We start from the raw sequence: 71,343 nt of genomic DNA, 5'->3' as shown, positions 1-71,343 counted from the left end.
GTAACTTGGTCTCCATTTGCAGTTTTCGTGGAATTTTGTAGGAGAAAAAAGGCATGAAAAGAGAGAGACATTGGATGCAACAACTGATTTTCCAGAAAAAGATTTCACATGCTATATGCATGAAATATATAACACATTCTACTTCAGGATCAAATTATTGTAATCTCCTTTATGGTTCATCTGATATTCATGAGACTACTGTACAAAGCAATACTGTCACAAAAATAGGTAAATCGGCAAAGAGGGGACACTTGTACAGGGGCCTTCCGTTTGTATGGAAATAAAGTTCCGTCTCAATTCTGAGTAACACCAATTGAATTTGTAATAATCGATTTCTGTACCAATCCTTTTTAAAAGAGGAAATAATAGGCTATGCACAGAAACTACAGTATAAGGATTCATCAGGATTCAGGAGGTACAGCTAACTACAACACAGCACAACGTGAACTTGCATAGGCAACAAAACTGGCCAGTGTTGCAGAAGGTTACCAGCGATTGCTGTAACAAAATGCCACTTTCTTTTTCACGTGTATGGTTTGAGAATGTACCAATCCTGCATACTGGTTAAACCGTTAATTCTTCACTGCCCAGCGGCGTCCCCTTATCTCGTAGCCATCAGGTGTCTTGTCGCCACCTCCCCAACTGTCCGCAGAAGCAGCTGAGCTGGCCATTCTACGGTGTTTTTTACCCTTCAGGACCCCACTGTCACTTGAGCTCCCGCCTAGTAGCGGATCATCGATACCACGAACCGGTCTCTCTGGTGATGCGGCACTCACCCAGTTGTCATCCTGGCTTTTCTTATACTTGTCTTTCTTCTTCATCAGTTTATCGAACCGCTTCTCCACTGGCCGCACTGCTTGGTTAACAGTGAACTTAAAATCCTTGATCACCTAAAGGTTGGTGGAAGAGAAACAATGCAGAAGCATTAAAACTGTGACCCATATTGTGCGCACGTGCTAACCACATGTTTCGTAATTCATAACCGAGCGTGAGACATGATAAAAATATATACATTGACAGCTTCATGGTAAGATATCTTAAAAGATGTCGAGAACTCACATATTCCCCGCTGCCGATCACAAAGTCTTTGACACTCTCCTTGATGTTTGTTGCACTTCTCTCATCCGGTTCAAACTGTGGAAGCTTCATTTTGCTGGGCCGGTTGCTTTCCTTGATTTCGTAAGGATCTATAGGGTCAGCTGATGCGTAATCTCCGAGGACTGAAATGTTTCCAGGTGTCTGGTTAACTAAGAGCTCATAGGGCTTAGCAGGGAACACATAGAGGTGAACAACTGACGCTATGCCCATCTGTGCTGGAGGAAGACACAATGCCATCAGATTTACACAGCAGGTAATCACAGAAACATGACAGTACTATAATTTTTAAAGCGAAAGCCAAGAAAACTTTTAGAAACATAAACTTGGAAATATAAATACCTCTATGCAAATAATGAAATCTTGAATACTCGATTTTAACTCCAAGCTCTGGGCTATAGGACTTCTAAGCAAGCCCAAAGAAAACATTATTGCAATCACAACTCCTTGCCACCAAGTCAAGAATACTATTGACTTGAAAGAAAGGAACTTAGCCAGAGGTTTTATATGTGCCAATTCCTCCTTGGTGGCTGTGTACCATTCTACTAAACAATACAGGGCCCAAAACTGACTGAAATTAAGGACCGCAGCAAAGTAGGGGTATCTGCATAAAAAAGCGATGTGTATGAGTTATCACATAACTAGAGAAAGATATAAGAAAATTTTAAGCAATTAATTGATTTAGAAATATCAGCTTGGGCTTCCAGTGAAAGAGTCAAAAGTGAGACATGGATTAATTCTCCGATGATTAGAGAGCAAAACTGGAGCATGTATGTTTCATTCATCGTCACGAAGACGGCATGAAAACCCTAAATTTTATATTCTGTCTACACAGTCAAGTCTTCTGCATAAGCAACTCAAAGTATCAGTGCCTTATTTCCCTGTGAGACCAAACAAGCAGAAAAGAGATAATCATCTTACCCGCATCGCAAATTGAATTCTCCTTCACAATATACACCAAAAGCTTCTAGAAAAAGCGATAAGCTAGCTGTGAGCGTCTTTATAATCACCTGCATGAGAAAAATTCTTTAACTAATATATTCTCAACTTTCCAGAACTATAAAATTGCAATAAGGGTTAGTGGATTACATATTGGAAGATTCCAAATTTGATAATCTGGTAAAACCGCGTCCCCATTCGCCAAGGTTTCAATATAAAATTGACAGGAAAATGATGGTGTATGATTCCTTTCTCGGAGGCATGATCCAAAAGGGGTTGCCCAGAATCTGTGCCGCCTTCTCTCTTCAAAAAGGCTATCGTTTTTTCTTCCCCACCTACATTTGAACACATAGAGTAAAGAAACAGAATACATCGACTAATAAACGATCCCTTCAAGTTCACACTTTTCAGATATACAAGGCAATAAAAAAATCCATGCAGCATTCAATCCACGAGGATTCGTTATTTGAACAGATATTATGTTCGTGTTCTGTAAAAAGAATGTTTTTAAAATGCGAAGTACAATAATAGCCTAAGCATTAGCACTTCAAAGTAGAAAATGGTGTCAGATGTTCTATTCGTGTTCTGTAAAAAGATTTTTTTAGAATGCGAAGTACAATAATAGCCTAAGCATTAGCACTTCAAAGTAGAAAATGGTGTCAGCTCTACTAAATGCAAGCTGACAAGCAAAGCTAACTGCTGCAGGTAACAAAGTAGGGCTCATCCCATTGTCACTAGATACAACTTACCTAAACATGCAGTAATATATCTTCCAAAGCAGTACATGGCGAATGCTTCATAACCATCGCGCATGATGCCACAGTAAACATTGGTATTTGGATCTATCAAAGAAATATACTGTTCCAAAAGGAGAGCACGGTTACAAAACATACTGTTGAGATAATTTAGCACATAAAGAAATTGCTTAGGGGTTTTACCGACTCAATTGCGTAGAAAGGGACCATCAATATAACACCGAGAACGAATTTTTGTTCCTGGAGAGGTAGAACAAGTACAAAAGAGTAAAGAAATGCTTATCAAATAGAGCTAGGTTGAAAACTGATGCAGCTGAAAGAAAAAAGTAGAAACCTCAGGGTTGTTGTATGCCGATAGATGGTCAAATATCAGGTACATGGAGAGAGAAAGGGCGAGCAGAACAAAGAACCCAGCAACAATTGTGGCCCATGCTGGTGCTTTGTATTGCGCCATCAAGGGCACGAGGAGCTCAAGATTGACCCTCATGGTGGCAGACAGCTACTGTTCAAGTCTATGCGATGTCACAAGCTCTCAATCTCAACCAACATCACCTTCCCTGATCAGCGGGCATCTACAGATGCACAAGGCACTCGTTGCAACCGCAAATATCGACGATACCCGACTGACAAATGAGCTTCCAGTATAGGTTATATCAAATTTTCAGATTCTTCGCGCTATGGCTACTACCTGCAGCGCAAGAAGAAGTGTGTTAGTTCCAACCTGTCACTGGTACCAACCAATCAATCGATTATCCACAACAACATAGTTTCCGGTAACAGAGTTAGTTTCAGTAGTAGAGCATATGCGCAGGCACTACAAACGAGACCAGCTGACTAAGCCATCATACGCAAAACTTAGGGCAATGAAGAGGGCGAAGTCAGACAGGGATTGCAAGTTTTCAGCCAACCTAGCAAGCACTAAAGGCTCCCAACCACAAAAGAGTATGCTAATTTCCGTTCAGATCGCTCAGACTCCTCGAGTCCTCGTCCTAGAAACACCAGCAGGAGGCGGAGAGGAACAATCTACGCGCGACTACGAGGCTAGGTCAGAGGAATTCGAGTGTTCGACTCCCATGGAACATCTCGCTGCCTGCACGGATTTAAAAGGAAACACACGGGGTCCGAAGAAGAAACCTGACCTACGAAGCACCAGGCGGCGCACGGATCCCGATCGGGCGCGGCCGGATCGAGGCGATTCGGGCGTGGCGGCGGAGTTGTCGGCGTGATTTCCCGCGAGAAGGAGCGCGCGGCGGAGGGGCGAGCCGTGGCGTGACGGCGTCGGCGTGTTGTGTCCCGTGGGCCGGCGACTTCTGCAAGGCGCTGATGTGGCGGTCAGCAGAAGATGTTTTTTCTTTCAAGGGAAGCAGAAGCCGCGGGCGCGCGGAACAGATAGTGGGCCAGTCACCGGAATAGGAGAAAGCCCAGCCATCGTCCACGAGTCAGCCAGGCCACGCACCATCTCCCAAAACGGAAAAAAAAAAAAAGAATGGCAGCCACAGCAATTTCCCAACCATCTCGGCCCCCATGTCCGGCGAGCGCAGCTCCGACGGCAACTCTCCGTGGCGCGATTCCGGTGACCAATCCTGTTTTGCTGAGAAGCTCCTTCACCTGCAAGGGCGAAGGCTCCCTCCAAGCGTTCCGGTTTGTCTGTGAGATCTGATGCCACTGGCGATTTCTCCATCTCCCTCCGTCCTTCCGCGTCGCCATTTTGGTTCAGTGGGGAACAGTATGGGAGGGACTCCTGCTGGCGTCGGTTCCTCCCCCGGCGATGAGTTGCCCGGCGCTGCTATGGGTATGTCTGTCTCAATCTCCACTCAGCTGACATAACATAGAAAAATACACTCTGTTTCAATTTCAACCCGGCGGGAGGGAGCTGTTGTTGTTGTACAAAGATGCAGCGATTTAGCTCGGTCTATCGATTTTTTTTTTAGGGAGATGCATGTTTTTTTTTACCTCAGTTACTTTTCTTAATACTTCGATTTTCCTTCCAAAATCCGTGTATGAGTGCAGCCCGACTATGAGCTTGTCCGTGTTCTATTCAGCTTTCCACTTGGTTTTCCGGATCCCTATGGATACTGAGATAATCTATATCTATCTATACCTAATAATAAAGGGAGGATTGTTTCCTTGATCCAACACTTTTTTGGACCGATTTACCCTCCCACCAAATCACGTAATAATAAATCAAAAAAGGTTTCCATCGTCCGTCCGCCATTTTGCACTTTTGTCCTTCTATTTTCTGAAATCAACCCGCACTACACAGATATCTCATGTCTGGGGAGGCTCACGTCTGGGGAGAAAAAGGCCCCATTCGTTCCCGACTACCCGAGCATCGCGCCGTCTCCAGGTCCACGCGCATCTACGATTGCTATATATACACCGCCGGACCGAGGCTCAATATCAGCCAAGTTTCGCCGGCCGGTAGTCGCAAATCGATCTGACATATCAGCACAAATTCCGCCGGTAGCCTCAAATCGATCTGACATATCACATAGGATCGTACTGGTCCACAACTGAAAAGATGCACGGCGGTTTCCGTACATCTCTTGGTTTCTCGCGGCACAAGGACTCGCCGAGGACCAGGCCTGCGGCAGTATTGACAACAGGCCAGGACCTTCCGGGCGAGGGTTGGGTGACATGGTGAGATTGTGCGGACAGGCAGATGATCTACTTTGGAGAACCGATGCATAATATATTGGCCATGATGTGCTACCGATAAAAACTGGCATTTGTTCCTCAAAAAGTTCCTCGGAAGATTAGCCGATCTAAATTATTCTTAATACTTTGCTTTTGTTAAGCTGACATACTTAATGGCAAGCATGGCGTTTGCATCTTCCCCTGGCGGCAGTGGACACCACTCTACGGACTGTGATGCCACACTTATTTTAAACTACAACGTGGCAATACAAAGCACAGCCATGGAGCTCAACATGGTGTTCCAGGTAATCATGTATATACGCGATGGTGAGGAAAGATCGGTGCTTTGTGCGATGGCTAGATCAGAAAAAATAGAAGAATGAAACTAAGAAGAATGAAACTAATAGTACTCACTTATAATGACGATCGGTAATGATTTCATTATACTATATTTGCTATGTCAATGATTTAATTAAATACACATTTTTATCCCTTTTATCATTTTTTTGTGCGTGTGCTTAAAAATATATAAAAACGTTGACCAACGGGGGAATGATCCCTCCCTTGGCTATACGTTGTTAGGTAGAAATGAGACTCCCCGCGGATGGACGCTAGGATGATAATCCGATTAAAGTTCGCCCCTCCCGCGAAATTACCGCGAGATGGGGATTCGAACCCGGGTGTGCTTAAAAATATATAATGTGACGACTAGAGAGTACATCTGAATGTAGGTGATAATAGAAGCGATATAATGTTACTTCAATTCAACTGAACTCTATAAGGACATAAGCCGCCACCTTACATGTGTCAATCGAATTTTAGGGTAAACACGGGACTGTCATGCCAAATAAAAGTTAAACCGTTGCAACGCACGGGCACTTTTGCTAGTCTATCTTTATAGAATCATAGACATGTATAAATTGAATCGTTTGTTTGCTACGTTATAAAGTTGACTGCAACCACATATCCTCACGTACTCAGTTACTATGGCAGCACTATCCGGTTGGTCGGGCCTCCCATTTGATCTCCTCATCAGCATACTGCAACGCCTTGAGATCCCAGAAGCCCTTAAATTTGCAGCCGTATGCACGTCATGGCGGTCGGCGTCCATGGCTGCCGGCATCCCACGTTCTCGCAGGCCATGGCTCGTGTCTTGGGCCAACTTCCTCGAGCAACGGGAATTCCAGGTGGATTCCGATGTGAACTGGGTCCCAGGAGCAGCAACCTGCAAGTTCCGCCATCTCCTTGACGCCGACAAGGTTTACAACGTTAGTTTCCCCAAGGGCTGCTTCGTTGCGTGTTGCGGAGCCTCTCATGGATGGCTGGTTCTGGTAAACGACCTCTCCAATCTTGTCCTGTTCAACCCATTCACCTCGGGCATGATCCCTCTCCCGCCGATCACTGATTTCAGTTGCGTCAGGGCTGTCTACGACATCGAAGGAAATTTGGAACACTATCTTTTTATGAGGCACGATGTCTATCATGCTAATTATCTAGGAACATGGTTTTATCAGAAGGCCGTGTTGTCCTGCAGCCCGTGTAATGGTGGTGACTACATTGCGATGATCATCCATGGTGACAGTGATTGGCTTTCTTTCGTTAGGGCAGGAGAAAGCAACTGGCAAACTGCTTCAATTTTAAATGCGAGCAACGAAGACCAGTACATGGACTGTACGTACCACAATGGGAGGTTCTACAGCGTGACATTGCACGGAACAGTGATTAAGTGGGATCTTGATGCACCGGATGGACCAACAAAGGAGGTGATTGTTAAACATTATTGGCACTCTGCACCTATTCTTAGTAGACACCTGGTATCTACACCGTGGGGTGATCTCTGGAAAGTCCGTGTGATCTATACAAGCGCGAAGAGTAGGTATCCAGATAATGTCAAGTTCAAGATTCGCAAGGTTGATACTGAAGGTTGCAGAAAAGTATCGATGGAGGAGTTGAGAGATCATGCGATTTTCATTGGACTCAACCACTCGGCATGTTTACCCACAGAGAATCTCCGTGGTGTACAACCTCAATTAATCTATTTCTCTGCTCCCTGGATGACACAGGCATTTCATTTGTGCGGCCGAATTTCCGACTGGGGAGGTGTAAGGGCTTATGACCCCAAAACAAGGACTTTCAAGCGTGTTTTTCCCTTTGGAGGTATGCGTGATTCGTTGAGCATCCTTTACCCTTCAGAGGTATGGATCACTCCGAATATGTGACAGATAGGACCAGGTGTTCGTAAAAAATTAAATATGTGGCCCTATTCAGTTTTGTGGATTCATGTAAAACATACAGTTTTGTGGATTGTTCAAAGATTTGTGAAGATCTGGGTCGCAAATTACAGTTCTTTGGGGTAGATGTTTATTTTTTAAAGCCAGTATGTTATATTTTTGTTGCCGCATGGAAACTATAACATGGTTTTATTCAACATGTTTTACATTTGCTTTATTTTGGTACGAGGACACACTGACAAGTGCCTAACTCATGGTTTTAGCATATATTACATCTTATATGGAAAATAAGGACCGAACATAATAACAACTTTCAGCTGGTCCAGTTTCAGCTGTAGCTGTTGTACACTTTGGCTGAAGTTATCCTGCCTGCATATTTCTGAAACTTGCCTAAGAGTAGACAAATGGAGGCTGAGAGCTCTTTGTTTTTAAAATTTAGAAAATCATATTTTATAGTGTCAAAAGAATCTTGATATAGCCAATGGTGTATCCTAGAAGGGTGCACAATCTTAACGTGAAATTCTTTATATATTGTAGGCTGCATGAAAATGAAAAAATCTGACAAGTTTTGTAGTTTTGAAATGTGCACTATAAGATCTACACGTTTATAATATCTAAATAGGAGCAACTCACTAAGGGTAATTCTCTCAACGTGCAAGCATGCCACATCAGTTAGGCAAATCTATACCTAATAGTAATAAAGAAAATAAGGCTTCTTGTTCGTCCCCTAATTTTGATCTAAATTACAGGAACTGCCACCGGTAAGTTGTGTCGATTGGGATTGTCTCGCCGAGCGAACAAATCGTTCTTTTTTTTTCTTTTTTCGGGAAATTTTACTTTTTGTCATGCTTTACTTAGGGACTTTACAATTTACCCTCATTTAGTTTGACTTCTCTTTTTTGCCACTCTCTATTTTGCCAGTATATGATTTGCCCTTTTGATTAATCAACATTTGCCCTTGCGGGGCACCCAGCTGAAATCGTATCAGTTGCCCCCTTTCCTATCTCAGCGGCCATGGTTGCAGGTCAGGTTGCAAGCGGGGCGGGTTGCGGTTAACTGCTACATAGTGACGCGGGAGTGTGGCAGGATTGCGGTCGTTCGCACCTTGCCGCAACAAACCACTATAAGAGTAGTGTGGTCTTTAGAGCATCTCCAGTCGCATCCCCAAAAGAGCACCGGACTGAGTATTTGGGGGACGTGTTTTGTTCGTACCGCGTTTGGGGGACGTCGCTCCCCAGTCGCGTCCCCCGAACGCCGCCCCCAATCAGAAATTTAAATTGTTGCATTCAAAAGAGATCGTTCCCGCCGAATCGTTGCGATGAGAGTAGCGGCGATCAAAGTACTGGGCGCGCGATTATATTACAGGCCAGTGGTGCATGGTAATTTAGAAGAAGGGGTTGTGCGACGGCGACGTATCCTGAGTCGACGCAGGCTCGTCGATCACGATGACCTCGTCGCGGTCAGCCCCGGTGCTGTGCATGCTCCGGCTGCTCCGTCGCCGACGCATAGGCCGACGCAGGTGTAGCAGTAGAAGACGCGTCAGTCGGCTCTTGCTCCGCGGTTGCTGCCATTGCCGCTGCCTGGGCCGCAGCGTCGGTCGTCGGCCGCCGCCATTTTGGCTTCGATGTCGTCGAGGATCTGGCCTTTGAAGAAGTTGTGGACCGCCCGCGTCCGGGGAGACATTCCCTCTGTCGACGCTCTCAGCAGGGACATGTCGTCCCTGCGTTTCTTAAGCTCCAACTTCTCCTCTTGCCTCTTGAGCAGCTCCGCCCACCTTTCGTCGGTTTTTTTGTCGCGGGAGAGAAAGGTCGAGGAGACGTCGGTGAGGCATTTCGTGATCGACGCCTGCGTCTTCTCACACGACGCGGCGTCGTCCAAGGTGGCCTTGGCAGCCTTGTTGCCAGTAGGACGCTGATAACCCACAAGTATAGGGGATCGCAACAGTCTTCGAGGGAAGTAAAACCCAAATTTATTGATTCGACACAAGGGGAGGTAAAGAATACTTATAAGCCTTAACAACTAAGTTGTCAATTCAGCTGCACCTGGAAAAGCACTAGTAACAGGGGTGATGTGAAAGCAGCAGTAATATGAGAGCAATAGTAATAGTAACACAGCAGCAGTAGCAATAACACATAGGCAATGGCACCAGAAAATAGTTGATACTACTTCCAATGACATATAGAACGAGTATATAATGATGAGAGATGGACCGGGGTTTCCAGCGATCTACACTAGTGGTAACTCTCCAATAACAAGTGACAAGTGTTGGGTGAACAAATTACAGTTGGACAATTGATAGGATTGAAAGCATTAAGACAGAACATCAAGATTATTAATCATGTAGGCATGTTTTCCATATATAGTCATACGTGCTCGCAATGAGAAACTTGTACAACATCTTTTGTCCTACCAGCCGGTGGCAGCCGGGCCTCAAGGGAATCTATCGGCTATTAAGGTACTCCTTTTAATAGAGCACCGGAGCAAAGCATTAACACTTGGTGAAAACATGTGATCCTCATATCACAGCCTTCCCCTCCAGCTTGTCCCAATTTCTGTCACTTTGGGGCCTCGGGTTCCTGGACAGCAATATGTGCAAACAACTTGTAGATACAATCTAAGCAATAATTATAGAGCTTAAATCTAAGATCATGCCACTCGGGCCCTAGTGACAAGCATTAAGCATAACAAGATTGCAACAACAATAACTTCACAAACTTTATAGATAGACTAATCATAATGTATCATCCATCGGATCCCAACAAACACAACACCGATTACATCAGATGAATCTCAATCATGTAAGGCATCTCATGAGATCATTGTATTGAAGTACATGGGAGAGAGAGAGTACCAACTAGCTACTGCTAGAACCCGTAGTCCATGGGGGAACTACTCACGGAGCATGATGGAGGCGGTGGCGTTGATGGAGATGGCTTCCAGGGGCACTTCCCCGTCCCGGTAGGGTGCCGGAACAGAAACTTCTGTCCCCCGAATTGGAGTTTCGCAATGGCGGCGGCGCCCCTGGAGTCTTTCTAGAGTTTCGTCAAATCGTATCGCGTTTTTAGGTCGAAAGGGCTTATATAGGCGAAGAGGCGGCGCAGGAGGGGCACCAGGGAGCCCTCCCCATAGGCCGGCGCGGCCAGGGGCCTGCCCGCGCGGCCTTATGGTGTGGGGGCCCCGGAGCCTCCCCTCGACCCCCTTCGGTGTCCTGGTCTGTCTCGGTGAATTATGATGTTTGGTCTTAGTTTCGTCGAATTTCGAGAATATTGCCCGAACAGCCTTTCTGGAACCAAAAACAACAGAAAACAGGAACTGGCACTTCGGCATCTTGTTAATAGGTTAGTTCCGGAAAACGCATAAAAACATTATAAAGTGTGAGCAAAGCATGTAGGTATTGTCATAAAACAAGCATGGAACATCGTAAATTATAGATACGGTGGAGACGTATCGGCATCCCTAAGCTTAGTTCCTACTCGTCCTCGAGTAGGTAAACGATAAAAAGAATAATTTCTGTAGTGACATGCTACTTACATAACCTTGATCATACTATTGTAAAGCATATGAGATGAATGAAGTGACTCAAGGCAATGATATATAGTTGCTAACAAATAGATAACATATAGCAAAACTTTTCATGAATAGTACTTTCAAGATAAGCATCAAAAGTCTTGCATAAGAGTTAACTCATAAAGCAATAAATTCAAAGTAAAGGCATCGAAGCAACACAAAGGAAGATATAAGTTTCAGCAGTTGCTTTCAACTTTCAACATACATATCTCATAGATAATTGTCAACACAAAGTAATATAATAAGTGCAATAAGCAAGCATGTAAGAATCAATGCACAGTTGACACAAGTGTTTGCTTCTAAGATGGAAGGAAGTAGGTAAACTGACTCAACGTAAAAGTAAAAGAAAGGCCCTTCGCAGAGGGAAGCAGGGATTAAATCATGTGCTAGAGCTTTTCAAGTTTTGAAATCATATAGAGAGCATAAAAGTAAAGTTTTGAGAGGTGTTTGTTGTTGTCAACGAATGGTAGTGGGCACTCTAACCCCTTGCCAAACGGACTTTCGAAGAGCGGCTCCCATGAACATTATCTCTCACATGTACTTTAGTTTAATTTATTTTTATTTTTGGGTGACACCCCTTCCAACCTTGCTTTCACAAACCATGGCTAACCGAATCCTCGGGTGCCTGCCAACAATCTCATACCATGAAGGAGTGTCTATTTATTTTAGTTTTATTTAGATGGCACTCCTCCCCACCTTTGCTTTCTCAAGCCATGGCTAACCGAATCCTCGGGTGCCTTCCAACATTTCACATACCATGGAGGAGTGTCTATTTGCAAAATTAAGTTGCTTACTGATGAATCAGGGCAAAACATGTGAAGAAAATTATTAATGAAAGTTAATTAATTGGGGCTGGGAACCCCGTTGCCGGCTCTTTTTGCAAAATTATTGGATAAGCGGATGAAGCCACTAGTCCATTGGTGAAAGTTGCCCAACAAGATTGAAAGATAAAACACCACATACTTCCTCATGAGCTATAAAACATTGACACAAATTGAGAAGCATTTTGAATTGTTTAAAGGTAGCACATGAAGTATTTACTTGGAATGGCAGGAAATACCACATAGTAGGTAGGTATGGTGGACACACATGGCATAGGTTTTGGCTCAAGGTTTTGGATGCACGAGAAGCATTCACTCTCAGTACAAGGCTTTGGCTAGCAAGGTTATTTGAAGCAAACACAAGTATGAACCGGTACAGCAAAACTTACATAAGAACATATTGCAAGCATTATAAGACTCTACACTGTCTTCCTTGTTGCTTAAACACTTTTACCAGAAAGTATCTAGACCTTAGAGAGACAATCATGCAAACCAATTTCAACAAGCTCTACGGTAGTTCTCTACTAATAGGTTTAAACTACATGATGCATGAGCTTAATCATAATCTACTTGAGAGCTCAAAACAATTGCCAAGTGTCAAATTATTCAAGACAATATGAGGCATTTTCTGTTTCCATCCAAATAGCAATACATGCAATAGCTTCCAACTTTTATCATTGAACATTAAAAGTAAAACGAAGAACACAAGTGTTTATATGAAAAAGCGGAGCGTGTATCTCTCCCACACAAGGATTGCTAGGATCCGGATTTATTCAAACAAAAACAAAAATAAAAGCACACAGACGCTCCAAGTAAAGCACATAAGATGTGACCGAATAAAAATATAGCTTCAATAGAAGTGACCTGATAAGTTGTTGATGAAGAAGGGGATTCCTTGGGCATCCCCAAGCTTAGACGCTTGAGTCTTCTTGAAATATGCAGGGATGAACTGTAACATCCCAAAAATTTCAAAATAAAACAAATGAATTTCCCTAGTTCCAAATTTTGGAACCAACAAAAACTTTTCCTGAATTAAGTGTGATACATAGTGATCTTGCTTAATTCTTGTGCTATTGCCATGTTTGCTTGTTATAGTAGTTTGAAATAATCTTAAACCCTAAACCTCACCCCTCTTTTCACCAGCCTAGTTAAAATAAAATAAAAGGGAATTAAATAAGAAAAAGGTATATGTGCCTATGGCTATAATTATAAATCTTTACCCTAGACCTTTCTACTTTGTTTAGAGGTTTGTAAACCATCATACACCTTACCTAGTACTTATCAAACCAAATTCAAGTTGTTTCCAAAGAAAATAAAAAGAAACTAAAAATGCCATAGAGGCATATGTGAGTAAAATAGCAAATTTGTGAATTTGAGATCCTTGACCCTAAGACTTGTTGTGAATGGTGGGATCACTCCTATATACCATTTCAACACTCCACAACCCCATTTGGGTCAAGCCAAGTCAAATTCAAACTCAAATGCAACATATGCATAGAGGCATATGTGACACTTAGCCATTTCACCAAATTTTGTCCTATGACTTTAAACCTTGACCAAATGATGTGAAACCTTCTCCAAACCTAATATAATACTAAATTTACCCTAACCCATGCCCAAGTAAATCAAAGGGAACCATTTACAAAAATAATGAAATTTGACACATCACCTCTTATGTGTTATGGCCAATTTTGCAAATCTTTGATCAAGACCTTTTGAAATGGATTCAATGGTTTGGAAATGTTTCTAAACTAATAAGAATCACATTAGAGTCAACAAAAGTCAAATCAAATGGAGAGAAATCAAATAGGGAGAAAATCCCAATTTCAATATCATACACATAAGGCCAATTTTGCAAATCTTCATCAAAGGCCACCATTGCTTGATCTCTTGCTTGTAGAATGCTTATATATGATAAACAAACACAATTGCATCAAAGAAACCAAAATCAAATCAAAGCAAATGTCAAAATCAACATACATATGATAATGGTCATTTGGCCATTTTATAAAATGTTCCTCACTTTACCCCTCTGACTTTGACTTTTCTTCAACCAAACTTGGTCAACTATTGCCATGTCATCCAAGACCATGTCAAGGTGAACAACTTTCATGTTGACCACACATGCTAATGTTGACCAGGTTGACCAGTATAGTTTTGACAAGTGGAGACTTTGAAACTATGTGAAGATGACCCACTTTTTGAATTGTTGCAAAACCTCACCAAAATGAATACCACCACCATCTTTAGATCACATTATTTATATGTTTGAGCTCCACCAAAAATATTTCCAAAATCCCAACTTTTTCTTCATGCGGCCATTTTGTCGAGCACCTTGCAGGCATGATTCTGGAATTGTAATACCCCTCTTTGTCCAGCAGATTTTAGCCTAAACTACTTTTATTTCTGGATGATCATTGCTTCCCTACCTCTCCTACACCAAGCCAGGTACTTGCAAGGGTCGATTAAAGTGGAGAGATGCCAGAACTTTGGCCATGTCGTACCCATGCCGGCCACCTTTGCACTCGAGCGACCTGAGCCCCTCCTCTCCCCTACACCATGTCTACAAGCATCCCTGGAGCACGAGGACGAAGCCCATGCCCTGCCCAAACTCGCCAAGCCACGGCATTGGCCAGCCCAAGCACGCCCAGCACCCTGCCAGGACGTGCCAGGCACGCGGTGAGCGTGCTCTGGAGCGCGCCAGAGCATCTCGCGACCCGTCGCCCTCGTCCTCCCCCTGCATCCCTAGGCCTGTGACGAGAACCGCCACCCTCACCTCTACCTCGTAGACGCACTCGATCGACTGCCGCCGCCTTGTCGCCGTCGTCCTCATCTGAGCACCGCCGCGAGTACCGTGGTACAAAGCACACGCGCCCGAGCGATCCTATCACGCCCTGGACGCAACAGCTACGCCTTGAGCATCGCCAGGATGTCGCCTACAAGATGCTGTCCTCGCCACGCCCTTTCGCACGCCGGAGTGGCCGCGCCATGGACGCCCTCTCACAGCACCCGCCGGTCACCTCTCCATCTATAAATAGAGGCACCCAAAGCACACATCCTTCACACCAATCTCTTCCCCTCTCATCACTGCCTCTCCTCGACCACCCAATTGAACACCACCTCGCCGGAGCCGCCCCAATTTGAAGCTCGGAGCCGCCGGAGCCCGCAGATCCTCGCCATCGATCCACGCCTCCCCAAGCTCCACCACTGTACCAGGGACTTCTTCACCCTCGCCAACGACGCCTCGCACCTCGCCACTGATCGCCGGCGGCCTGTAGCGCTCTCCGACCCCCTAGGTACGCCGCCAACACGCCGGGATCTCGTCGGAGACGACGCTGCTCCACGACCGTTCGATCTGATTCTGATCCAACGGATCACCTAGCGCGTACCGCTTCGCTCAGTTATTAGCCACTGACGGGTGGCCCCCACCTCGTCAGGCGGCCCACGCACACGGGCTGTGTTGCTGGGCCGTGTCGCTCGTTTATTTCGTTTGGGCCCGTAGGCTTTTCCCGCGTGGCCCAGTAATTTAAAATTTGATTTAACTCTTTTAGCTCAAATTCAATACAAATGCCAACTTCAAATATGAATAGTTTAAAATCTACTACACAAAATCTAGCAAATTTTATATATTCGGAAAGCTCATGAAATTATCTAAACAATGCCACTGGCCTCATGTCCAAGTTTGTAGTTAAATTTAAATGATAAAAATAACAAGGCATGGCCTTTTCCAACTTCAAATAGTTATTAAAAATTATCAATAATTGATTTTGAGTTGACTCCAACTCTAATAAATCACATTTGACATAATCTAATGGTTTATGCAAAAATATAGCATAGTTGTTTTGCATGATCATGGACTAGATTCAAATAATGGCTATGGAGCCATTTCTAGTCCATTTAACACATACCCATAAACTTATTTAAATAGTATGGGAGCTTCTCTCTCATTTAAATTGTGATCCTAAGTAATTCAAATAGAGGTACTGACCTTGGTCTAATAAGCCTCATGCTTGGTTACTTAGAGATTTTAAACCATTTAGATGTTAGTTTTAAATTATATGAGGTGTAGCACCCCATTTAAATCATTTTCTCAAGTGAGATGAAGTAATATGATGCCCTATACTGCATAGGCTCATACTTGCTCACTTGTAGAATTTAAATCAAAATAGTATTTAATTTGCAATGGTTGTTTAAATCACATGAGATGATGAATCTCAATTAAATCACTTTTCTCAAATAATAAGGGTGAAGTGTTGACCTTGGTCAACATGTGATCATCCCTGGTTATTTGAGAAGATTAAATCTTAAGAAGAATTTAATGAGAGAAAATTATTTTCCTAATATTAAATAAGGAAACCGTAGAATAATTTTTGGATAAATGTTAAGTAGTGATACTAGATCAATTATGTGAGCCATTAAGGCTAATTAAGAATACTTAAGTGTTGTTTGGTGATTGTATCCTCGTATTCGTTTATAGACGCTAGTACCGGAGACTATCAAGAGGAAGAGGTCTTCTACCAAGAGGAAGAGCAAGAGAACTTTGATCACCTCACCAATCAAGGCAAGCTAGACTAATGCAAGCTATTTTGTTTGCAAGCTAACACTCTTGCAAGGTTCCCATGTGCAAAGCTCTACAAGAGCAAGGCACCATTACTTTTATTTTATGCTTAGTGCTCCTACCCCAAGTTTTTACTTTTCAAGCTTTACTAAATTTTATTTATCAAAGTACTTTTTGATTCATGATTCATCTAGTGTAGTATGGAGTAGTACAAGAGTATCAAACTTAGCCTAGAGCAATACAAGTGCTTAGCACCCCTCATGACTAGTTGCTAGTGCTCAATATTAAAAGTAACTACTCTAGATGGGAACTTGTGAAAACCAATGACTTTGAAAATCTTGGAATGATGAGTCATTCTATTGAAAGATTTTGAAGGTGAATATGGCTTGTGAATGACTTGGTGAATTTTACCAAAAACTGATGGTTGGGTTCGGATGCGATACCATTCCAATTTTACAAGTACCCCCACAATACCTGAATCTGGGTAAGGCTTAACTGGAAATTTATGTGTCTTAGTATGGGTTCCCTCTGAAACAAGCGTCATCGGGGTTATGCTGGAGGCTGCCTCTACAACAAAAGGAATGATGTGAAATGACGTGAAATGAGGTGAATGTCCGGCCCAAGCCATGTGCGGTTCCTGTGGCCGATCGTCTGTCTTCACCGGGAGGCCAAGCTCATGGGGAGAGGTGCCTATACTAGGGTATGTAAATGAAAGGTTAGGATTGGTAGTTCGCGCATCGCGTACAATAAATCGGGGCTAGTTACCCCCGACGGACTATTGCAATTGCTCGTGGCACAAGTGTACAACCTCTCGCAGAGTTTAACCTATTCGAATAGCCGCGTCCGCGGTCATGGACGATTGGAAAGGCCATACCGTTCCGTCATCAGAACTTTTCTAAAAATATGAATGGTGACTTGTGAACTGAATTGAAAGGTGACTTTGATTTTGAATCACAACTGAGTTGTGGGAATGACACTAATGTTCCCACTTGAGTTGAGTTAGGCAAATGAGGAGTTTTGTTTATTAAAGTACTTATGAAATAAAACTGGCTTTATGCAAAGGAAACTAGAGCTTAGAACCCCCTTACTATAGTTGATGGTATTTACATTAGTATTAGTTTGCGAGTACTTTAAAGTACTCATGGCTGTGTCCCTGGCTATTCAAATGGCCAGACTATGAAGAGGAGTACCAGAACCCGGAAGAAGGACAGCAGGACGTCTACGACAACTAGGATCTCTCCTGACGTCAACAGTTGCCTGTGGAATAGATGGACTACTACTACGCTATTTCGCTTCCGCTATGTGTTATGTAATGGATCAATAGAACTTCTATTGTTGTAATAAAGACTGGATCATGTGATCCTTTATTTGTAAGACGATTATGTGTTGTAATGAATGATGTGTTGTGATATCAATCTATTATGTCTCGCAAAAACAATATTCCTGGGATTGCGAGGAATGGCATAATAGGCATCTGGACTTAAAAATCCGGGTGTTGACATGAACCACGGGGGCATCCCCAAGCTTAGACTTTTCACTCTTCTTGATCATATATCATCCTCCTCTCTTGACCCTTGAAAACTTCCTTCACACCAAACTTCTCATAAACTTCATTAGAGGGGTTAGTACTCAAAAACTTGAATTCACTTTAGTCCTGTAGTGACACATTGCAAGAACTCAATAAAACATTAGCTACAGCTCTCCACGTCTAGAAAGCCTCACTTAAAGTCCACAAGAGACAATGCAAAAAAACGAGACGAGAATCCGCCAAAACAGAACAGCCGATAGAGACGAATTTTTAAGAGGTACTTCCGTTGCTCAAATCAGAAAACTCAAAACTAATGAAAGTTGCGTACATATCTGGGGAACACGCACGTAAATTGGCAGATTTTTCTGAGTTACCTACAGAGAACCCTGCCCAAATTCGTGACAGATAGAAATCGTTTCTCGCGTAGAAATCCAAATCTAGTATCAACCTTCTATTAGAGACTTTACTTGGCACAACAATGCAATAAAATAAAGATAAGGATATGTTGCTACAGTAGTAACAACTTCCAAGACACAACAAAACAGTAGCAAAATAAAGACATGGGTTATCTCCCAAGAAATGCTTTCTTTATAGCCATTAAGATGGGCTCAGCAATTTTAATGATGCTCACATAAGAAATAAGAGTTGAAGCAAAAGAGAGCATCAAAAAGCAAATTCAAAACACATTTAAGTCTAACCCACTTCCTATGCATAGGAATCTTGTACACAAATAAATTCATGAAGAACAAAGTGACAAGCATAAGAAGATAAAACAAGACTAACTTCAAAATTTTCAGCATATAGAGAGGTGCTTTAGTACCATGTAAATTTCTACAACCATATTTTCCTCTCTCATAATAATTTTCAGTAGCTTCATGAATAAACTCAACAATATAACTATCACATAAAGCATGTTTTTCGTGATCCATAAACACATAATTTTTACCAAGCTCAAAAATAGTGGGATTAAAACTTTCAAACCCACTTTTATCAATAATATAACATGATGATTGATCAATCTCAAGAGATATGGGACTCATAGATACAGTCAAGAACTCTCCAATCCCATTTTCATTAGTAGTACAATTAATATTATCAAGTAACATAAGACCATCATCTAGAGCTTTATCATAAACATTTGCCATGCAAAATTCTTTAGTACCATGCATTTCGACATCAGGCACAAACAAAGCATTATCATAAGATTTATCAAAGTAGCATGGATTATCATAGATAATAGTAGCATAATTATTCTCACAAGTTTTACTCATAGGTACTATTTCAAGAGAATCCACAGGAACATAACATTCGTCCACCTTCGGTAAGTATGGAGGACAATCAAATAGTGTAAGAGATAAAGAGTTACTCTCATTAGAAGGTTGGCATGGGTAGCAAATCCATTCTTCCTCCTTTTGTTCATCACTCTCCTCTTCTTTTTCATCCAATGAGCTTTCAGGTTCATCAATTTCCTCCTTTTTTTCATCCAATGAGCTTTCAGGTTCATCAATTTCTTCTTCCACATGTTCCTGCAAATTGTGAGTGCATTCTTGTGCATTAATGAGTCTCTCTTTATAGTCAATGATATAAGGATTATCACTGTAACTTTCTATGCAAAAATTAAGGATAGAAGAGACATAATCTTTAAGGTCCTTACAAACAACACAAGTTTCATAATTTTTAGCCATGAAGGATTCTATCTCAGAGGCTCCCATAAATAAGACAAATTGTTCTACTTCTTCGAACCCAAGATGAATATAGTTATTCCAATTGTAGTTCATAATTAAAACTTCTTCACTAAAGCCACATTGGAATTTAAGATGTTTAGTATCCTGTTGAGAGCAACAGTTTATATCATGGCGTTTAAGCAAGATTTTAGCAATTGTATTCAATTTTTCTATCACAGCACTCATCACTTCACCCGCTCTTGATTTTCTATAATTATTATATAATTCTATAAGGTCCAACATGGTTGTGGGTTCTCCCATAGCAGCAGTTTTTAATTTTTAGGTTTTTCAAATTTTTATGGATTTTTGAGTATATGAGAAAAATAAAACAAAACAAAAAGAAACTAAGCAAAGTAATACTAGACAGAAATAAACTAAGCACAAATAAACTAGACAAAAGTAAACTAAGCAAAACAAAATAAAATAAAACAGAGAGAGAGGTAGAGTGTACTCCCCAGGTGAACTTATGAGTAGAGCTATGCCTCCCCGGCAACAGCGCCAGAAAATAGTCTTGATAACCCACAAGTATAGGGGATCACAATAGTCTTCGAGGGAAGTAAAACCCAAATTTATTGATTCGACACAAGGTGAGGTAAAGAATACTTATAAGCCTTAACAACTGAGTTGTCAATTCAGCTGCACCTGGAAAAGCACTAGTAGCAGGGTGATGTGAAAGCAGCAGTAATATGAGAGCAATAGTAATAGTAACACATCAGCAGTAGCAATAACACAGAGGCAATGGCACCAGAAAATAGTTGATACTACTTCCAATGACATATATAACGAGTATATAATGATGAGAGATGGACCGGGGTTCCCAGCGATCTACACTAGTGGTAACTCTCCAATAACAAGTGACAAATGTTGGGTGAACAAATTACAGTTGGGCAATTGATAGGATTAGACAGAACATCAAGATTATTAATCATGTAGGCATGTTTTCCATATATAGTCATACGTGCTCGCAATGAGAAACTTGTACAACATCTTTTTGTCCTACCAGCCGGTGGCAGCCGGGCCTCAAGGGAATCTACTGGCTATTAAGGTACTCCTTTTAATAGAGCACCGGAGCAAAGCATTAACACTTGGTGAAAACATGTGATCCTCATATCACAGCCTTCCCCCTCGGTTGTCCCAATTTCTGTCACTTTGGGGCCTCGGGTTCCGGACAGCAATATTGGCAAACAACTTGTAGATACAATCATAGCAATAATTATAGAGCTTAAATCTAAGATCATGCCACTCGGACCCTAGTGACAAGCATTAAGCATAACAAGATTGCAGCAACAATAACTTCACAAACTTTATAGATAGACTAATCATAATGTATCATCCATCGGATCCCAACAAACACAACACCGATTACATCAGATGAATCTCAATCATGTAAGGCAGCTCATGAGATCATTGTATTGAAGTACATGGGAGAGAGAGTACCAACTAGCTATAGCTAGAACCCGTAGTCCATGGGGGAACTACTCACGGAGCATGATGGAGGCGGTGGCGTTGATGGAGATGGCTTCCGGGGGCACTTCCCCGTCCCGGCAGGGTGCCGGAACAGAGACTTCTGTCCCCCGAATTGGAGTTTCGCGATGGCGGCGGCGCCCCTGGAGTCTTTCTGGAGTTTCGTCAAATCGTATCGCGTTTTTAGGTCGAAAGGGCTTATATAGGCGAAGAGGCGGCGCAGGAGGGGCACCAGGGAGCCCTCCCCATAGGCCGGCGCGGCCCTATGGTGTGGGGGCCCCAGGCCTCCCCTCTGACTCCCCTTCGGTGTCCTGGTCCGTCTCGGTGAATTATGATGTTTGGTCTTCGTTTCGTCGAATTCCGAGAATATTGCCCGAACAGCCTTTCTGGAACCAAAAACAGCAGAAAACATGAATTGGCACTTCGGCATCTTGTTAATAGGTTAGTTCCGAAAAACGCATAAAAATATTATAAAGTGTGAGCAAAACATGTAGGTATTGTCATAAAACAAGCATGGAACATCAGAAATTATAGATACGTTGGAGATGTATCAGACGCCCTGCCGATGTTGCGAGCGGCGCGTCCAGATCAATGGCGTCCTTCCCCTTGGACATCGGCAGGCGCGTCAACCGCCATTTCTCGTTCCCTTTGAGCTTGCTATAGCAATGCATCATCGTGAACGACTTATGCCCATCCGAGTTCCTCCGGTAAACCTCCATGGCCCTATCAAACTAACCAAAGGAAGCGGAATCATTTCATCGAACACAATGTAGGCGCTACAGATTATGGAAGAAAGAGTCGTACCAGTTGGGAGACATCTGTGCCGATGTCGGCTCTGGTCACTAAGTCGTGATGGTATCCATGGAAGGAGTTCACCGACGCCTGGATGATGGCCCATCGCTTCGACATTGTCTTTTGGCTCCTCTTCATTGTCACTTTGTTGTAGTCGCTCTTGATGAGCTTGCGCTCATCGAACTCGGCCTTGATCCTCGCCCAATACTTCCCGTATTTTTGGTTAGCGTCGATGATGGAGTCATGGCTCACCGTCGCCCACGACTCGCATAGACAAAGATCCTCCAAAACCATCCACTTGGGGCCTCGTGTGCCCGACGCCTTCTTCTTCTTTTTCTTCTTCGTCCTCACGCCGTCCGCGTCTACCTCCACGAGATCATCGTCACCGGCACCCTCCTCATCCTCTTCCTCGCCGCCCTCGCCGCCCTCTTCGTCCTCGTCGTCGTCGTCGTCATCCTCGTCCTCCACCTCCTCCTCTTCATCGTCCTCATCCCCGACCTCTTCCTCGGCACCCTCAGCACCGGCGAACTACGAGGCTAGGCCAGAGGAATTTGAGTTAGTCGGCTCCATGGAACATCTCGCTGCCTGCACGGATTTAAACGGAGCACACACGGGGCCCGAAGAAGAAACCTGACCTACGAAGCACCAGGCGGCGCGTGGATCCCGATCGGGCGGCCGGATCGAGGCGATTCGGGCGTCGCGGCGGAGGAGCTATCGGCGTGATTTCCCGCGAGAAGGAGCGCGCGGCGGAGGGGCGGGCCGTGGCGTGACGGCGTCGGCGTGTCCTGTCCCGTGGGCCGGCGACTTCTGCAAGGCGCTGATGTGGCGGTAGCAGAAGATGGCTGATATGTTTTTGTTTTTCTTTCTTTCGAGGGAAGCAGAAGCTGCGGGCTCACTGATGAACAGATAGTGGGCCGGTCACGGAAAAGAGCCCACACAATAAAAGGCCACAAGTCAGCAACGTATCCGCTTCATCCAAAAAAAAAAAAACAGCCATTCCCCAACTATCTCCGCCCCCATGTCCGGCGAGCGCAGCCCCGACGGCAACTCCCCGTGGCGCGATTCCGATGCCAATACTTGTTGCTGACAAGATCCTTCATCTACAAGGGCGAGCCCCCCCTCCCAACTTCCGGCCTGACTGCGAGATCTGACGACTTCTCCATCTCTCTCCGTCCGTCCGCGTCGCCAATTCGATTCGGCGGGGACCAGTATGGGAGGGACTCCTCCTGTCGTCGATTCCACCCCCGGCGATGTGCTATCCGGGGCTGCTATGGGTATGTCTATCTCAATCTTCAGCTCAGCCAACCTAATAACATAGAAAATACACTATTAGCTCGGTTTGCTGATTTTTAGGCAGATGCGTGTTATTTCCCTCGTTATTGTTTCCTTATTTGCTTCGATTTTCCTTTCAAAATACATAAAAAGATGCAGTTTTTATGAAAAGAAGTCTAGATCACCCCCACAAGTATTGCGTTTCGGCCAGAGAACCCCCTCAGGTTTCAAGTAGAGCACTTAACCCCCCTAACTATCTAATACCGGGCAAATTACCCCCTGAGGGCGGTTAGAGAGGCTAATGGCTGTTTTGATGAGTGGTTTTTGTCCACGTGTACAGTCAGTTAGCCACGCAAACACCTAGTCCGGTCGTGCAGATTAGCATCTCCAGTGCCTGGTCGGTTCAACTCAATCGAGCCACTTCGTCACGCGCCACCTCTCTTCACCTCTCTCCGCCGCGAGTGCGAACTCTTCCGTCGACGATCACGAGCTCTAGGCTGTCGATTGGCGGCTCGATTTGACGTTTCGAGGGCGGCGTCACGAGCAGTGCATGTTCCTTGTGCTTTTCCCCTAAGGAAGCACCCTTTTCCCTCTCTGTCAAGGACGGCATCGGGATTATGAAGGGGTTATGGGTGTGATCATTGGGTGGATTTGGAGTTGAAATACAGAGGATTAGGTTTGCCATGGTTACTGTTAGCAGTAGAGTTTATTATGTTGAATATTTCGGTCAAAAGCAAAGGAATCGTCAGATCAGGCATTGGACTGAAAAGGGCACGGTTTTGACAGTTCAGCAAAATCCAGATAAGGATTTCTACATGTATTCAGCAAAGGAGTTTTTCTTTTTCTTTTTACGTGATCCTAGTAGGATCTGTTCATGGCTCGTCTGGAATCATTGTCTGTTTGATTTAATTACCGAGGGAAATTGGAACATGATGGGAAGGGGTGGAAATACATGGTCGGAAACTGGAAAGAACGGCATGTCTACAGTAAGTATTTCCAATCTGTCTTTGTCAGAATTGAAGAGGCACCTTGCTGATCATATCACCCTCTCAGATGAAATGCCGGAGAAGACAGATTTGAGTTGGAAACTACTAGTAGTTCACAAGGCTGAGTCTTTTATTTGTTCACTTGATGACAGTGAAACAGTGCAAAATATGGTGAAGCATGTGACCAGGGATATTGCGTCGCCTTTGCGCCGCTGCCCTCTCCGCGTCCGGTCGCCGGAACACCTGCAACTCGGTTGCGGCCGAGCCAATCGCCGTCGACCCTGACCCAGTCGACCTTCTGCGCTGTACACCTGAAGCCCGTCGCCCTCCATCGCACGGTCGAGAGAGATTAAGCGGAAAGTTGATGTGCACGGGCAGCCTCGCCAGGCGGAGAGCTTGATGGGGAAATCACCATGGCACTGGAGCGCCCATGAGCACGGCTGGACGAACTGGTTCGCCCGTGAGCGATCGATGGCCGGATCAGGTGCTTGCGTGGCTAACTGAACTGCACACGTGGACAAAAACCACTCATCAAAACAACCATTAGCCTCTCTAACCGCCCTCAGGGGGTAATTTGCCCGGTATTAGATAGTTAGGGGGGTTAAATGCTCTACTTGAAACCTGAGGGGGTTCTCTGGCCGAAACGCAATACTTGTGGGGGTGATCTAGACTTCTTTTCAGTTTTTATGTGCGGTCCCGTGGACGAGTGCAGTACGACTATGAGCTTCTCCGAGTTTCTATTCAGCTTTCCAATTGGTTTTCCGATTTCCTTTGAGATACGGAAACAATTCTGGTAGAGTCATCATATAGATATGTATATATTGGGTCCTTCTCTTTGTTTGCCTTGTCATATAAAAATTTCATCGCAAGCACATAACCACAAGTATTTCAATTACTATGGCAGCACCATCCGGGTGGTCGGACCTCCCAAATGATCTCCTTCTCAGCATCCTGCAACGCCTCGAGCTACCCCAAGCCCTTGCATTTCAAGCTGTCTGCACGGCATGGTTCTCGGCGGCCAAGGCTGCCGGCATCCCACATTCTCGCACTCCATGGCTCGTGTCTTGGGCCAACTTCCTCGAGCAAAGGGAATTCAAGGTGGATTCTGGGATGAACTGGGCTCCAGGAGCAGCAACCTGCAAGTTCCGCCACCTCCTTGACGTCGACAAGGTTTACAACGTTAATTTTCCCAAGGGTTGCTTTGTTGCATGTTGTGGAGCCTCCCACGGGTGGCTGGTTCTGGTAAATGACCTTTCCAATCTTGTTCTGTTCAACACGTCCACCTCGTGCATCATCCCTCTCCCGCCGATCACTGATTTCGCGTGCGTGACGGCTGTCTATGACAAAGGAAACTTGCAGCATTATCTTTTTAGGAGAGACCAAGTATATCATACAAATTATCTAGGAACATGGTTTTATCAGAAGGCTGTGTTGTCCTGCAGCCCGTCTAATGGTGGTGACTACATTGCGATGATCATCCATTGTGACAGTGATTTGCTTTCTTTCGTTAAGGCAGGAGAAAGCAAGTGGCAAACTGCTTCAATTCTAAATGCGAGCAAGGAAGACCGGTACATCGACTGTGCGTACCACAATGGGAGGTTCTACAGCGTGACATTGCACGGAACAGTGATTAAGTGGGATCTTGATGCACCGGATGGACCAACAAAGGAGGTGATTGTTAAATATTATAGCCACTCTGCACCTATTCTTACTAGACACCTGGTATCTACACCGTGGGGTGATCTCTGGCAAGTCCGCATGATCTATACAAGCGCAAAGAGTAGGTATCCAGATAATGTCAAGTTCAAGATTCGCAAGGTTGATACTAAAGGTTGCAGAAAAGTATCGATGGAGGAGTTGAGAGATCATGCGATTTTCATTGGACTCAACCACTCGGCATGTTTACCCACAGAGAATCTCCGTGGTGTACAACCTCAATTAATCTATTTCTCTGCTCCCTGGATGACACAGGCATTTCATTTGTGCGGCCGAATTTCCGACTGGGGAGGTGTAAGGGCTTATGACCCCAAAACAAGGACTTTCAAGCGTGTTTTTCCCTTTGGAGGTATGCGTGATTCGTTGAGCATCCTTTACCCTTCAGAGGTATGGATCACTCCGAATATGTGACAAATAGGACCAGGTGTTTGTAAAAAATTAAATATGGGGCCCTATTCAGTTTTGTGGATTCATGTAAAACATACAGTTTTGTGGATTGTTCAAAGATTTGTGAAGACTGGGTCGCAAATTACAGTTCTTTGGGGTAGATGTTTATTTTTTAAAGCCAGTATGTTATATTTTTGTTGCCGCATGGAAACTATAACATGGTTTTATTCAACATGTTTTACATTTGCTTTATTTTGGTACGAGGACACACTGACAAGTGCTAACTCATGGTTTTAGCATATATTACATCTTATATGGAAAATAAGGACCGAACATAATAACAACTTTCAGCTGGTCCAGTTTCAGCTGTAGCTGTTGTACACTTTGGCTGAAGTTATCCTGCCTGCATATTTCTGAAACTTGCCTAAGAGTAGACAAATGGAGGCTGAGAGCTCTTTGTTTTTAAAATTTAGAAAATCATATTTTATAGTGTCAAAAGAATCTTGATATAGCCAATGGTGTATCCTAGAAGGGTGCACAATCTTAACGTGAAATTCTTTATATATTGTAGGCTGCATGAAAATGAAAAAATCTGACAAGTTTTGTAGTTTTGAAATGTGCACTATAAGATCTACACGTTTATAATATCTAAATATGAGCAACTCACTAAGGGTAATTCTCTCAACGTGCAAGCATGCCACATCAGTTAGGCAAATCTATACTTAATAGTAATAAAGAAAATAAGGCTTCTTGTTCGTCCCCTAATTTTGATCCAAATTACAGGAACTGCCACCGGTAAGTTGTGTCGATTGGGATTGTCTCGCCGAGCGAACAAATCGTTCTTTTTTTCTTCTTTTTTGGGGAAATTTTACTTTTTGTCATGCTTTACTTAGGGACTTTACAATTTACCCTCATTTAGTTTGACTTCTCTTTTTTGCCACTCTCTATTTTGCCAGTATATGATTTGCCCTTTTGATTAATTTTCTTTACTTGAAGACAACATTTGCCCTTGCGGGGCACCCAGCTGAAATCGTATCAGTTGCCCCCTTTCCTATCTCAGCGGCCATGGTTGCAGGTCAGGTTGCGGTTAACTGCTACATAGCAACGCGGGACTGTGGCAGGATTGCGGTTGTTCGCACCTTGCCGCAACAAACCGCTATAAGGAAACTTCTCGTTTTTAGGATGAAGTGGAATGGAATGGACCATTCCATTCCATTCCACTCCATTCCATTCCACTTCATACTTGCGTTCGGTTGATCTGGAAAGGAGGGAATGGAACCACATGGAGTTAATCTAAAATTTAATTAATTAGAGCCTAATTAATCTAAACATTATTAATTACAGCCTAATTAGAGCCTAATTAGGCGTGGGGACGGCGGCCTCATCCTTGCGCTGGTCGAGGAAGCTTGGGAGCGAGCTGGGGGAGCGCGGCGGCCGGGCGGCGGCGACCTCGGGTGCGGGTCCCGCATGGAGCTGGAGCAGGAGGTGGCCGGGTGGCGGAGTCGGGCCACGCCGGCGCGCTCTAGGCCGGAGCTGGTGGCGACCAGGCGGGAGCAAGGAGAGAGAGGCTCGGGGCCGGAGCTGGTGGAGGCCGCCAAGTGGTGGAGCGCGGCCAGGAGGCGGTCCCGCAGCGCGGCCTCGTCCCGGTCGTGGTATCGCGCGTCGGCGCGCGGCGGCGGCAGTGGGTGCGGAGGAGGTCGAGGTGGTCCGCCGCGTCGGGGGAGAGGCGGAGGGAGGCAGCGGGGAGCACGTCGAGCACGACGGAGAGCTCGGCGTCGAGGTCGCGGAAGGAGGCGGCGAGGTGCGGGCCGCGGATCGCCGCGCCCGGCGCGGCCGGCGGAGGCGACGTAGGAGACGAGCAGCTCGCCGCGGGAGAGCACGACGTAGAGCTCCCGGAAGCAGAGGTCGGCCGCGTCGGAGAAGCTGGGCGGCGCCGCGTTGTCGTGGTGGAGGAGGAGCGCGTCGAGGAGGGCGAGGCGGCGGGCCGGGCGGCGAGGTTCCGCGGGCCGGGACGATGGGCGCGGCGCGTCGAGCGAGCGGCCGGCGAGGAGAGAGAGCGCGCAGAGCAGCGGCGCGCCCGAGAGGCCGTCCAGCCATCGCGTGTGGTTAGCGAGAGGTGAGTGTGGTTAGGGAGAGGACAGCGACCCGTTCCACCTCGTCCGGCCGATTCAGCCGGACGGGTGTATTCCGAATATTGAGCGAATATTCGCTTTTGGGGAATGAGCTGGTTCCGTTCCACAGCAAAAGCGAACGCGAGAATCCTTCGTGGGAATGGAACGGTGACATTCCGTTCCACATGATTCTCGAACCGAACAGACCCTAAGAGTAGTGTGGTCCTTGGAGCATCTCCAGTCGCATCCCCAAAAGAACACCGGATTGAGTGTTTGGGGGACGTGTTTTGTTCGTGCCGCGTTTGGGGGACGTCGCTCCCAGTCGCGTCCCCCGAAGGCCGCCCCCAATCAGAAATTTAAATTGTTGCATTCAAAAGAGATCGTTCCCGCCGAATCGTTGCGATGAGAGTAGCGGCGATCAAAGTACTGGACGCGCGATTATATTACAGGTCGGTGGTGCATGGTAATTTAGAAGAAGGGGTTGGGCGACGGCGACGTATCCTGAGTCGACGCAGGCTCGTCGATCACGATGACCTCGTCACGATCAGCCCCGGTGATGTGCATGCTCCGTCTGCTCCGTCGCCGACGCATAGGCTGACGCAGGTGTAGCAGTAGAAGACGCGTCAGCCGGCTCTTGCTCCGCGGTTGCTGCCGCTGCCGCTGCCTGGGCCGCAGCGTCGGTCGTCGGCCGCCGCCATTTTGGCTTCGATGTCGTCGAGGATCTGGCCTTTGAAGAAGTTGTGCGCCGTCCGCGTCCGGGGAGACATTCCCTCTGTCGACGCTCTCAGCAGGGACATGTCGTCCCTGCGTTTCTTAAGCTCCAACTTCTCCTCTTGCCTCTTGAGCAGCTCCGCCCACCTTTCATCGGCCTTTTTGTCGCGGGAGAGAAAGGTCGAGGAGACGTCGGTGAGGCATTTCGTGATCGACGCATGCGTCTTCTCACACGACGCGGCGTCGTCCAAGGCGGCCTTGGCAGCCTTGTTGCCAGTAGGACGCCCTGCCGACGTTGCGAGCGGCGCGTCCAGATCAATGGCGTCCTTCCCCTTGGACATCGGCAGGCGCGTCAACAACCATTTCTCGTTCCCTTTGAGCTTGCTATAGCAATGCATCATCGTGAACGACTTATGCCCATCTGAGTTCCTCCGGTAAACCTCCATGGCCCTATCAAACTAACCAAAGGAAGCGGAATCATTTCATCGAACATAATGTAGGCGCTACAGATTATGGAAGAACGAGTCGTACCAGTTGGGAGACATCGGCGCCGATGTCGGCTCTGGTCACTAAGTCGTGATGGTATCCATGGAAGGAGTTCACCGACGCCTGGATGATGGCCCATCGCTTCGACATTGCCTTTTGGCTCCTCTTCATTTGTCACTTTGTTGTAGTCACCCTTGATGAGCTTGCGCTCATCGAACTCGGCCTTGATCCTCGCCCAATACTTGCCGTATTTTTGGTTAGCGCCGATGATGGAGTCATGGCTCACCGTCGCCCACGACTCGCACAGACAAAAATCCTCCAAAACCATCCACTTGGGGCCTCGTGTGCCCGACGCCTTCTTCTTTTTCTTCTTCGTCCACACGCCGTCCGCGTCTACCTCCACGAGATCATCGTCACCGGCACCCTCCTCATCCTCTTCCTCGCCGCCCTCTTCGTCCTCGTCGTCGTCGTCGTCATCCTCGTCCTCCACCTCCTCCTCTTCATCGTCCTCACCCCCGACCTCGGCACCCTCAGCACCGGCGAACTACGAGGCTAGGCCAGAGGAATTTGAGTTAGTCGGCTCCATGGAACATCTCGCTGCCTGCACGGATTTAAACGGAGCACACACGGGGCTCAAAGAAGAAACCTGACCTACGAAGCACCAGGCGACGCGCGGATCCCGATCGGGCGGCCGGATCGAGGCGATTCGGGCGTCGCGGCGGAGGAGCTGTCGGCGTGATTTCCCGCGAGAAGGAGCGCGCGGCGGAGGGGCGAGCCGTGGCGTGACGGCGTCGGCGTGTCCTGTCCCGTGGGCCGGCGCCTTCTGCAAGGCGCTGATGTGGCGGTCAGCAGAAGATGCCTGATATGTTTTTGTTTTTCTTTCTTTCGAGGTAAGCAGAAGCTGCGGGCTCACTGATGAACAGAGCAACAGATAGTGGGCCGGTCACGGAAAACAGCCCACACAATAAAAGGCCACGTATCCTCTTCATCAAAAAAAAAACAGCCATTCCCCCAACCATCTCCGCCCCCATGTCCGGCGAGCGCAGCCCCGACGGCAACTCCCCGTGGCGCGATTCCGATGCCAATACTTGTTGCTGACAACTTCCGGTCTGACTGCGAGATCTGACGACTTCTCCATCTCTCTCCGTCCGTCCGCGTCGCCAATTTGATTCAGTATGGGAGGGACTCCTCCTGTCGTCGATTCCACCCCCGGCGATGTGCTATCCGGGGCTGCTATGGTCTATCTCAATCTTCAGCTCACCCAACCTAATAACATAGAAAATACACTCGGGAGATTAGCTGTTCTTCTTCTTTGTACAAAGATGCGGAGAATTAGCTACAAGGTTTGCTGATTTTTAGGGAGATGCGTGTTATTTCCCTCGTTATTGTTTCCTTATTTGCTTCGATTTTCCTTTCAAAATACATAAAAAGATGCAGTTTTTATGTGCGTTCCCGTGGACGAGTGCAGTACGACTATGAGCTTCTCCGAGTTTCTATTCAGCTTTCCAATTGGTTTTCCGATTTCCTTTGAGATACGGAAACAATCCTGGTAGAGTCATCATATAGATATGTATATATTGGGTCCTTCTCTTTGTTTGCCTTGTCATATAAAAATTTCATCGCAAGCACATAACCACAAGTATTTCAATTACTATGGCAGCGCCATCCGGGTGGTCGGACCTCCCAAATGATCTCCTTCTCAGCATCCTGCAACGCCTCGAGCTACCCCAAGCCCTTGCATTTCAAGCTGTCTGCACGGCATGGTTCTCGGCGGCCAAGGCTGCCGGCATCCCACATTCTCGCACTCCATGGCTCGTGTCTTGGGCCAACTTCCTCGAGCAAAGGGAATTCAAGGTGGATTCTCGGATGAACTGGGCTCCAGGAGCAGCAACCTGCAACTTCCGCCACCCCCTTGACGTCCACAAGGTTTACAACGTTAATTTTCCCAAGGGTTGCTTTGTTGCATGTTGTGGAGCCTCCCATGGGTGGCTGGTTCTGGTAAATGACCTTTCCAATCTTGTTCTGTTCAACACGTTCACCTCGTGCATGATTCCTCTCCCGCCGATCACTGATTTCGCGTGCGTGAGGGCTGTCTATGACAAAGGAAACTTGCAACATTATCTTTTTAGGAGAGACCAAGTATATCAGACAAATTATCTAGGAACATGGTTTTATCAGAAGGCTGTGTTGTCCTGCAGCCCGTCTAATGGTGGTGACTACATTGCGATGATCATCCATTGTGACAGTGATTGGCTTTCTTTCGTTAAGGCAGGAGAAAGCAAGTGGCAAACTGCTTCAATTCTAAATGCGAGCAAGGAAGACCGGTACATCGACTGTGCGCACCACAATGGGAGGTTCTACAGCGTGACATTGCACGGAACAGTGATTAAGTGGGATCTTGATGCACCGGATGGACCAACAAAGGAGGTGATTGTTAAATATTATAGCCACTATGCACATATTCTTACTAGACACCTGGTATCTACACCGTGGGGTGATCTCTGGCAAGTCCGCATGATCTATACAAGCGCAAAGAGTAGGTATCCAGATAATGTCAAGTTCAAGATTCGCAAGGTTGATACTGAAGGTTGCAGAAAAGTATTGATGGAGGACTTGAGAGATCATGCGATTTTCATTGGACTCAACCACTCGGCATGTTTACCCACAGAGAATCTCCGTGGTGTACAACCTCAATTAATCTATTTCTCTGCTCCCTGGATGACACAGGCATTTCATTTGCTCGGCCGAATTCCCGACTGGGGAGGTGTAAGGGCTTATGACCCCAAAACAAGGACTTTCAAGCGTGTTTTTCCCTTTGGAGGTATGCGTGATTCGTTGAGCATCCTTTACCCTTCGGAGGTATGGATCACTCCGAATATGTGATGCTCAGGTTAGCACCAGTAGTATATCTCAGAAGCTCGTCTGTGTAAATTATATGTAGGATCAGTAGATATTTGTAGGCCTTAATTGCCTGTTTGATTCCTAAGACGGCGAAGCCAACACTTCGATTGGAAGTTTGGAGCCAACCTACAAAGTCACAACACAGCGACAGCCTCTAAAAGAACTAGCCAAGTTGGTGCGGTGACACGCCCGGTGTCGCATATGACTGAAGTTAGGTTATTTCAACTGGATTCCATGAACAGAAAGCTGAAGTTTGACATTGCAGCTAATGTAGGGCATTACACAGTAAAGTTATATTTACATCATGAAAAAGAAAATACTACGGTTTTACATAAATGCCTTGCTGGTATTAACATAAATCCGTGTATTTCCAAAGAGGCTGAAGCCAACACTGTGATTACAAGTTTGGAGCGAACCTGCAAAGTTCCAACACAACGACTAAAAGAACTAGTCAAGCTGGTGCGGCGACACACGGCATGTCGCATATGGGGGAAGTTAGGCTATTTCAACTGGATTCCATTAACAGAAAGCTGAAGTTTGACATTGCAGCTAATGTATGGTATTACACAGTAAAGTGTTGTTTACGTCATGGAAAAGGAAAGAATATGGTTTTACATAAATGCCTTGCTGGTATTTACATAAAACCCAGGACGACTTGGCGAAGGCTAGCAACAGAAGGAATTGGTTCTCTACAAAATTTGTGGCTCAAATGGTGGCCTCAACTTAGTTCCACATAACTTTCTATTCCTGAAGGAGTACATAATGGCATTGCAAATGACACCTTAGAAGAGAAAACTGGTTCATCTTATCATGTTAAGTGTTTAAAACTGGTATTGGCACTAAACTACCCAGTTAGAGGGGATGCAAATTACTTAGCACTAGCTGTCAGATATATGCTGCACATTTGGAAATTTAGCTTTGGCGAAATGGTCATACATTATGAAAACACATGCACCTACAATGAAACATCTCGACACATCTGAAGCTCCAGAAAACACCAACAGGAAATCATAGCACATAAGTGTTTCAAGAACCAGACTAAAACATCTTTCAGCTAAAAATACCCACAGCGGAGTTAACTAGCTGGCCACAACTTTTGTTAACGAGTTAGGGTCACCAGACCAAAAAAATTGATTGAAGAAAACCAGATAATCACCTGCAAAAGGAACATGGGAAATCCATGGAGCTTGAATGCTGGCACGTATTCCTTTTGCAAGGAATTGAGGGCAAAGCTGTTTGCAACCAAGAGAATCCCTCGGCACACATGAGAAATAAATATGGTGACATCGAGTCTCGTTATCTCATCCGGAGACCCACTCCACGCATTTTGTGATAGTGGGAACCCATTCATCAGCAAGCCCGAGCTTTAGAGCATCTCCATCCGTCTCCCCGACAAGATCTCAGGACGGCGTTTTGTCATCCGGATGGACGAAAACGGTCCAGTCGTGCCCCCGGTTTCTCGTTTTCGTCTGGATTAGGCCTTTCATCTGTCCGGAGAGCCCAGACCATCCCCGGCCCCCTGGGGAGCGCTTGGGGACTCCGGACGAGAGAAAATCGCGGGAACCGTCTGGTGGCCCCGACCTGTCGGCGACAATGGCCTGGGTTTCTACGGCAATACCCTCGTCTTCCCGATCTACGACACTACCCTCGTCTTCCCGATCTACGGCAATACCCTCGTCGAACGAAAGCTTTGAACTCTCAAGTGGTGCAACATAGACAAATTATATATAATTCGAATAAACATAGAAATTACATATAAAAACTTTAAAACAAACGTAAACTACTTCTTCTTCCTAGATGGCCCCGCCTCATCGTCGTGGCGGCGACGCTTCCGGCTCGTCACCTCCTCGTCGGAGGAAGTTGAGTCCTCCTCTTCGTCGTCCTCCTCCTCCTCCTGCTCCTCCTCCTCTTCCTCGGCCTCTTCCTCGGCCTGCTCCTCGGCCTCTTCGTCCTCCTCCTCGTCGTCATCCCATTCGTCCTCGCTGGCCGGCGGGGGGGGGGGGGGAATCGTCGCTGCTGGACGATGCAGCCTGATCCCACCAATGGCGCCATCCAGGTGGCTTCCCCTTGCTGTCGGTGTCCGATGGCCAAGAGAGATCGCTCATGGTTGACAGAAGATGGTGAGGAGAGAATAGATGAATGGCGTCGGCCGTCGGAAACCGTATATGTAGGTCTCTCGACGAAGAGAGCGGCGGTTGCTCTTCCGCGGAGTTCGTGCTCCATTACGGCGGTTCTCGCGTCGAGGCTACTTCGACCGTTCCCGACGAGGCATTTGGGCTCTCCAGACCACTTCGCGGACCATTACGGCAGTTCAATGCGTCGAGGGCACTCCGACGGTTGCCCGTCAGAAGGCGAGCATGGGCTCGCCACTGGGAAAATGGGCCTCCCCAGGCCAAAAAAATACATCCATCCGGCGCTAAATAGCGCCGGCCCCAACGGCTGGGATGCTCTTAGCATCATGTCTTTCAGACTGACACTCAACTCTATTATAGCCTTTGGTAGTGTCCAGCTTAACTGCACAAGCCACATTTTTGGCTTTCTTTCTTCGCAAATAGTGTACACAGTCATAAGCATGACAAATCTCGTAAACTAAAGAGCCTCCTTCACAGAATACCACAACATATGTGTACCGACGGAAGCTCAAGCTATTACCCTCGTTTGCTTGTGAGCTACACGACTTCAAAAGTGCCTCTTACAAATGCAAAGAACAAACCAACTCAAACAAAGAAGCAAAATATGGTCGGTAAAAAAAACAAGCTTCACTGATGTACTCGTGGGCGCAGCTAAACATAACCGTGGAGAATTATCTCCAGTGCACAAAGCAAATGAATTTCTTCAGTGGTACAAGGAATTTGTTTTGTATCCCCTCTTGGTCAGATCAAATATTCTTCTTGGAAAAGCATAGTTTTAAGTATGATTGCAACCATTTTATATTTGGTTTATCCAACAAGAGAGGTTATTGCTTCATTTCGTGCAGGCAAATGATCTTTATAAGGGTTCAAAGATACTACTAGTACTTAACAAAGGCTAAACTTATTATTAGCCACAGAGTAACTTAAGTACTGACTACCAAGATTATTACATCGTCAGGAGCATGCTGTAATGAAACCTGCTGCACTTTTGTGCAACATCATCAACACACAAAGTTCTGCATGTTTTCATAGTAACAGCTAAATCCATCCAGAGGAATAGATTGCCCTAGATTGTACCAGAAGTTTCTTCACCCCATTTTTAACCCAGCAGGAAGTCTGCAGGCTGCACTTTTGCTACACACCCGAACTTGAATGTACTGTATTTCCTGTGCACGCCTGTAAGCTTGCCACCACCGGCATTCTGGTGGAACTGTACCATCATGTTGGAGCACTCACTGAAAAAATACAGGCAAAACAAAGGAGCAGACAAGTCAATATACAGCCTCCTAATGACATAAATGTTTGTAAATACAGCTAGTCAGCGACAGCAGGCAAACATACATGAGCTGATCTCTAGTGTATCTGCTATGCATCTCGCAGACCTTTGTCCATTGCCAGCAGCGACTGATAGCACGTTGTGCAGTGTAAACCGCAGCGGCAGCAAGCAGGGAAGGGCGGTACTTGAGCATCTGGTATTCAACCAGGCATAGCTCCAGCATGAAGAATGAAACGAGATGTAGCTGTGGTGGTTTACAACATGTCGTGTCATCACAATGCAAATCGTTATTGCTGTCGATGTAAGGAAATACTAATCAGAAGGTTACGATACTTCACCTTCCTGTCAGAATCTGCTGCCTTCAGAAACCTTCTCAAAAACACATATGGTGTTGGTACAGACATGTTAAACTCCAGAGTGTTTAAAATCCACTTTTCCTGCTCAACAGAACCTTAAACTATATTAGTGCAGAACAAACAATAGCCAATATGCCACTTAAATACAGTAGAAGCTGAAGAAACCAGTCAGAAAATTACTGCCATCGTGTACTGATGATGTAACTAGAAACGATTGCAACTAGTTCGCAGTCAGTTTAACGTTCCCCACGATATAAAGGAAATGTGCATAGAACTTCATCCATGATGGAATGTTATATAGATATATGCAAGGATTACAAACAATAGCCAATAAGCCACTATAAAATACAGTAGAAGCTGAAGAAATCATTCAGAAGATTACTGTCATGGTGTACTAATGAAATGATTGCACCTTGTTTGCAGTCTAACATCTGTGGTCGGTTTAATTATTTAACCACGATATAAACGGACATGTGCATAGGAAACTTCATCATGATGGAACATTGCCTATATAGATATGCGCGAACTGTATTAAATGATATTACCATTTCCAGAACCTCTCCTTTCGTATAAGCCCGGTCAGATATTATCACTAGATCTTCAACAACCGGAACTGCGACTTCCTCGTATTTGCAAGCAAGAAGCATAGCTGTCATTCCAACTAGTTGTAACTTCTTCCTTGGCACCACTTCTTTTTCCAAGAATCTGTCTATTAAGTTCACAGTAAGAAAGAGGGTCTCTTCCATCAACTCAAACTTGTAATGAACCTATCAAGAGAAATATAATATATAATGAGTCCCAAATACACAGTTTCAAATAAGTACAATCTGTAGGATAGAGAAGGTCCAGGGTTTTCAAGTTTTTCTACCTCAATGAGCCAATCTATCAGAATAGCTCTCATCTTTTGATTTATGTCTCCTTGACTGGACATGTAATCAGGACGCACACAGCTTGTTTCCTGTGTAAAACCATATTGGTATTTGGTTATACTGAAACTTAACAAACTCTTCAGGACACACACACACACGGCAAGGGAAAGAGTACATATTGTTTTTCAGTCATGCAATGAGCACAAGCTGCTATCAGTTGACATAAAGATGCTTCATGTTGATAAGAATTTTCATCAAAAGATTTATTATGAGTACATATGGTTGATTTCAGTGGTTCTAAGATGATGTATTTTATCTGACATGGTGATGAGAAAGCAAAAATGTTGTCTTGTTTTAGCTTCACAACTATATTATCTGTGGCAGCAGATGAACCAATAAAGTATCACAAGGACAGGGAAGATCATAACAAAATCTCCATCTTGGGATAAACTACTCTATTTTTTATTCAAAACTTTCACTGTCCAGTTGTCCCTTAGTGTCATAGCAGTTAGTGAAACACAAATTTTCAGCATTGTATATGAAAATTAGTAGCTTAAAAGTGCTAAAGACCACAATCCTTTCATTTTAAGCCACACATATTTTTCGTTAATGCATTTCATTAAAGCATTAGCTGTGACCCTAGCTCAGCATTGTATTCAAAATCTATGAACATCTAAACATTCAATAGCTTAAAAAGTAGTAAAGACCACAATCCTTTCATTTGAAGCCATGCACCTTTTTGGTTAATGCATTTCATTAAAGCACTAGCTGTGCCCCTAGATGAATCGGTACAGTACCACAATGACAGTGAGGATATAAAAGAACAGGTAAGGTCCCTATCTTGGGATAAACTACTCTAATTTGTATTGAAAATCTATGAGCATCAAAACAACTTTGGCTGTCTTGTTGTCCCTTGGTGCCATACCAGTTACTGAAACACAAAATTTCAGCATTCTATATTCAAAATTAGTTGCTCAAAAGTGGTAAAGGTTGTCACAATCCTTTCATTTCAGGCATGCATCTTTTTTGTTAATGCATCTCATTAAAGCATTACTACAATAAAGTTATGGTATAAAGTGTACTGATTACAGGATCCCGGTCAAATTCGTTTATTTTCTTTGCATGTGCATATCTTGTTCATTGAACCATATTGTAGCTAAGGTGTATTCACATTTCATAGAAAGCCAGGCATATTATTTTCACAAAATGGAGACACATTGTATAAGGCACTACGGGACAGTAGGTCACCTCATTTTCCCAGTAGTACTTGTACATCTCCTCGACATACTCAGTCGCGGCAAGCGGGTTCCCCGCATCAGCACTGTCGATGTCCATGAGGGATTCATCATCCTCCGAAGCATCCTCGAACTCGTTCTCATCCTGTGGTGCCAAATGCAGCAGTAAGCTGGAGCACATCCCCTGGTGTGAAAACACTGCTAGGAATAAATCGTCACAGAGCATATAGTACCATATCAGCATCGTCCACCGACTCGGACTCAACGTCGTCGTCATCAGTGTCGATTGGCTCGTTCTTGGGATCGAATCCTGGCGGCGCTGCGGCGGCCTGACGGCGAGGCTGCTCTCTGTTCCCCAAGGATGCAGCGAAGTTCCTGAATTAGCAAGCAGGGTGGCGTCAGATCAGGGGGGGCTCCAAGAAACGTGGGAGCACGGGAAGAGGGAGGGGCCTAACCTCGTGACTGGGCGGCGGCTCACTGGCGAAGGTTTCTGCTCGTCCCTCCCAGTCTTCTTCCTGAAAAGAAGGGAAGAAAGAAAGAGAGGGGTTAGTTAGAATCTCGATCCAAGAAACGTTGGTCGGGGAGATGGGAAAAAAGACATCTTTGTGCAGGATCTTTGGGATGGTGATCTTTGGGGGCGAGGAGATTACTCTAGCATCGGCTTCTTGGCGATCGCGCAGGGGTAGGGGCGCGCCCCCACGACGTTGTTGATCTCCCCGAGCGGCCTCCGGCTCCCCATCTCTGCAGGAATCGAGGAGAAATCATCAAGAAAGTCGGAAAGGGGAATCGCGACGGAGCCAGAGGAGGCATATATCTGAAAGCAAGAACCCAAGACTCAAGAAAACGTCGGGGGCGGACGCGCACGCACCTCGTACGCCGGGCACGGGCTTGGCCGCCACCGGCCTCCGGTTCTCGCCCGCCCTCTCCATGGTCCCCAACCTACACACGCGGAACACAAGACGGGGGGTCAGGATCCAAGAACCGCGGCGGCGTACATGGAAGGGCGATTGGGGAGGCGCACCCACCTCAGGGAGCGGGAGCAGATCGATCCTTGTCCGATCCGGGGCTACAGCGGCAGCGGCAGCGCGGCCATGCAGAGTCGACGGGGATTGGAGAAGAGCAGGGGGGCGGCGGCGGCGGCGGCGTTAATAGCAGCAATGGCAACCCCCCTCCTTCACTGTGTCTGACGACCCGTGTGGAAGACGGAGAGAGATATAGAGAGGGGGAGATCGGGAAGGATTTACAGATTTCAGGGATTTGTTTTTTCCGACGGGGCGGAGAAGAGAGAGTGTACGAGAAAAAGGAGGCGGTTTGTCTTGTCTGTCTCTGTGCGGAGGCTTGATGGGGGGAAACGGGTTGGATTTGAAACGAACGAAAGCGGGGGAGGCCAACGGCTAGTGGGCCTCGACGGGCGGGTCGGACAGGGCCGGCCGCCACGTGGTCGTAACGGTCCGGGCACCACGGCGCGTTTCTGCACGCACGTGCTTTCCTTTCGAAATCGGTCGCCCCCGGTCCGGCCGCCGCGGCCTCCGACCCGGGCCGTTTCTGGTTCTGGTTTGGCTTGCTGGGTCACGCACTCACGGTCACGGTGGGGGTGCTCATACTGGGGACCACGCGTCAGTCGGGACAAACGGCCAACAGTTCAAACCACGACAATAGAGTCGTCGTTGTCTTTTTTTTTTTTTTTTCGAGAGTGCGCTAACTGCGCACCATATCTTTATAGAAGGCAGAAAACAGATATACAAGAAGCCGTACAACAAGTTGCGAACAACTGAGCCGGCGAGCTCCAACGCACACACACCCACACACCACACACACCTAAGCCTACTCTCGCGGCACTAGTTGTCTCCCTCCGACTCTCGCGAACTCCCACAACCTAAACTCCTCTCGACGCTATCTATGATTTGCACGGTGTTCAGCCGAATACGAATATTGCCGAACACCCGGGCATTGCGCCGCTTCCAAAGCGTCCGAGGCCACCAGAATCACCGGGGAATCGAACCTCCTTCTGTCGCTCTTCGAACTACTCTCCCGGCCCTAAGCCACCAATCCTCCAAACTCTTCGTGAGGTGCGGCGGGGCCACCTCAAGCCGGTTTGTATGCAAGCAACCGAACCATACTTCTCTCGCGTAGGGGCATAGGGTGATAATGTGGTCCACTCGGTCCTCCTCTTGTAAGCACGTGTAGCAAGTTTCGGTGTGGGCCGTGATGCCATGTCCGAATCTCCGCTCCGCGATCCATAGCTTCGTTCTCGAGCGCAAGCCAAATGAAAATCTTGCATTTGAGTGGCGCGAAGGACTTCCAAACCGGCTTATGCGCTCCATCAATCACCGATCCTTGGCAAAGCATCGGATAGGTTCCTTTCGCTGTGTAGCCTCCCGACTCGGATCCTTTCCAAACGAACCGATCCGGGACAGGTAACATCCCTTTCAATCCGTTCCAGTTCTTCCCACGAGATGGATACACCGAGAACAAACTTCCACCGAAATCGAGTCGGGCGGTATATCCGAGATCCAAGTGTTGTTAACAAGCGCATCCGAGGCCGGTCTACTATTCTTTCTCCTGGTAGGGACAATCGCAGTAACCGCAGGAGCAATATCGCCGATCCTTTGACCATGAAGCCATCTATCCTTCCAGAACCAGATGTTCCTCCCATCCCCTATGACAAAGCTGACGCAACTCTGAAAGACCTCGGTGACCTTGTCATCCTTCGGCAGACTCAAACCTTGCCAGGGCCGATTAGGATCCGTCCGTTTGAGCCATTCCCATCGAACCCGCAGGGCCAGGCTCTGCCTCCTCAAATCTTTGATGCCCAGCCCGCCATAGCAAATGGGTTTGCAGACGCTTTCCCAGGCGACCAAACACTGTCCCCCATTCACCTCCTTCTTCCCCGCCCAAAAGAATGCTCTTAGCCACTTGGCCACTTCCTCTAGGAGCCACGTCGGAGCATCTTCCACAAGGAGCTGGTGCACTGGCCTTGCCGAGATCACCGCCTTGATGAGCACCAGCCTCCCTGCCCTCGCAATCATGCCACGCTGCCATGCAGGCACACAATGGACAACCCTGTCCAGGGCTGGTTGCCACTCGGCCTTGGTAAGGGGGCGCAGCGCAAGCTGGAGGCCTAAGTATTTGATCGGGAAACTGGCAAGCTCGCAGCCCAGCGCCTCCTTCACTCTTTCTCCATCCTCCATATTCCCACGGATCAGTGTAGCTGTGGTTTTGCGGTAGTTCACGTGCAAGCCCGACGCTTCTCCAAAAATCCTCAGAATTTCATGCAGCGCTCTTAGCTCAAGGGCCTCTGGCTTGAGGAAAACCACCACGTCGTCTGCATAAACTGACAGTCGCTGGATGGGGGATATGCCTGCAAGGTTACTGAACAGCTGCGCCTCCACAGCCTTCTCAATAATTCTGGTGAGCACCTCCATGCCAATAACAAACAGCATCGGCGAGGTGGGATCCCCTTGTCTCAATCCTCTGGCATGGTGAATACGTGCGCCTGGAACCCCGTTAACTGTGACCTTGGTATTCGCCGTGTAAAGAAGCAGGGCAATCCATTGCAGGAACCGCTCCCCGAACCCCATCCTCCGTAAGACCTCCAGCAAAAAAGCCCAAGATATAGAATCAAACGCACGCGAAATATCCAATTTTAGGAGCACACCCGGACGCTTTCTCTGATTTATGCGTCTCGCGACCTGCCGTACGAGCACGAAATTATCATGGAGCGCTCTTCCCTTGACAAAGGCAGATTGGTTTATACTGACTATGTCTCGCAGTCGTTTCCTCAGGCGATTCGCTATAATCTTCGAAAAAAGTTTGGAGAAACTGTGGACTAGACTGATCGGACGATAGTCTCCAACCTCCAGAGCCTCAGGTCGTTTGGGGATGAGAGTTATTAGCGCCCGATTTAGCCTGCCGAACCCTCTTCCATCCCCAACACCAAGTTTGTGCAGGGCCGCCATAACATCTCCCTTAATCACCGGCCAAGCTCTTTGGTAAAACGCACCAACAAAACCATCCGGCCCAGGGGCTCTATCCGATGGCATTTCCTTGATCACACCCCATACTTCTTCCTCCGTGAAAATGTTTTCCAGGTCGGCAAGATCCGTTGGCTGGATACCGAGCCTCTCCAAATCGATCCCAAAATCTCTGTTCTGGATCTTTCCAAGGATGTTCTCGTAAGCCTTGGTGAAGGCGTCCACTTTCTCCTCCTGATCGGTTATGATTTCCGAGCCCACTTTGATCGATGGAATAAAGTTTTTTGTTCTTCTCCCGTTGGCTACCGCGTGAAAAAGCCTGGAATTGGCGTCTCCATCCTGCAGCCACCTAATCCGAGACCTTTGTCTCGCGATCGTACGCTCCAAGGATGCTAGCCCCAACACTGCCACTTTCAGCATCTTGCGCAGCCAAATCTCTCCAGGGGTCAGAGCCCGTGAATCCTGCGCCACATCTAACCGAAAGATCACCACATTGGCAATGGCCAGTTTCAGCTTAATATTTCCCATCCTCCTCTGGCCCCAGGACTGCAGAAATTCGGCGGCGTTCCGGAACAGCGCATTGAGCCGGCGAAACGGATCAGTTAACCGCACGTCACACTTCCAGCCTTCTTGGATCGCTTCATCGAAACCCTCCAATTTGAGCCAAAACAACTCAAACTTGAATCTCTTTTTTGGCCTGAACGCAGCATTGAGGGAGAGATGCAGAGGCGCGTGGTCCGAAGCTGAAGATGAGAGTGCATGCAGCACGGAATCAGGGTTTTGTAAGTCCCATTCAACCGAGATCAGCGCACGATCGATACGTGTAAGCGTCGGATTCTCTCGTTCATTACTCCAAGTATATCTCCTCCCATGCATGTAGAGGTCTCTGAGCTGTAGTTGTTGTGCAAACCCCCTAAAACGTGCCATCATACTCCTGTCCAGCAGCTCGTTGTTCTTTTCGGACGCATACATTATCATATTGTAGTCACCCACAACCAACCAGGGCCCCGGGCACAACGATCGACGCTCGGTAAGCTCCGCAAGAAACACAATTTTATCCGCCGAGGACTGTGGTCCGTAGACCGTCGTGAGCCACCACTTCGAGTTGCCCTTCGTTGTTACTTCGCCAGTTATCGCAAACGAGTCAAAGCTCACGCTACCAATGTCCACCACTGTGGAGTCCCACGCAAGAAGGATCCCACCACGCGTGCCCTCCGCCGGCAAGAAAACGAAACCATCAAAGGATGGCCCCAGCAATTGCATAACCAAAAATTCATCCACCACCGCAAGTTTGGTCTCTTGAAAACAGACAATGTTGACCTTAAGGCTATCTACGAAGTCTCGGATTACGCTTCTCTTAGCTGGATCGTTCAATCCATGAACGTTCCAGTTTAACAACTCCGGGTTAAAATCCATTGACGACTATGGACTCTAACGCCATGGCTCTAGCTCAAGCCACCTGAACTGTCGCCAAAACCTCGTCAGATCTCTCAAAGCTCGAAGGCAACACCTTGCCAAAAATAGCCGCTACTGCTCTCAAGTGTTGCTCCCGAACCGGGGAGTCAAACAGCTACTGGAGAGCAGCCAGATCCTCCTCGCTGGCGGACAGATCAGCAGGCGTAATGCCTAAGGCCTTGAGCAAAACTGTTTCCGCGGCAGACGCCTGTTTAACTGCTGTGCTACTCGTCTGCACTCCTGCCTTGACCGTCCTCCTCGTGACACGCTTTGGGGTGAAAGGTTATGCCTGTGCGTTTAGCTTGGAGGACTCTATCTCACGAAGGAGCGGAGGCGCGAGAGTTTTAACAATTCTAGCACAGAAAGCCCTGATCTTGGCCATGGCCTCGGGATCTGGTCCCACCGTAGCCACCTGTAACTCCGCTTCGGCCTCTGTGTGTATCTGTTCCGTTGGAACCGCCGTAACTAGCTCATCCGGAGCACGTGGCGACCCAGGCTCAGGCCCATCTGAATGTAACGATACCCCTGCCGAGGCAGACTTGTGCGCGCGCGGCACCATTTGCATGCAGCTGTTGGGTCCAGTGTAGGACTGACGGGTGGACCCCTCTGGCATGCACTCAGAGCTACTCCAGGCAGATGTGTCACGTGGCAAGTTCGCAGCCCCACCCAGTCGCCAAGCCTCGTTCCGACTCTGGGCAGAGAGAGATATCTGAATATATTTCTCCCCGCCCACAAGCACCTGTCTGGACTCATCGCTAGAAGCCTCAGAAGATCCTGATGGGGACAAGTCTCCAGAGGACGCAGAGGATCCCTCCAAGCACTCCTCGGGGCCCCGCTCTAGGCCTGTCCCCTCTCTGCACAGCGTATCCTCCTCGCATCCCGCACCAATCAGAGGCAACGAATCTTGCGCATCCTCCCAAAGCAGTTGTTCTTTCCTAGCCTGATCTTCATCGGGATTGGCGTCGTGGCCGACCAGCGGGATAGGCGCCGCGACAGCAGCCAGCTCTGTTGTCTTGTCCTCTACCAACGGCTCCTTGGATGCTTCCTTGGATGCTTCTTTTTGCACCCACTTTTGACTAGGTCTAACAGGCCTAGGATCAGTGTCTCCAGGGGCGTCAGCGAAAACGCCAAGGACCTCCGGCTCCCTTTCAGCCGCATTCGCCGGTGGAATTTGAACGACCATTGGAACAGGCCGTTCCAGCAGTGGTTGGCCCCAGGCCCCCAAAGGCGGAAGCGCCACGTCGATCTCTCCGAATGACTGCTGGGTCCCACCTCCCGGACCCGCCCGCCTGTCTGGCACCCCTCTTCTCCAGGTCAGGTGACGCGCACGAAGCGGGGCAGCGCCGCCGCCACCGGCACCATCGTGACCATCTCCGGGGAGGTTGCCCTGGAAACCTCCCGCACCGCCGCCGTCCTCCGAAGGACCGACGTGCCGCGTGTGCCCCGTAGCCGGCGCTTCTTCCACACAAGATAGATGGATCAGGACCTTGTACTGCAGAGTCTTCACTTCCCGACTCGACGCCGGCGATGCTTGACCACCGCTCTGGATGGCCACACACGGCTCAGGAACGGCCAGCACTCGCGCCACCGGAATCGCCTCCAGCTCCGATGTCCACGCCGTCAATTTGAACAGCGAAAGGTCCTTCCTTGATCTGGTATCCGGTGCCACATCTTCCACGGCGCAACTCTTCCCCAACAGGTCCTCCACCACCTCCGACGTCCAAGCATGCGGCGGAATACCCTCCAGCACCAGGGAAACCCTCGAGCGAAGCGCTACCTGCTTGGCTTGGCCTTGCCGGTTCCAAGGGCGAAAGAGAATGGGTGCACCGGCAAGGTAAACTGGTGGCATTGCCATGACCACGCTCCTCCAGTGAGCCGATGCAAGAACAATCAGGAAATCCTCCGGGGCAAAACGATGCACCGACAGAGCCGACGCCGGCACCCCACCCTTCTTCAATTCCTCCGCCACCTGGTCACACGACACGGCTGGCCTACGTCCTCCGACGGAGGCCACCACCGCAAAACTGAGCCTCTGCTCAAGATCGCAAATGGTTGCCGAGCGGCGGACCACGCAGAGTGGCGGCGGAACCTCACCTGGGATGCCTGCAGCCAGCGTCGAGGAAGGTGGAACACGCTCTGGCTCCGGCCTAAGCGATGGCCAAGCCTCAAGGGGTGGCAGGCTAGCCACCGGCGGCGGGGGCGGGGGGAGCGGTGGCGACGCCTGGCGCCGGACAGGCTCCTGACGGAGCAAGGGCTCCGCCACCACACGCTCCGGCGACCTGCGCCTAGCAAGCTTGGCAAGCGCGATGTTTCTCAGCTCGTCCTCAGACGAAGGACTCCGGGGACGCTTACACTCCTTGGCCGGATGGCCCTTCTGCCAACAGCGGAGGCACACCTCGTCGTTCTTGCACTCGAATTTCTTGTGCCCGGGCTCGTAGCAGCGAAAGCAGATGCCTTCCATCTCCATTGCCCTCCTGTTCACCAGATCTGCAGCGCGCTGCATCTCGACGCGACGCCTCCAAAGCGACTTCTTGGAGGGCGGTGGCTGCTCCCACTCCAAACGGTCCTGGACGCGGCCGCGCGCCGCCGCCGTCGCCTGGACGCCAGGCACAGCGACCGGCGCCGCCACGCTGTTGCCCGAGGACGCGGAGGAGAGGCCCAGACCGGAGACGTACTCCTTGTCCCGCAACGGCGCCGAGGACACCGATCCCGCGCTGGCGGCGCGTTGCCAGCGGTGCGGGAAGCCTGGCGGCGGAGATCCCGACGACGCCATGCACACAGGGAAGCTGAGAGGGGGAAGGGAAGGTGGGGGACGCCGGCGAGGGACGCCGGCGAGGGTTGGGGCCGGAACGGCGGGGCACCTACCTGCGCTCTCTCACCTACCTCCGTTTTCTTTTCAAATACTGTCGCTGGTTAGAGTCGTCGTTGTCAACACTAATCAATCAACCGCTCCAGTGCAGACTCGACTCCGCTCTCCATAGGGTCGCGTTCCCGTCCTCGTTGGGTGCAGGCTATGTAAATGTCAACCGGTCCAAAAGCATCTTCTTCTTTCACTTCGCGAAAAAAGACCATGACATTAAGAGAAACATCGAACGGTACAAAACATCTCGATAAAAAAAAAAAGGAAAATTACAACAAAATTCTTAAGATGCTCATCGTCTTCAACCTACAGACCGTGTCGACGGTGCGCTGCCGCTCCTACCTTAGCCGGCATGACGTTGTTCGATGCGTACGGGAAGTCCGGATCAAGAAGACCGCATCCGTCCAGATACGAGGAAGAAGGAATAACCGCCGATGAAGCTCCATGGCGATCCAAAGATCCTCCCACCAATAAGAGGTCCCCGAGAACCAAACCACTCCCACAAGCTTCTCCACGTCGCTATCGAGATGGGGCTGAAGCTAATAATACTTTATTGGAGAAGACGACGCCGCCGCCACCACCGGAGCGCCGCCCCACCAAACCTTCAACCTAAAACCAGAAAAATAGAGCCCCAACTGGAAACGAGAATCCACCCTCCTCCATGGCTCGAAGGCCATGGAATTGGGCAGATCTGCGGTGACGACGGGGGCAACGGGGGCGGCTGGGGAACCGCAAGCGCCTCCTGATCACCTCTCGTCCAACAGCATCTTCAACTGGCGCTTCCCAAATAGACACAGGTATGTGCGCCGGTATCGCGCTATTGCCTATTGGGATGCTGACACATGCTCTCTAATTTTGAAAGAGGTTATACACATCGACGATCCTAAACGGGCGATCCCAATAGCAACTAAACCAATCTAAAGTTTAAAATTTGGTGGATTTCATTAGAATTTGTATAAAGTTTGGCAAATTTAAACTAAAAATAGTAAATACTTATCTAATGACGGCGGTAGAACACACTTAAGTCCAGTTTGACGGCACGCCTTCGTAGGAAGAGCCAAAATCAAAGTCATTGCTCTCTTCGGCGTCCTCCATTTTTACTAACTTTGCCGGTGCCGGTGCAGGGACTTCGTGTAAGGGTATTTTACCCTTATCCATTATTTTGGTAATAATGACACCGATGCTAGAGTAATTGGTCTAATACATGTCTATGAGATTATTCCCATGTATTAGCCAAATAGGCATAAAGGTGTATCAATGGAACAAGAAGGTGAAAGGAGACCCCCACTTCGATCGAAATGGGGAAGGGCTGCTCAGCCTCAGGCTGGCCAGAGGCCCGGTTGGACCGGCCGTGGCACCGGCTGACCCGGTTCTGACCGGCCCCTGGACCGGTGCCAGGTCCGGTTGGGACCGGATGGTCCGGTCTGTGGTCCCGTCTGACCGGTCCATGCACCGGACCGACGGCGGCTCCAGGAATTGGGTGAAGGGTATTCATTTCCCTCCCCAAAAAAAAGCTCAAAGCTCAATGTGAACAAAATAAAAGCTATATAGTATATATATATATGACATATGGCCACAGATTCACTAGTACCAGCACTATTTCAGTCAAATAACAGCACAAAATAGATAAGTTCATAAAACCATAAATCCATAGTTATTATCAATAAATACAACTAAACATTTGCACTGAGGCATACAAGCAGTACCTTTTCTTGATAGAATAATTAATCCTATTACCATGTAACTCTGCGATCGCCTTGTTGGAAGATTTTGATGACATCTTCATCCTTCACTTGGTCGAAGAAATCTCTCTCAACAAATGTAACCAAAGCATTGTTCAAATATTCATCACTCATTTTGTTCCTTAGCTTATTCTTCACATAGTTCATTGAGGAGAATACCCTTTCAACACTAGCGTAGCTACGGCAAAATCGGTACCAACTTAAGAAGCTTGTAAACAAGAAAGTATTGTTGATGTTTGTTTGTCTCCACAAGCATAGCTGAAAGTTCAATTATACTCTTCAAGTTTGTAAACCTTCCATCTCTCGCGCACATGACAAATATACATGTCTAATTGCCAGGGAAGTCTTACTAGTTCATCACTTGAGAAATCGGTAGCATAAAACTTTGAAGCAAGATTAACCAACTTCTTTTTATCATAGGCGGCAAATGCACGAAGTGGACGGAATGCTGCCATGCAAGTAAGTAACTCGGTGTTTACCTCATCAAATCTGCCATTCAGCTCGGAAATGCTGCCTATCAATGACACTCACATACATATCAACATGGAAGCGATGGTAATTATCTCGCACCGTTATGGATACCAACTCTTCTAGGTCGCCCAAGCTCGGATAGTAACGAGCATTCATATCAACAACTTTGACCCTATGCTTTGTACAAAAAGATGTTACCGTCACAAGAAAATCGTCCCATCCAGGATCGGACCTCAATGCACCGCAAGTAAAACTTTGTGCAATCAACTAGCTCAATAGCATGAACTATATCTTGCTCTTTCATTTGCAAAGCTCTGCTCAAATCATCTGTGTATCCAAAGATTTCCTGCATCAAGTGTGCCATGAAAACAAACTCAAATGACACAAAGGATGTCTCCACAGTTAGAGCCGCTTGAGCCTCTGCGCCATGGTATTCGTCTCAAATCTTCCTAAGGACTCATTTTATTGCAGCATAATTTGATAGGACACGGTTCACAGTTCTGAAGTGAGAGCCCCAGCGTGTGTCACATGGCCTTCCCAAACCCATTTCCTGATTCTGCCCAGTCCCTGTTTCCACTTCTTCCAAATCCAATGCAGCTATCAGTTCTTTGGCTTGAGCAATCCGAAGCATCCTCATCTTCTTGCAAGACATGCCAAGAACATTTAACAAGTTTGCAAGTTGTTGAAAGAACCAAGTACAATCACCACTCTCCTTAGCAACAGCAACCAGAGTTAGTTGTAGTTGATGGGCAAAACAATGAACATAGTAGGCGAAGGAGACTCATCCATGATCAGTTTTTCGGGCCATTAGCATTACCTTTCATGTTGCTAGCTCCATCGTATCCTTGCCCACGCACCATTGCAAAGGTCAGATTGTACTTCATTAGCATTTGCTGAATTGCGGACTTAAGTGACAAAGAGGTAGTATCTTCAACATGAACAACACCAAGAAATCGACAAGCTTGCCCTTCCTTTCTTATCAACAAAACGCAAACAAACAGCCGATTGTTCATTCCGATACACATCACTAGACTCATCTGCAAGTATGGTAAGTCGACCACCATCAAGCTCTTCAATGACTCGTTTTGTAGTCTCTTGTGCACAACATTTTATCAGCTCTTGTTGTACATCATGGTGAATCATCTTGCAGTTATGTGGAGCATTGTTCAGAACCACCTTGTCAACCTCTTCGAAATTTCCTGCTAGCCAATTTAAAAGCTCAAGGAAATTCCCTTTATTGACTGAGTCCTCACTTTCATCATGTCCTCTAAATGCCAAGCCTTGACGCAATAGAAATCTCAAACACTTGAGTGTCCATGTCAAACGCTTAAGATACAAAGCCTTGTATAGGGAGGTGTTCGCAGCAAGAGACTCCCGGATTGATGCGAACGGTGTAGTGAACATATTGTATTTCTCTTGAGCTTCACAATGAGCACTACTAACCTGACCTTCATGTTTCAGCAATCTCTTTTTCATGTTCCAGTTCCTAAACCCATTCTTTACAAATGAATCTCCACCCGGACTTTTTGTTCTATCCTTGAACAAGTAGCAAACAAAGCAGAAAGCCGCATCTTTTTCTACACTATACTCAATCCATGGAAATTCTTTAAACCAAGAATGGCAAAAGCGACGGTCCATTCCACTTTTATTTGTAACCTTGAACTTATGGTTCTTTGGTTGACATGGCCCCAGTTCAATGTATCTCCTCCTCACTCTATCTTGATCATTCACAGCATACCTTGAGATGGGAATTCGCTTCCCAGGATCATGTTCAAGTGCCCCCAAATCAGCTTGTGTTGGTTCATCATCATCTTCATCAATTTCTTCATTATCTACCATAATTGGGACTGGGTTTGCGCCGCTGCTCTCCGGTTCAAGTCCTGCATCCGGTGCTTGAAATAGAACCAATTGCAAACTACTCTCAGGCTGACTAGGTGTTGATCTTTCATCAATCTTTTTTGCTTTTGAAGCTTTTCCCCACATTGTAAATATGGTACTGTCAGCAGCACTTTTCCTTTTCATCTACATTACAAATGAAACAAATGAAATTTGAGGAAATTACTCAAATTAGGAACTTGCATCTAGCAGCAATATCCTAAAACTAGCAACTAAATGTGCATCTAGCAGCAATATCCTAAAACAAGGCCTAAAGGCTAAATCTAGACCGAAATCTGAAGAAATAGAGAGAAAATGAAGTCTAAATATTACCTTCCCCTTGCCGTGGCTTTTGCTGGACATCGCGTCGCCGAATCGCCGCTCGCTGGTGGCCGTCCGCCGCGCCGCGATTGCTGGTTCGCCGGCCGCCGCCCGCTGTTGCTAGCCGCGCCACGCCGCCGGCCCGCCGCCGCTTGGCTCGACCGGAATCGAGCTAGGGTTGCCGCCGCCCACCCGTCCGTCTCTTCTCTCGTGACTGCGTCTGCTCTGTTCGTGGCTTCGTGCAAACGAATCGTGACTTCTTTTTTTTCTGGGGAGCGAACGAATTGTGACTGAGAGAGCACAACGTGAGGTTGGGTTGGGCACTTGGGCTAACGGGCCACATATCCCTCAATCCCTGTACTTAATTTTTTTCTGCCCAAATCATGGGTATTCAATTGCATACACCTGCCGCCGCCCATGCACCGGACGGCCCGGTTCCAGGCCCGGTTGACCAGCCTCCTCAATGAAAAGCTGAGATGGACAAGTGGGCAATGGTCTACAACGGTTGATCTCAAGTGACCATATAAATACCCCTTTACCTACCTCAGAACACTTAGGCACTACACTACAAACTGTTCTTGAGCTCTCTCTCTCATACTCCATTGATAGAAACACCAAAACCCTCAGATCTCACTCCTCTTCCACCCAAACTAAAATCCCTCCGGGGAAAAGATAGAGGAGGCTCTGATCTACCGTTCCACTGAGAAAAATCTTGTTTACCCTTGTATTCAACAAGATACTTGCTCTCTAGGGTTCCTTGAAACCCTAGGTGGGCAAAAGAGGTCCGGGAGCATCCGGGCTGTGGATTTGCTTTTGACAAGATTGTGAAGGTTTGGAGGCTTCATCAAAGTCTACCACAAGTGAGTGAGCTATTCCTTCGTGGGATAGGCTCCGGAGAATAGGGTGAGCCTTCGTGGCGTTGGGGAATCCTTCGTGGGACCTCCACCCCTCCAAACGTGACGTACCTTCTTGCAAAGGAAGGGAACACGGGAATAAACCCTCGTCTCCGCGTGTTATCGGTTATCTCTAACCGAACTCCTTACTTGTGATATAACTGCCTGTCGAAGCCTTCGTGCTTGAGTTACTTGTATCATCATATAGGGTGCCTCACCTAGTTTGCATTAGGCTCACCTTTATATTCTGCAAAGCCTAATATTGCAAAGAAAGAATTAAAATTTGTAGAAACCTATTCACCTCCCCTCTAGGTTTACCATCTCTGAACTTTCAATTGGTATCAGAGCCTGGACTCTTTTTAAAGGCTTCACAGACTTAAGAGTGAGATGGATAAACTATTCGAGGGTCTGGATGACGATTCTAACCTTTCGGTTAAGAAGATGAAATCCAGATTCTTAGCATATGATGCTGAGAAAAAGAAGGAGGAGGATGAAGTCCAAAGCCAAATGGCACAAATGAGTGCCATGCTTAAAAACCTGACTAGTGGGACTTCTAGTGGGGCTTCGGTCCCTCCGAAAGGTTTCCATGAAGTCAATCATGACTATCCCAAAAGCACTTCACCCATGCCTCATATAAACCATAGTGGGAATGTTCCCCATTTTGATGGAACTCACTTTCCTTTTTGGAAATACTCTATGGAGTCTCATATTCGCAGCTGCAGTGTGGAGATGTGGGAGATCATTGTGGATGGATACCGAAAGCCACAAGATCCCATCAAGATAACCTCCACCGAGTTCTACAACCGCCAACTCAATGCCTCTGCTTGTGACAAGATTAGAAGTGGCATCAATCGCAAGCTCCTCGAGCAAGTCAATGATATAGACTCTGCAAAAGAGCTTTGGGATCGGATTGTAGTACTACAAGAGGGAACCGATCTGATCCAAAGGGCTCTCTATGAGTCAGCAAAGACGAAGGCAACCTTGGATGTGAAAAATACAATGATGGCTTTGAAATGAATGAAGAATTCATAAAGTCCAAGGTCATTGCCATGATTGCAGTCAAACAGAAGGACACTAACCTTGAACTCAACTTGCAAATCCTCACCAAAGCCTCAGATCTAAACGCAGATGATCTAGTCTCCTATGTGGAAGCCAATGACAACATGGCCAAGACAGGAGAAAGGCCCATGGCGATGAACCGTATAGAGGGATCCTCACACAACCTTGCTTTGAAGGCTAGGGCTGATCAAGAAAGAGAAGAAGCCTATGAAATCGAAGAAGATGAAGAGATTACATCAACTAGTGACATCGCGGCACATTTTGCCTTCTTTGCCAAGAAGTACAAGAAGAAGTTCCCAATGTCCTTCAGTGAGAAGAAAAGAGAACGTGCTACAACTGTGATGAAGATAGTCACTTTGCAAATGAGGGCCCTTATGAGAAAAGGGTAGACAAGCCAAAGTTTGTCAAAGGGGTCAAGCCAAGACTGAAGCCAAACCCAATCAACGAACGATACAAGAAGAACAAGGGGAGAGCCTTTGTTGGGGCTGAGTACACTTCCGATGAAGAGGAAGAAGATGAGGAGAAGGAGGCCGGAGTGGCTGGTTTGACTTTCTCCAAACCCGGGTCACTCTTCACATATGACTACTCCAAGGATTACTCCACGGAGTCCTCAACTCCAAATGATATTGGTTCTTCCTTCATGGCAAGAACAACTCATGATGATGACTCCGATGACTCTCCCTCCTCTACGACCGTCGGCTCTTGTCTAATGGCAAGGGAAACAAAGGTAATGGAATCCCCACCTTCTCTATCTAGTGGTCTTGATGATGAAACTGAAGATCAAGATGAGGTAGCTATGCTTAAGGAACTTTACAAAGTTAGATGCACTCTTCGTGGCGATGCTCTTGTCAAATTTGATTACTTAATGGACTCCCACAAAGAAAGGGACGAGTCCATTGAGGAATTAGAATATCATTTGAATGATGAAAACCAGAGATTCAATCTCCTAAGACAAGAGCTGAAAAACGAAAGGTGCATATCTCAAGGCCTTAAGAAACAAATTGAAACTTTGAATTAGATAAAGTTAAGGACCTAGAAACTATTGAAAGGGATCAATTATTGGACCAAGAGCTTGATGCTTCAAAGAAGGAGCTTGAAGTTGTTCATGCTTCTCTCACTAGGGATCTTGACCACCTTGAAAGACTAACAAGCTTGTTAAGGATGAGCTCAATAAACTTGGAGAGAACCATGACCTACTCCAAGAAACCTACAAGAAGGCTCTTGGATCAATGAATGATCCCATTATTGCTGAAAATGTTGCTAGTCCCTCCACCTCATTTACTTGTGAGCATGCTAAACTTGTTGAGGAACATGTTCGTTTGAAAGAGGAACTATCTTTGTATGTTGAGACCAATACATATCTTGAATCCTTGGTGACCAAATATGGTCTCAACTATCATCCAACTGACTCGGCTTGTGAGCAAGCATCTATTCTTGAGGAAAATGCTAGGTTGACAAAGCAACTAGCCAAGTTCACCACCGCCAAGAATAAGATGGGATTGGATGACCTTTTGAGTAAGCAAAGGTCAAACAATCAAAAGTATGGACTTGGGTATGTTCTCAAGCCCTACAAGAAGAACAACTACAAGAAGGAGAAACCCGCTCAAGAGAAGAAAATAAGGTCACTAATGTTGGCAAAGCCTCAAAGGGCAAAGCCACTAGTGGTGACCGCACGGGACCTAACAATCACTATGACTTATTTGTTGATTATTATGGTGATGTTTATGCTAAATATGTTGGCCCTCGTAATGGCTATGGTTATAGAGGGTACTCAATTTGGGTACCAAAAGATCTTGTTGCCATTACAAAGGAACCCATTAATCGATGGGTTCCTAAAACCTCTACTTGATTTTGTAGGGGTATTCCTCCGGTGGTCCAAAATGGGTGTCTAATAGTGGATGCACCAATCATATGACCGGAGGAAGAGGTGTGCTTGACCAATTTATAGAAGATATTAACAAGAAGTCAAGCATCACCTTTGGTGACAATTCAAAGGGAAAGGTACTTGGGTATGGCAAGGTGGCAATCTCTAAGGACTTGTGCCTTGAGACGGTCATGCTTATTGAATCCCTTAGCTATAATTTGCTTTCTATATATCATCTTGCAAATGCCGGCTATAATTCATATTTTACTAATTATTGTGTGAAAGTCTTTAGGAGTGATAATCTCAAATTGGTCCTTGTTGGATATGTGGAGAACAACCTTTACGTGGTTGACCTCTCGAAAGAGAGCCCCTCTCTCCCCACATGTCTAATGGCGGCCAAACATGACGAAGGATGGATGTGGCATCGCCGCCTTGGTCATGTCAATATGATAAATCTTAAATAACTCCTAAAGGGTGAGCAAATTGTTGGACTAACCGACATTTCTTTTGAGAAAGATCATGTGTGCGGTGCATGTGTAGCAGGAAAGCAACTCAAGAAGGGGCATCCTATGAAGAGTATCGTCTCCACCTCTAGGCCATTGGAGCTCCTTCACTTGGATCTCTTTGGGCCATCTCATTATGATACTCTTGGTGGAAGTAAATATGGACTGGTCATTCTTGATGATTACTCAAGATACTCTTGGGTCTTTCTCCTCAAGTCTAAGGATGAGACCCATAGAGAGTTCATAATCTTCGCCAAGAAATCTCAACGGAGGTATGAATCTGAGATCAAGGCGATAATGACCGACAATGGCACCGAGTTCAAGAACTACAGTGTGTAAGAGTTTGCTGATGATGAGGGCATCAAGCATGAGTTTTCAGCTCCATATACTCCTCAGTAAAATGGAGTTGTTGAAAGGGAAGAACCGGACTATTATTGAGATGGCAAGAACCATGTTAAGTGAATTCAAGTCACCCCATAATTTTTGGGGAGAAGCCATCTCTACAGCTGTCCACTACTCCAACCGGCTCTTCCTCCGCCCCTGCATAATAAAACTCCATACGAGCTTCTCACAGGTAACAAGCCTAATGTCATGTACATTCGTGTCTTTGGATGCAAATGTCTTGTTAAGAACAATAATGGGAAGCTCGGTAAATTTGAAACTAGAACTATAGAGGGCACATTTGTTGGATATGTGGAGAACTCGCACGCCTATAGATACTACAAAAAGTCCACTGGGGATATTGAAGTATCTTGTGATGTGGTGTTCTTGGAGGATAATGGCTCCCAAGTGGAGCAAGTTGTTCCATGTGATGCAGGTGATGATGATCCTTCTAATGCCATCAAGCTTATGGGCATTGGACACATCCGGCCCATAGAAGTTCATACTGATGATCAAAGTGATGGAATAGAAGTATCAAGCTCAGCCAAAGTGGAGCCCAGCTCAACTCAAGCTGAACCATCAAGTGCAGCTCAAGATTTATCCTCTACTCAAGATGAGCCACATTCCTAAGAACAAGAAGAAAGCCCTCAACCCACTGAGCAACACCATGATGCTGATCAAGGAACATCCTCAACTCATGATCAAGCTCAAGTTGTCCCTCATGATCAAGTACTAGCAAGAGATGAATTTATTGATCATGAAGGAACTATTCGAAAGATCAAGGCTGCTTCAAGGGTAAGTGACATGAAAGTAGATCAAGTCCTTGGTAGCATATCAAGAGGAGTGGTAACTCGTAGACACCATGCATTACTTATCACTTATTGTGAACATCATGCTTTTGTGTCTACTTTTGAGCCACTCAAGGTACATGAAGCCTTGGTTGATCCAGATTGGGTAATTGCCAAGCAAGAAGAGTTAGAATGTTTCACCCCAATGAAGTATGGTCTCTAGTTAAGAGACCCAAGGATCATCGCGTCAATGTCATTGGAACCAAGTGGATATTCAAGAACAAGCAAGATGAGAATGGTATTGTCGTGAGAAACAAAGAAAGGTTAGTGCCGCAAGGATTTGCCCAAATAGAAGGTATGGATTTTGAGGATACCTTTGCGTCGGTAGCCCGCCTTGAAGCTATTCGCCTTTTGCTTGCATTTGCATCTTTCCACAATTTCAAGCTATATCAAATGGATGTGAAAAGTGCATTTTTGAATGGTCCCCTAAAAGAAACTGCATATGTGGCTCAACCCCCGGGTTTCGAAGACCCATGCCGACCCAACCATGTGTATTTACTCCATAAGGCACTCTATGGTCTCAAGCAAGCTCCACGTGCTTGGTACGAGTTCCTTAGGGATTTATTACTTCATGATGGGTTTAGCATGGGTACGGTCGATTTCACCCTTTTCACCAAGCGGGTTAAAGGGGGTGGCTTATTTATATGTCAAATATATGTTGATGATATTATCTTTGGTGGAACTAACCCCAATCATAACAAAGCTTTTGAGCTATTGATGACTAGGAAATTTGAGATGTCCATGATGGGAGAGTTGAAGTTTTTCTTAGGCTTCCAAGTGAGGCAACTTGCAAAAGGCACCTTCATCTCTCAAGAAAAGTATGTGAAGGACATGCTCAAGAAGTTTAACATGACTAAAGCAAGCCCAATGAAGACAGCCATGCCCGTGAAGGGACAGCTTGGCTCATGTGATGGTGAGAAGGATGTGGACATAAAGGTATACCGTTCCATGATAGGATTCTTGCTCTACCTTTGTGCTTCTAGGCCAGATATCATGCTAAGTGTAGGGATGTGTGCTCGTTTTCAATCTGCTTCTAAGGAGAGCCACTTGGTGGCTGTCAAACGGATTCTAAGATACCTTGTTCTCACTCCTACTCTCGGGCTGTGGTATCCAAAGGGGTCAACCTTTGAACTCATAGGCTATTCGGATTCCGATTGGGCTGGTGATAAGGTTGACCGGAAGTCTACCTCCGGGGCTTGCCAATTCATTGGCCGGTCATTGGTGAGTTGGTCATCCAAGAAACAAAACTCCACTGCCTTATCCACCGCCGAAGCTGAAGCGTCATCTTGTTGCACTCAATTGTTGTGGATGAAGCAAACCTTGAAAGACTATGGTGTGTCTCTTGGTACGGTGCCTCTTCTATGTGACAACGAAAGTGCAATAAAGATCGCCAATAACCCAGTTCAACATTGCCGCACAAAACACATTGACATTCGCCATCACTTCCTACGTGATCATGTTGCCAATGGGGACATTGATCTCACTCATGTGGGAACATCGTACCAATTGGCGGATATTTTCACTAAGCATTTGGATGAAGCCCGGTTTGTAAACTTGAGAGGAGAACTTGGTATTCTTGATCCGAACAACTTAGATTGAACAACTTCTTGCCTACATTCTTACATTTATCTTGCTATCTAGCTTAGAAGTGCAGCATAGGGGATAGTCATCTTACCATGTCTTGATATGATGCATACCTATGTGTGCAACATTAATAGACCCAATGTCATTATATGGACCCAAGCATGTCTCTTCGAGGTCTCATGACATTTGTGCTTTAACATAGGGGAGTAATCCCCCACCCCTCATTAGCCTCAATTTCAAAATGATTTCACTATATAAGGCTAAATGATCTTATTGCAAAACTATTTCAAAATGATTTATGATTCTTGATATATTTCGAATCATGCCCATTGTTGCTATTTACATCTTGTTTGGATTTCACTCCAATGGGTATGCCTAGAAAACCTTGTGTTTCCTACCCCATGTCTGTGCTCCTCTTATCATACATCTATCTATCTATATGTACATGTCATCCCCTGATCATACACACTCAATTGCACAAAGAATAGGGCAAAAAGAGGCGAAATCCCGTTGTTCGGTCCCTGGCCCGGTTGGACCGGCCCTAGAGTTGGCCCGCCCGGTCTCCAGCCCGGTTAGCCGAGCGGTGCGCCGGTCGATGCCAGCTTAAGTGGGATTGAGGGGGTACCCCTTGGGGGTCTTCTTCCTCACTTCCCCTTTCCTCCATAACCTCCATTGGCGTCGCCCCTACCTCTCCACCACTCCCTAGGGCATTCCCACCACTAGAACCTCCTCAAAACTCCACTCCACCATAGATCGGACACCTTGGAAGATCTTCACCAAAGGATTTGGTCCCTCTCAGGCTCTGTTTGGAGTTCTTAGGCTTTTTCCCCTCAAGCCCCTTCTTGGTGTTTCTTCTTGCTCTCTTGGGCAAGGAAGAGCAATGTCTTCGGGAGATTCTAGTGATGACACACGTGGTGGTGTTGCCAAGAGGGGCAGGAATGAGAGGCCCCCAAGGTGCCGAACCAGCACTCGTAGAGCATCTCAGCGTAGTGAACCAGGTGGTTCTGCAGGAGGTAGGACCAAGTCCACTGGCAAGAAAAGGAAAGACAAACATGCAGTTCCAGATGATGATATTGTTGAGCAAGTGCCAACATACAATGTTGGTACAGTACATCTTGCTGATTGGAGAAGACTCAGAGAGAATAATCCCTATCGGTTCGAGGAAAGAACTTACCTTGATGGAGATAGGGAATTCTGGACCAACACTTAGATGCAAATATGGGTTGGTTTCTACAACTCCGAAGGTTGTATGAAGAATGGTGTCATTGTGCAGCCCAAGGCCATCAACAAGGAAGAACTTACCATGCTCCAAGCACTAAGTACCGCTTTGTGGTTGATACCTTGCAGAAGATGGGGCTGCTTGATCTTGCCCGGTTGGACCGATCGTGGCACCGGCTGACCCGGATCCGACCGACCCTTGGACTGGTGCCAACCGGGCACCATCCAGGGGAGTTTTCACCTTTGCCCGGTGCAGGCTCAACGCGTGGCCCGGTTCGGACCGGTCTGGTCCGGCCTCACGTCCGGTCGGACCGGCCGCTGGACCGGCTGCCTCGGCGCGGACCGGCTCATGCTCCGGTGACAACCGGAGCCATTTACTCTGCGACGAAGACCCGCTCCGGTGACAACCGGAGCCATGTACTGCGCGACGAAGACCCGCTCCGGTCAAGGACCGGCGCCAGGTCCGGTTGGGACCGGATGGTCCGGTCTGTGGTCCGGTTTGACCGGTCCTTGCACCGGACGGCCAGTCCCAGGCCCGGCTGACCGGCCTCCTCGACGAAAAGCTGAGCTGGACAAGTGGGCAACGGTATGCAACGGCTGGATCTCAAGTGACCATATAAATACCCCTTCACCTACCTCAGAACACTTAGGCACTACACTACAAACTGTTCTTGAGCTCTCTCTCTCATACTCCATTGATAGAAACACCAAAAGCCTCAGATCTCCCTCCTCCTCCACCCAAACTCAAATCCCTCCAGGGAAAAGGTAGAGGACGCCCTGATCTACCATTCCACTGAGCCAAATCTTGTTCCCCCTTGTATTCATCAAGATACTTGCTCTCTAGGGTTCCTTGGAAACCCTAGGTGGGCAAAAGAGGTCCGGAAGCATTCGGGCTGTGGATTTTCTCCTGACAAGATTGTGAAGGTTTGGAGGCTGCCTCAAATTCTACCACAAGTGAGTGAGCTATTCCTTCGTGGGATAGGCTCCGGAGAATAGGGTGAGCCTTCGTGGCGTTGGGGAATCCTTCGTGGGACCTCCACCCCTCCAAACGTGACGTACCTTCTTGCAAAGGAAGGGAACGCGGGAACAAACCCTCGTCTCCGCGTGCTATCGGTTATCTCTAACCGAACTCCTTACTTGTGATATAACTGCCTATGAGAGCCTTCGTGCTTGAGTTACTTGTATCATCATATCGGGTGCCTCACGTAGTTTGCATTAGGCTCACCTTTATATTCCGCAAAGCCTAATATTGCAAAGAAAGAATTAAAAATTTTAGAAACCTATTCACCCCCCTCTAGGTTTACCATCTCTGAACTTTCAATTGGTATCAGAGCATGTACTCTCTTTAAGGGCTTCACAGCCTTAAGAGTGAGATGGATAAACTATTTGAGGGTCTGGATGTGTTATCACCAGATTTTAAACAAATCCAGAGGTGGGCCGGGCTTGGAAGATTACATGGAAGATTTCTAAAGCGGCCTGGCACGAAAGGTTTTGGGCTGAATTGCCCGTGTATCTTTATTTAGTAGTTTATTATTTTAGAGATAGAATCTTACTCGTGCACGGTTTAGTGCACGCCCTCATTAGAAAGTCCCCGGGACTATAAATATGTACCTAGGGTTTATGGAATAAACAACAACTCACGTTCAACCCCAAAAACAAACCAATCTCAGCGCATCGCCAACTCCTTCGTCTCGAGGGTTTCTATCGGTAGCGACATGTTGCCTCAGATCGCATCTTGCGATCTAGGCAGCGACAAGCCCCACGTTGTTCATGCGTTGCTCGCATCGAGCGCTTTTGATGGCGAGCAACGTAGTTATCTTTAGATGTGTTAGGGTTAGCATTGTTCTTCGTTTAAGCATGCTTACGTAGTGCAACCCTTGCATATCTAGCCGTCCTCACGCCTATCCCGGTGTGGGGGCGGCACCCGCTTGATCATTATTTAGTAGATCTGATCCGTTACGATTGCTCCTTGTTCTACAAGGATTAGTTTAATATCTCGCAATAGTTTGGCCTTACAAAGGGGGAGGATCCATGTGGCACGTAGGGTGGCGTTCGCAAGTCCTAAACGGGATGTTCCTAGGATCAACTTCATGTTGGTTTTTCGGCCTTGTTTAGGATCGGCTTACAGCACCGTGCGTGGCCATCCGGCCCAACTCTGGAGTAGGATGATCCGATTATGTGGTGAAAACCCTAAATCGTCGTAGATCTCATTAGCTTCATCTTGATCATGCAGGACCACCAAGTATTCGTACACCCCGTACGGATCATGGGTGGATCGGCTCTTTGAGCCGATTCACGTGATAACCCGAGAGCCGATCGAGGCTCGTATTTAACGTTTACATGTATGCCCTGCAGAAACTAAGCGAGGCAATCTCATCACCTTCCCGACTGGCATAGGTCAGGTGGCACGCCCTTGCACTCTCGCAACGCCGCGTGTGACCGTAAGAGCATTGCGGGCCGTCGCTCGGAGGGGTCTCAGCCAGCGCGCAGCTCTAGGCTCCCCCGCTCTACGAGTGTTGACAAGGCCGCCGCCCGCCGGTGGGTTTTGGCAATCAACACATTCTCGGCACGCTCGGTGGGACAATCGTCTACATCAACCACATCGCCATCTACATCCGAGATGGCGGACGGCACGCCAGTCACCTACGAGGATCCGCTCCGACGACCTCAAGAAGCAATACAATGAGATCAAGGCTACCCTCGAAGCCGACCTCATCGGCTCTTTCGCAGAACCCGTTCCGGTGGCATCAGATGGAAGGGGTTCTCACCGTAAGGTGCACTCGATGGGATAGACCTTTCTTCCCCGTCGGAGGAACGCACCGAGGTGTCCGCGGCAGGAGATCAACTACCCGGTGGCTCACTCGCTACACCGCCACTCCGAGAACTTGGTTAACGTGCCGGAGCGTGTCGCTCCGCGCGTGATCCAGGAGATCATGAGCCACCGCACTCGCCGTCGAGACCAGCTCTCGGGACGCATCAAGGAGAATTGCCATTCCAGCCCCGTCCACCGCTGCCATTTGCGTTGGCAGCACTCGCCGAAGTGCCGACTACACCGGCATTCCTCGTCTGCGGAATTGGTGGCGACCCCGGTGACTACCGGCTCTTAATGGAGGCGCCTAAGGAGATCCCTCATGGGTACGCATGCATGTAGTGTGCCGGATTGTGGTGACCGGGCACTCACAAACCAGGCCACAACATCGGGGACTCCGGCGAAGACAGGAGGAACGTCGGCGGCAGAGCGACGTGGTTGACTAAATACGCCACACCGACGAAACTCCCGAGCCCAGCCCCTGCGGACTGGCTCGGAGCCGGAAAAGCAAACGTGGCAGGCCAAGTACGCCACCCCGGCGAATCTTCGAGTGCAACTCCTACGGCCAGCACAGATCGGATCAGATCGCACCATACCGAGAGACCAGTTCGGCATGATGCCGAAAAGAAGGGCGGTCGGCTATTCCAAGCCGTACCCGACGATTACGAGATGATCCCGCTGCCACCAAAATATCGGCTCCCCGACTTCTCCAAATTCGAGTGGATCGGATGGCTCCAGCTCCATCGAGCACGTCGCCCGATATTTGGCTCAACTAGGACCGGCTTCGTTGTCGGATCAGCTACGCGTGAGGCTCTTTTCACAGTCCCTCACGGGATCGGCTTTTGGATGGTACACCTCTCTACCAGCGAACTCCATCCGAGTCTTGGAAGCAATTGGAAGAACAGTTCCATATGCAATACCATACGAAGCTTCCGAGTCCGGCATTGCCGATCTAGCACAACTACGTCGAAGCGCGGGAAACGGTGACGGAGATACATCCAGCCGCTTCAGGAATCTTAGGAACCGATGTTATTCGGTTCGTATAACTGAAAAGGAAGCGACCGAGTTGGCAGTAGCGGTGACTTGCAACACAGCTCAAGGACATGGCCTCCCAAGCAGATTATCCCTCACCGGCGCACATGGTTCGAAACTATCAGCATATGAACAGCGCCACTCCGACCCGTACCAAGACAAGTTCAAACGTGCAGTAGTCATGGTCGATACGGAGGAGGATGAAGTGCTCGCGGGAGGCCAAGAGATAGCAGATGGGCTGAGTGGACGCAGGGAGGAACCCCGTGGCCCGCAAATGGGTAAAGCCGCCGTGGCCGCCCGGGGATTTGATTTTGACGTGACCAAGACTGAACAAATCTTCGACCTCCTCGCTCAAGGAGAAACAGATTGACGGTTCTCGAAGGTCTCAAGTTCCCCACGGCGAAAGAGCTAAACCGAAAGCCGTACCGCAAATTCCACAACTCGCTTTCCCATGCCACCAACGACCGCCGGTGTGGCGTCAAGCACATCCAAGCGGCGACAGAGAAGGGGCGACTAATTTTCAACCAAGTACGCCATGAAGGTCGACACCCAACCCTTCCCCGCCGTTAACATGGTAGGAATCACCTACCTCGAAGGTTGCCAGCCGGGCCCCTCGTTCACGCATCAATATGGTAGGGCTCGGAAACCACTCCGGCAAAGATGGAGATGAGGGCAGCCGCTCTCACGAGCAAGGATACGAGATGAGGCCGCTCCATGCGATCGGCTCCGTCATGATGGCAAGCGCTATGTCACAGAGGGAGAGGTGAAGAATATAAGATATCAGCGACCCCTCTCTGATCACCTCCTCAACAAATATGTTAATCAATATGGTCAACGCCGGCAACCCTATTACAGAGAAGATCGTTTGGCTAGAGAAGCCAGAAGATATCGTCGGCAGGATCACGATGAGGAGGAGCATGAGCGCTATGCCACGGAAGCATCAAGGGAGCAAGACGACAACGCCAGGGCATTGGGACTGCCCCTTCTTCGTACACTCGCTGGGATTCAGGAATGAGCCGATTGCCCACAATCGGCAATTGCCCGTAATGCAACCGAAAAAGAAGGAGGCAGCCAACGTGTCCGTGTTCGAGCGCTTAGGGCCTCTCCCACCACAAAGCAAACGCGCCGAGTCCCCTCGCTGGGCAGATCTTGAAGATTCAGAAGACGAGGGAGAAGTGGAAGAAGACAGGTACCACCGGCCAAGGTGGTGCCCCGACGGACTCAGCCGTTCCCGTAAGCGCAGGGTTCAGCGATTGCGCGGCCCGGAGGAAGCCGAAAGGTTGTACCGCATACGCTAAGAAAGGCACGGCCCGATCCGGGCTGCAAAGGTTCAGCGAACCCCGGATGAAGAGGGTCGTCCACGGAAAATGGAGTGGCGCCCTAAACAGAGGAAAGCCGATGATGAGACATCGGCTGGCACAAACATGGTACTCCTCTTGCCGACAGAGCGTAGCGCTCCACGACTCTACGGAGCACACAAGGTGGGCGACAGCAGGCGCATCAAGTCGAGAGGTCGGGTTGGTTTCATCCAGCCTTGACCAAGTAGCAAGACCAAACCAATGGGCAAACCGAGAGAGGCTGATCCTTGTGATCGGCCCCAAAAATTTACGAAGGGAACTTACAAAACCTTCAACGAACAAGCAACGTGGAGGCCGATTCCAGCAATCGGCCAAAATTATCCTCACCTACCTCTCTGCCTGGGTTCAACATGTTATCCAACAGAGCCGATACCCTCAATTTTCTTGACAGAATCGGCTCGGGGGGGCACCCAGGTATATGGAAATATGAGGGTATACAACAGAAGCATCTCATCTTTTGTTGACGGGGATTGAAATATGGGGGCCGATGCACAGGTCGGCCGTAATAAAAAAAAATTTTCGAAAATTTTCGAAAATAGCCGATGCGCAGCCATCGACTTAAGGACATGAAAGCCGATGCATGGCCATCGACTCAAGAGGAAACACCTTCATCTTGAGGTCCTCTCCTCGGGAATAATGTCGGGAGCAGCATGGGCGTGCGGATCAGGTCAAGGGTGGATTGCATCGGGCCCACCATAGGGAAGGAGCCTATCCGGCCCGCAAGAACTAAGGAAGCTCGGGGGCAGCTCGCCTTGGAGGCTCTCTGCTTTGAGAAGCCGATTTGTGTCCGAATCGGCTGGCTCTGCGTAAGAAGCTCCCTCAGACATGATCAAGACCAGGTCCAGGCAGCTATTTGGCGTATCCTCGTCTCTGTTTTTGCCTTGGCTGAGACTCGGGGGCAACGAGGCCTATGAATGCCTCGTCCTTGAAAGCCGATGGGAGTTGCTTCGGTTGTTATTTTGGCATGATCGTCTTAGGGAGAAACTGGGAAGGAAAAGCCGTCGTCCGGTACGTGGTTTGGACCGTGCCGGTGCCTGCGAGAAAAAGAGGGGGGATTAGTTCCTCAAATTAGCCGATGAGTAGTCATCGAGCTGCGGGGCCGCAAAACGCCGCGATTGAGAAAATCAATAATGACCCGATTCGTCGAGTATCGGTCTTGGTGTGGCGAGCGGAGGGATGGAGATTGGATTAATGAAAGGAGAAATTGGAAGAACAGTTCTCATTAATTCAAAGGAGCAGCTTTACAAGAAGAGCCGATGGCTCTCAAAAGAGGGATCTGGTGCCTAGTGCACTGCTACTACTAGTCCTATTCTACTAGTCGTCGCTGTCCTCATCGTCGCCGTCGCCAAGGTCGTCGGCGCCGCTCCCAGGGAGCTCCTCGTCGTCACTGCCCCAGCCGCCCGCTGGAGCCTCCTCCTCCTCCTCATCATCATCATCGTCCTCGCTATCCGCCCAGCCGCGGAAGCGTTTCGTTGGAGGATACCCGATGGAGGCGGAGGAATCGTCTTCCTCCTCCTCGTCTTCTTCCTCGTCGTCATCGTCGTCCTCGCTGTCCGCCCACATGCGGGAGCGCTTCTTCGGCGGGAGCTTGGCGGAGGAGGAGGTTTTGGCCTTCGCTCGCTTCTCCTTCTTTCTCCTCCTTGTCGGAGGAGAAGGGATTCACTGCGGGGTGGAGGTCTGTCCTCGTTCTTCTTCTTCGGCGAAGATTGGGGGAAGAGCTTTGAGAAGGAAGAGGAAGAGGAAGACATTGCTACAGGAGGAGGGGGTTTTTTGGTGCCGATGGCTGGGATGGAATAGAGGATAAAGAGAGCTAACCGAGTCGGCAGGGGTTAAATAATGAGAAATCCGGTGAAGGTTTGATGCCATTACAGCCTTCCAAGGGATTGATGCTACGAGCTGTCGAGTTTTTAGAGAAGCTGAGAAGACAGGGCATAATGATGACGGATGCCGTAACGGCTATGCTCGCCACGACATGACCCTTCGAGGGGAAAGCATAATGATTTTGGAAATGTTATTTCCAAAACCAGGGGGCATGTGTTATCACCAGATTTTAAACAAATCCGGAGGTGGGCCGGGCTTGGAAGATTACATGGAAGATTTCTAAAGCGGCTCGGCACGAAAGGTTTTGGGCTGAATTGCCCGTGTATCTTTATTTAGTAGTTTATTATTTTAGAGATAGAATCTTACTCGTGCACGGTTTAGTGCACGCCCTCATTAGAAAGTCCCTGGGACTATAAATATGTACCTAGGGTTTATGGAATAAACAACAACTCACGTTCAACCCCAAAAACAAACCAATCTCGGCGCATCGCCAACTCCTTCGTCTCGAGGGTTTCTATCAGGTAAGCGACATGCTGCCTAGATCGCATCTTGCGATCTAGGCAGCACAAGCCCCACGTTGTTCATGCGTTGCTCGTACCGAAGCGCTTTTGATGGCGAGCAACGTAGTTATCTTTAGATGTGTTAGGGTTAGCATTGTTCTTCGTTTAAGCATGCTTACGTAGTGCAACCCTTGCATATCTAGCCGTCCTCACGCCTATCCCGGGTGTGGGGCGGCACCCCGCTTGATCATTATTTAGTAGATCTGATCCGTTACGATTGCTCCTTGTTCTACAAGGATTAGTTTAATATCTGCAATAGTTTGGCCTTACAAAGGGGGAGGATCCTGTGGCACGTAGGGTGGCGTTCGCAAGTCCTAAACGGGATGTTCCTAGGATCAACTTCATGTTGGTTTTCTCGGCCTTGTTTAGGATCGGCTTACGAGCACCGTGCGTGGCCATCCGGCCCAACCTCGGAGTAGGATGATCCGATTATGTGGTGAAAACCCTAAATCGTCGTAGATCTCATTAGCTTCATCTTGATCAAGCAGGACCACCAAGTATTCGTACACCCCGTACGGATCATGGGTGGATCGGCTCTTTGAGCCGATTCACGAGATAACCTCGAGAGCCGATCGAGGCTCGTATTTAACGTTTACATGTATGCCCCTGCAGAAACTAAGCGAGGCAATCTCATCACCTTCCGACCAGGTATAGGTCAGGTGGCACGCCCTGCACTTCGCAACGCCGCGTGTGACCAGAAGAGCATTGCGGGCCGTCGCTCGGAGGGGTCTCAGCCAGCCGCAGCTCTAGGCTCCCCCCGGCTCTACAGTGTTGACAAGGCCGCTGCCCGCCGGTGGGTTTTGGCAGTCAACAGGATGATGATTCTAACCTTTCGGTTAAGGAGATGAAATCCAGATTCTTAGCATATGATGCTGAGAAAAAGAAGAAGGGGGATGAAGTCCAAAGCCAAATGGCACAAATGAGTGCCATGCTTAAAAACCTGACTAGTGGGACTTCTAGTGGGGCTTCGGTCCTTCCGGAAGGTTTCCATGAAGTCAATCATGACTATCCCAAAAACACTTCACCCATGCCTCATATAAACCATAGTGGGAATGTTCCCCATTTTGATGGAACTCACTTTCCTTTTTGGAAATCCTCTATGGAGTCTCATATTCGCTCTGGAGCGGGAGGATGCTCGATACGCCGGTGTAGCAGACTGCGTCATCGGGAAATGGTCGACTCATCGTGGAGGATCGCCGGCCTGTATACCACGAGCGTTGCGTCGATGCGCCTCCCATACCACCAAGAGCGCCGGTCGATTTTATTGAATCATCTGACACTGAAGCCGGAGAAGCGCACGATTTCCACCTCCCTCTTGTGCTGGAAGATGGGCGACCAGTCCGGGTGGTAGAACCAGCTAGTCTACCCGGTCTAGGGTGGAGATTATAGGGGAACGAAGGGGCGGTGTGCGTGCGGAGGCAAAGGCGCCGGCGGCAGGGCGCCGTCGCGCGAGCTGGAGGAGGCGGCGCTAGGCAGAGGCGACGGCTAGGATTTGGAGTCCGACTCCTTGAGGAGTCGGCAACAAAGATATGTTTATTGCTTAATGATTCTGGTCAATTACAACTTGCTTATATAAGAGAAATCTGCTAATTTGGCTAAGCCCCTAATCTGCTAATTGGGCTAATCCCCTAACTAGGCCTGGCCGGTGGGCCCCCTCCGGCGGTAGACCAAACCGGTCATAACATCTCTCCCCGCCTACGCAAACAGCTCGTCCTCGAGCTGGTAGTCTGGATAATGCTGCTGGAACTCATCACATGGTTCCCAAGTTGCCTCCTCAGCCGGAAGTCCATCCCACTGCACCAACAAGTGCCAAACATCACGACGTAGCTGGGCGTTCAGCACCTTGGCCAGGATGGGAAGCAAACGGCCCTCTGCCGTTGGGGGAAGTGGTGGAGTGGTGTCCGGCGGCGCACCGCGGTAGGGCTTCAGCAGCCCCACGTGGAAGACGTCGTGAATGCGCGCCCCAGCAGGCAACTGAAGACGGTACGCCAAGGTCCCAATACGCTCCAAGATGATGAAGGGCCCCGCATAGCGCAGACCAAGCTTGCGCTTCTCCCGCGGGGCTAGGGACTGGTGGAGCGGTGCAGGAGGCGCAACCACACCCAGTCGCCCACCGCGTACTCCACCTCGCGGTGACGTCCGTCATAGTAGTGCTTGGCGACCTGCTGAGCCTGGACGAGACGCTGCCGCACCTCGGCTAGCATCTCGTCGCGGGTGCGGAGGAGCTCGCCGGCGGCCTTCGCCCGCTCCGTCGCTGGGTCCACCGACAGAATGGGTGGAGGTGGCCTACCGTTGACCACCTCGAATGGCGTGGCGCGTAGGGCGGAGTGGTATGAAGTGTTGTAGCAGTACTCCGCCCACGCAAGCCAATCCACCCAAGCACGAGGGTGATCACCTGTAACACAGCGCAAATACATGGAAATCACCTTATTGACCAACTCGGAATGGTCGTCCGTCTGGGGGTGGAATGCCGTGCTGAACCGGAGTTTGACCCCCGCCATGCGGAAGAGATCCCGCCACACGTGCCCCGTGAACACCGGATCCCGATCACAGACGATCGACGAGGGAAACCCGTGTAGGCGGATGATGCCGTCGAAGAAGGCACGGGCCACCGACGAGGCCGTGTAGGGATGGCCGAGCGCGATGAAGTGGGCATACTTGGAGAAGCGGTCGACCACCATGAGGATGACGGACTTGCCCCCCACCTTAGGGAGGCCCTCGATGAAGTCCATGGAGATGTCGGCCCACACCTGTGACGGTACGTCGAGCGGCTGCAACACGCCGGTTGGGCGCAAAGTCTCCGTCTTGTTGCGCTAGCACGTCTCACATGAACGCACCCAGTCCTGGACCATGGCCCGATCGCCAGGGACGTAGAAGTCGGCGCAGAGGCGGTGGAGGGTCGTTTGGACACCCTCATGACCCGCGGAATGCGCCAGCAGCAGCACCTGGTGACGGAGGTCGTCGTGGTCGGGCACGAACACCCGGCGCCCATGGACGAGGAGACCGTCGATGAAGCGCCATGGGTCGTCCAGCTCGCCCGCATCAAGCTGCTGCCGCAGAAGCTGGGCATCCGGCGCGGTCGCGGTCGCCTGACGGATGCGATCGAAGAGGGCGAAGGAGGGCCCCAAGCGGATGCATTGCAGCCGCCCCTCCGAGGCGCCCTCGGTAGTGTCTGGGTCGACGTCGCGGCGAGACAGGGCGCCGGCCACGGTGTTGAGGCGCCCAGGACGGTACTCCACCATGAAGTCGAAGCCGAAGAGCTTGCTGATCCACTGGTGTTGTGGCACCGTCGACAGCCGTTGGTCTAGGAGGAACTTAAGGCTGTAGTGGTCCATGCGCATGCGGAACGAGCGCCCCCATAGGTAGGGTCGCCAGTGGCGCATGGCCTGTACCAAGCCAATGAGTTCCTGCTCGTATGCTGCGAGCTTGAGGTGACGTGCAGCAAACGGCCGGCTGAAGTAGGCGAGCGGCCCGTCGCCCTGGTGTAGGACGGCGCCGAACCCCGCTCCCGAGGCGTCGCAGTCGATGATGAATGACCTGTCGAAGTCCAGCATCTGGAGGACGGGGCCCGTCATGAGGGCCCCATTGAGGGCCTCAAAGGCAACTGTAGCCTCGTCGTCCCAAGCGAAGGCATCACGCTGCATCAGGCGCGTGAGTGGCGAGGCGATGAGGCCAAACCCCCGGATGAACTTCCGGTAGTATCCGGCGAGGCCCAGGAACCCGCGTAGGGCGTGCGGGGAGTGCGGCGTCGGCCAGGCGGCGACGGCCGCCACCTTGTCTGCATCCATCGCCACCCCATCGACGGAGATGACGTGGCCGAGGTAGGCCACAGAGGTCGTCGCAAACGAGCACTTCGAGCGCTTAAGGTGAAGTCGATGCGCTCGAAGCTCGTTGAAGACGATGGTGATATGATGCAGCTGCTCCGCCCACGATGTGTTGTAGATCAATATGTCATCAAAAAAACCAGCACAAAACAGCGTAAGTAAGGGCGGAGGACGTCGTTTATCATGGCCTGAAAGGTAGCTGGCGCGTTGGTGAGGCCGAAGGGCATAACCACGAACTCGAAGTGGCCATGATGTGTCCGGAACGCCATCTTGGCGAGGTCCTCCGGGTGCATGCGCACCTGATGATACCCCGATCGGAGGTCGAGCTTGGTGAAGAACCGC

At 48.1% G+C, this 71,343-nt stretch overlaps 3 protein-coding genes across 5 annotated transcripts; 1 reads left to right on the top strand and 2 right to left on the bottom strand.

Moving 5' to 3' along the window:
• Nucleotides 1-269: 269 nt before the first annotated feature.
• LOC124690723 (protein LAZ1-like) lies at nt 270-3,492 on the bottom strand. The gene is made up of 8 exons (XM_047224077.1): nt 3,124-3,492; nt 2,973-3,029; nt 2,784-2,892; nt 2,185-2,369; nt 2,017-2,105; nt 1,438-1,699; nt 1,060-1,308; nt 270-890 (listed from the first exon to the last, which is right to left on the bottom strand). Exons 1-8 carry the CDS (start codon nt 3,274-3,276, stop codon nt 573-575), a joined length of 1,422 nt encoding a protein of 473 aa, XP_047080033.1. The 5' UTR covers nt 3,277-3,492; the 3' UTR covers nt 270-572.
• A 19,608-nt stretch (nt 3,493-23,100) lies between these two features.
• On the top strand, nt 23,101-32,766 carry LOC124690699 (probable F-box protein At4g22165). 3 transcript variants are annotated; one of them, XM_047224068.1, is made up of 2 exons: nt 23,101-23,385; nt 31,441-32,766. In XM_047224068.1, exons 1-2 carry the CDS (start codon nt 23,322-23,324, stop codon nt 32,661-32,663), a joined length of 1,287 nt encoding a protein of 428 aa, XP_047080024.1. In that variant the 5' UTR covers nt 23,101-23,321; the 3' UTR covers nt 32,664-32,766. The 3 variants fall into 3 exon arrangements, with proteins under 3 accessions (XP_047080024.1, XP_047080012.1, XP_047080017.1); XM_047224056.1 differs by lacking the exon at nt 31,441-32,766 and adding an exon at nt 25,274-26,649; XM_047224061.1 differs by lacking the exon at nt 23,101-23,385 and adding an exon at nt 30,885-31,018 and having other exon boundaries at nt 31,440-32,766.
• A 3,070-nt stretch (nt 32,767-35,836) lies between these two features.
• Nucleotides 35,837-39,478, bottom strand: LOC124683235 (cyclin-B2-1-like). Its single transcript, XM_047217795.1, has 10 exons — nt 39,416-39,478; nt 39,200-39,288; nt 39,005-39,064; nt 38,783-38,924; nt 38,563-38,694; nt 37,314-37,403; nt 36,991-37,212; nt 36,428-36,526; nt 36,155-36,333; nt 35,837-36,048 (listed from the first exon to the last, which is right to left on the bottom strand). The coding sequence occupies exons 1-10, from the start codon at nt 39,476-39,478 to the stop codon at nt 35,913-35,915; spliced, it is 1,212 nt and encodes a 403-aa protein (XP_047073751.1). The 3' UTR covers nt 35,837-35,912.
• Nucleotides 39,479-71,343: the final 31,865 nt, after the last annotated feature.

This window comes from Lolium rigidum, chromosome 1, assembly GCF_022539505.1.
Source record: "Lolium rigidum isolate FL_2022 chromosome 1, APGP_CSIRO_Lrig_0.1, whole genome shotgun sequence".
NCBI classification, from domain to species: domain Eukaryota; kingdom Viridiplantae; phylum Streptophyta; class Magnoliopsida; order Poales; family Poaceae; genus Lolium; species Lolium rigidum.
Note: the sequence above shows the minus strand (reverse complement) of the source record. Positions and strands in the feature narration are given on the sequence as shown.

Excerpts from the sequence above, each read along its gene's own strand:
- LOC124690723 (XM_047224077.1), bottom strand. The coding sequence starts at position 3,276 with ATGAGGGTCAATCTTGAGCTCCTCGTGCCCTTGATGGCGCAATACAAA. Across the intron at positions 1,700-2,016 it reads GAATTCAATTTGCGATGCGG|ATACCCCTACTTTGCTGCGG; the intron begins GTAAGATGATTA and ends TTTTTTATGCAG. Across the intron at positions 891-1,059 it reads TGATCGGCAGCGGGGAATAT|GTGATCAAGGATTTTAAGTT; the intron begins GTGAGTTCTCGA and ends ACCAACCTTTAG.
- LOC124690699 (XM_047224068.1), top strand. The coding sequence starts at position 23,322 with ATGGGAGGGACTCCTCCTGTCGTCGATTCCACCCCCGGCGATGTGCTA. Across the intron at positions 23,386-31,440 it reads GCTATCCGGGGCTGCTATGG|CGCCATCCGGGTGGTCGGAC; the intron begins GTATGTCTATCT and ends TTACTATGGCAG.
- LOC124683235 (XM_047217795.1), bottom strand. The coding sequence starts at position 39,478 with ATGGAGAGGGCGGGCGAGAACCGGAGGCCGGTGGCGGCCAAGCCCGTG. Across the intron at positions 37,404-38,562 it reads AGTACTACTGGGAAAATGAG|GAAACAAGCTGTGTGCGTCC; the intron begins GTGACCTACTGT and ends GGTTTTACACAG. Across the intron at positions 36,527-36,990 it reads AAGGAGAGGTTCTGGAAATG|GAAAAGTGGATTTTAAACAC; the intron begins GTAATATCATTT and ends TCTGTTGAGCAG.